General features: G+C 41.3%; 1 protein-coding gene across 2 annotated transcripts; it reads right to left on the bottom strand.

Moving 5' to 3' along the window:
- Window positions 1-11434: 11434 nt before the first annotated feature.
- Window positions 11435-68226, bottom strand: ADAMTS5 (ADAM metallopeptidase with thrombospondin type 1 motif 5). 2 transcript variants are annotated; one of them, XM_061423441.1, is made up of 8 exons: window positions 66393-68219; window positions 53737-53869; window positions 41174-41341; window positions 31087-31370; window positions 29082-29265; window positions 28332-28507; window positions 26006-26181; window positions 11435-18479 (listed from the first exon to the last, which is right to left on the bottom strand). In XM_061423441.1, exons 1-8 carry the CDS (start codon window positions 67506-67508, stop codon window positions 17912-17914), a joined length of 2805 nt encoding a protein of 934 aa, XP_061279425.1. In that variant the 5' UTR covers window positions 67509-68219; the 3' UTR covers window positions 11435-17911. The 2 variants fall into 2 exon arrangements, with proteins under 2 accessions (XP_061279425.1, XP_061279503.1); XM_061423519.1 differs by lacking the exon at window positions 11435-18479 and adding an exon at window positions 22692-24389 and having other exon boundaries at window positions 66393-68226.
- Window positions 68227-72089: the final 3863 nt, after the last annotated feature.

Here is a 72089-nt window from a genome sequence, read left to right as displayed (position 1 = left end):
AGGACATTACATTAAAAATTTAGATTGACTTAGTATTAGAAAATGTCTAGTGTTTGTCCAAGGTAATGTTCAAATATGTTCTCATGCCATCATTCATACAATAAATTGGCAGTGATTGAAAATATAAGGATATTGAAGACATGGGCTTTGCCTTCAAAAGATTTATATTTCAATAGGGGTTGGTGAAGTCAGTGAGGTAGGGAAGGAAGCAGAAATAGAAGATTATAATAATGTAGAGACCCATAATGTGGGCATTTAGATGATATGGTAATTGATTTTGACTGGGAGTGTGTGTGTGTGTGTGTGTGTAGTAGTAGATCTGTACAGTCTTCATAAAAAATGTGACTTTTTAACCTGTCAAGGATGTCATTGAGAGACATGATACAAAAGGCAAGTGGGCTGAAGGAACAACATGGAAAAAGTACAGATACTCAGGTACACAGAGAAAATAAGAAAAATAGTGGGCTTTGGGGCAGAACTATAAGTGTGTCTGATCAGATATGATAGTTTGACATGTGGCTGGAAACTTGGTTGGATTTGGAATGCTATGAGTAGCCATCTCCTGCTGGATCCCAGAGTCGGGCCCTCTACAGTGAAGAACTGAACTGTAAATACTCTTCAAAGAACGGCATCCCCACAAATGAGAACCCACTGCGTTTCTAAATGCAACAGTGCTTTGGAAGCATGTAGCTCTGACCTAGTAAACAAACCAAGAAGATTTAGTTGGGCATCCGGGAAAACATGTTGCCTCCAGAAGTTAGCTTTGGACTGACAAAAGGGATTATTCACTCTCTCATCTCCATCACCTGCCCAGGGAGTCAGAAGCAGGGTAACACGTTTTTAGAGATGGCTGTTGATTTTGATGAGTTGTGTGTGTTAACATACCAGTCATCGTGTATCAGGTTTTGCATTGAGCCAAGACTGACTCTTACAATTGAAAGTCATTTCTGTGTGAGAAAAACAAAGACATCAAAGTGCAACCATTTTTCAAATTGTACACTCGCTTCTAACGATGGAGCACTTTTGGCTTTGACTTGAAAGCTGTGGTGTTGAGTCTTTTAGGAGGTGGAAGGTAATGAGTTGGAACAGCAGAAATAAACAAGAACCTCAGGAATCCTTCTGGTTTGGCAGGAGGGAGCCCAGTGGCAACTACACTGTATATATCTAAAAATGAATAATAACCTCATGAAAATGTAAGCAGAATTTCACTGTGTCCTCCCCTGATCTTACCTGCTCTTAACTAAAATGCTTGTGAATCTCGCTCTCTCTAAAATCTTTTTAAAATGTTTATTTTATATTAGAGGCTTCCTTGGTGGCTCACTGGTAAAGAACCTGACTGCCAATGCAGGAGACATAGGTTTGATTCCTGGGTTGGGAAGGTCCCCTGGAGAAGAAAATGACAACCCACTCTAGTATTCTTGACTGGGAAATCCCATGAACAGAGGAGCCTGGGGGGTAACTGTTCACACAGTTGTGAAAGAGTTGGGCATGACTTAACAACTGCGCTACTAAACAACAATAGCAACATAGTTGATTTCCAATATTGTGTTAGTTCCAAGTGTACAGCAAGGAGATTCAGTTATACACACATCCATTCTTTTACCACTGGCTTCTCCAGTGGCTCAGCGGTACAGAATCTATCTGCAATGCAGGAGTAGCAGAAAGTGCTGGTTCAATCCCTGGGTGGGAAGATCTCCTGGAGGAGGGCATGGCAACCCACTCCAGAATTCTTGCCTGAGAATCCTATGGAAAGAGAACCCTGGCAGGCTACAGTCCACGGGGAAGCAAAGAGTTGGACATGACAGAAACGACAGCACACATTCTCTTTTAGATTCTTTTCCCATATAAGTTATTATATAGTATAATAGAATTCCTTCTGCTATACTGTAGGTCCTTGTTGATTACCTATGGACTGTAGCCCACCAGGCTCCTCTGTCTATGGAATTCTCCAGGCAAGAATACTGCAGTGGGTTGCCATTCCCTTCTCCAGAGGATCTTCCCGACTCAGGGATGGAACCCAGGTTTCCTGCATTGGAAACAAATTCTTTACCACTGAGCCACCAGGGAAGCCCTTATTTTATACATAGTAAAGTGTATATGTTAATCCCAAATTCTTAGTTTATCCCTCCTCCCACCTTGCCCTTTTTTTAACCATATATTTGTTTTTGAAGTCTGTAAGTCTGTTTTTTTTTGTAGATAGGTTCACCATATCATTTTTTTTAGATTCCACATAAAAGTGATGTCACATGATATTTGTCTCTTTCTCTGTCTGACTTACTTCACTTAGTATGATTAAGAAAAAAACAAAAAACAAAAAAACTTCTCTCCCTCAGTATTCAATTAGAATATCATTTAGGCTCTCCTGAAGAGCCAAGTTTGAGAATGTATAGTTTGGCATGAAACTTCATATATAAACCTTTATATAACTCTTATTCTTAAACAAAAAAACCCATATCTATTACTAGTGACTCGTGGAAAACTGAATTCAGATTTTCTGTTGTACGAGGGTTTCCCTGGTGGCTCAGACGGTAGAGAGTCTGCCTGCAATGCAGGAGACCCAGATTCCATCCCTGGATTGGGAAGAGCCCTTGGAGAAGAGAATGGCTACCCACCCCAGTATTCTTGCCTGGAGAATTCCATGGACAGAGGAGCCTGGCGGGCTACAGTCCACGGGGTTGAAGAGTTGAACACAAATGAGCTACTAACACTTTTACTTTCACCTGGTTTTTGTATTTCCTAGAGTTTTTGTGTTTCTAGAATTCCCTAGAAAGGAATACATACTCATTTATAGCAGTTATTATTTAAAATACATGCTATTGCATCTAAAATAAACTATTGTTTAAATGTACACTTGAAGGAACAAAACTTTCATTCTTCTCAATTCTTTTCACTTGCCTATTTGGGAAATATTCCACTTAGCTCATTCAGAAAATGTGCATACCTGGCTTTGGGCACAATGCTAATATTCTGAAATGTATGGACCAGGGCTAGTTTCCACACATTTTTTGCAATCGGTTGCATGTGGCTGGAAGTCAGACTAACGGGGATTTATAGTAATTGCCTATCATCAGTCTATGTCATGCTCACCTGCATAATCCATCAATTGTCCCCCATATGCCCAGGACTCATAACCTACCTGAGGTTATTTGATTCTTGTATGAAGAAACACAGCAAGTGCCAATGATGCAAAATGAAGCATGGCCCCCAGCTCCTACTGCTCCAACTATCACAGCACGGAGGAGAAGAGCGTCACAGGCCTGTTGACTCCCATCTCGTTAGAAGGTAAAAAGTAGTTTCCTGAGAATGTGTATTCCACAGGCAGAGCAGTGCAGGAGTCATCTACTAAGGTGGTATCTCTTAGCCTCAACACTGACGTTTTGGGTGAGATAATGCCTGGTCTGTGCATTGCAGAATCTCTCGATTCTTTCCATTACATACTAGTAGTGTCTTGACCCTTGCATTCTGGCAATCAACAACATTCCCAAACAGTGTCAAATATCCCCCTGGGGAAACGGGGGGATTTGCTCTGAATGAGAACTACTGTACCGGGGAAAAGTAAAACTAGGCTCTTATAATTGGCCAGCATTGTGCACTGAATTCCTGAAGTATACAGCAGACTATAAGATAAAAGGAAATAATTAGACAAATATTTATGAAACGTGTGCACAGATGATCAGTCGTGTCTGACTCTTTGAGACCCCCTGGACTATAGCCCACCAGGCCCCTCTGTCCACAGAATTCTCCTGGCAAGAGTACTGGAGTGAGTTGCCATTTCCTCCTCCAGGGGATCTTCCCTTATTAAACATGCTTACAGGTAATATATATATTATACCCATATCTATGTATGTACGTATTGTTGTTGCTGTTGTTCAGTTGCTAAGTCAAGTTTGACTCTTTGTGACCCTGTGGACTGCAGCAGGCCAGGCTCCGCTGTCTTCCACTATCTCCCGGAGTTAGCTCAAATTCATGTCCATTGAATTGGTGATGCTATCTAACCATCTCATTCTCTGCTGCCCCCTTCTACTTTTGTCTTCAATCTTCCCCAGCATCAGGGTCTTTTCCAATGAGTCAGCTCTTTGCATTAGGTGGCCAAAGTATTGGACTTCAGGTTTCAGGGTCAGCATCATGTGTGTGTGTGTGTGTTATATATATATATATATATATATATATCTCACATATCTCCAAAAGTACACTGATGGTTTTGGAAAACTTCATTGGGGGAGGGGAGTGGTAAAAATAAACCAGTTATAGTACTTCTAGAGCACTTGATTTTGGAACAAAAGTTGCAATGTGAGAATGGTAGACTCTTTCGCCTACATTGGTCTTTACTTTGACCAATTCATTGGTTTTAATTTTACCCTTTCTTGTTATGCAAAACAATTATAATTTTTCTTCCCCTTGATAACCCATCAACTATATGAATACATATACTATATATATTATTCTAAAGTCCCATTCCAACTCTTTTAAAAACCATACAAAATAGGACATTGTTGTAAGTTATTCAGTTTTCCAACTTCTTTCTTTCCCCAAAGGAACTTCAGTCTGTTTATATTATTTTTAAATTATGGTTCCCAGAATTGAAATGGGAACTTGAGTCAATGAGAAGTGCTTTTGTCTTAACAAAGAGAAAATTCAACAAGGATTTAAACCTTAAAAAATTTTTTTTTCGTAGAACAAGTATTCCAAAGATAGTTGACTCTTGGCACTGGTTCAGCTTTGCAATGACAGTCTCTTCTGCCCTACTATTATTAATATAGAGCAAGGAGGAAGGTGAAATATGTTAACATTAACAGTGTCTGCAGTATGGAGAATAGGAACACAATCACAGCATGCAACTGTATCAATACACTTCAAGAGTCTAAATGCTTCTTTGGCAGCTGTATCACATGACTGACTCTGTATTTAACTATCAGAGAAACTGTCACACTGCAATATAATTTTTTTGTCACCTATATGCATCTCCTTGAGGAATTATAACTATTTATTATTGCAATGATATTATTAACATCATTTCAGGCTATATTCTTTAAGTGAACAGTAAATTTTTTTAAACTTATCAATGTATACCAAATATATTCTAATCTAAAACTTTTCACTTGCAAAAGTTGTTTATTAGAATATTTCCATTTAAAATATATTTATTTTTCTTTCTGTTGCATTATAATTTCTTGTTTAGCTTCGAAGTTCTGTGAATTCTCTAGTAATTGTGTATAATATATGTGTGCGCCTCTACTTATGAAGCAAACCACAGTTTTAATCACGTTCTTGATCTTTGGCTTAAGAAGTTTAAACTTCTTATAGAATATAGATTTTTTTAAAAGATGAGAAATTAAAAGAAAATTTCTCTGAGAGAATTGTTTTCAGGAAAATGAAAACAACCAGTAAGGGCCTATTTTGGAGAGATCTCTGTCTTCCTATGACCCTGAAGTAGTACCAAAAGAAGAAAAAACAGAAAGAAAAAGAGAAAGAGAAGAAAGAAAATAGCATCTTCTATGACACTTCTGGATTTCATGTCAAACTCTGTCTCTGAGCTCATATACTGGTGTCTTGCCAATGTCAAAATCCAAAGAAGGTTCAGGACTCTACTGGATTATAAAAACAAAAATAGTGGGCTCCAGAAATACTCCACAAGTACTGAAACAGTTTTATTATTTCACTAAGAGAAAAATGCAACAGACAGGTTGTCCTTTCTACAAATCCCTGCCCATTTTCAGAAGTAGATGCCTTTAAAAGTCTGTGTTGATAGATTTATATTAATTCAACCATAGTCTCTGACTTCCCTGGTGGCTCAGAAGGTAAAGAATGCCCCTGCAATGCGGGAGACTCCAGTTCGATCCCCGGGTTGGGAAGATCCTTTGGAGAGTGGCGTGGCAACCCACTCCAGTATTCTTGCCTGGAAATGTCCATGGACAGAGGAACTTGGTGGGCTACCGTCCAGGGGATCGCAAAGAGTCAGACACAACTGAGTGATTAACACACACGAACTTCCTGTAGAACCAATGACATAGGAACTAATAAAATTAGGAGTGAGGACTATCACTGTAAAGGAACTTGAGGTTGTCTGTACTAAATAGAGACAAATTAAGGTACTATTCACATTCCCTAAACAGCCCATTTCCTAAGTCTTCATCCTCCTAATTAGAGTGGCTTCCCTAGTGGCTCAGATGGTAAAGAATTTGTCTGCCATACAGGAGACCTGGGATCACTCCCTGATATGGGAAGATTCCCTGGAAAAGCGAATAGCTTATTCACTCCAGTATTCCTGCCTGGAGAGTTTCATGGACTGAGGGGCCTGGGGGCTATGATCCATGGGGTTGCTTTACTAGCTTATGAAATGACCTGCAGATGATTGAACAATTTTATTGTGTACATGTGGCTTAATATATTTTAGAAAATAAATATTTATTTATTATTTGCTTAATTCCTCATGTACAGCTGATACCCTAAAATTCCTTTGCAATATTAAGTTTGAGACCTGCTTAAGTCAGACATTCCTGGTCCACAGACCTTCAACAACTTTTCAGACACATTGAAATGTTTTTCCAGGGAAAATCATGTATAGTGGGAAAACTACAATAACAAAACTGAAACAGAGCAAAACAATAAAAATCAATTCATATTTCCCACCCAACCAGAAAGATTCCCTAGAGTCTGGGCTGGTATACCAAGTTAATTACAAGACTGTGTGACTTCTTGTCTGTAGCCCACTGGTTTTGTACTCACACGAATATAAAGGGTAATGATTTCCACTTAATTGTTAACTATTATGTCTTTGTAATTCTAAACATTGCTTTTTTCTGAAATGAAAGCCTCCATTTATTTGTGTGGAAATGACATGGTTGCAAAGAAAAGTTAACTTTAAAAGGTTGATAACTACAAAGAATAGAGTATCGTATAATCTTTCAACTTTAGAAGAATCAAGGAAGGATCTATGAATGTTGTTGATTCCTGTATTGTGAAATTTTTAATTAGTTGTGCTAAAAAAGAGTGTTCTGGGACTTCAGAGTCTTGGCCTCCAGAAACCATGTAGGTTCCACTTGGTTCTCTAGAAACACCTACTCTTGGCCTTCTGAGCCACCTTGTAAGAAGACTGACCACAACCTGCTGAAAAGATCTTTCCTCAGGGCAAGCCCTGAGATATATAAAAAGGAAGGCTCCAGCTGAACCTGACCTTCTCGTTGTCCTTGCAAGATGCCAAACTTGTGAGTGAACCTGTCTTGGACTCTCCAGTCCCGTCCAGCTACAGATGAATCTCATCGAATAACTCCAGTTCATATGTGAGGCAGGCACATCACTTAACTGAGGCCTGACTCACAGTGTCATGAGGCTCAATACGCTGTAGTCTTAAACCACAAAATGTGGGGATGGTTCATTAATAACAATTTATACTCAGAACATCCTTATTAAAACTTTGACTTATTTGATTAAAACTTTTATTCACTGATTTATTGCCAACAAAAGATTTCTTAGCTGCATGTTGGAGAACAAAGTTCCAGGCAATAGATTTCTCTATTTCATGAACTCCTATCCCTTCTGCCCCTATTTTCAATCTGTTTTTGCTTGTTCTAATCTGTAGCTGCAGATTCTCACTTCCCCTCAAGTTTTTTGCTCATCCTGTATTTGAGTCAAGGTATATATATGGACCACTTTTCCAGCAGCCCAAGTGACTCCATGTCAAAGTGAGCTTAGATAAGGGTCTGATCTCAAGCCTTTGTGCCTGTTTAAGCAAGTCAGAGTCTGTGTTTTTCTGTGTTTCCCCTTCTTATACTATAACCCCAAGAACTAGTTCCTAACCTTGATCATTGTTCATTTGGCTTAATGGTCTAAACCAGTTCAGTTCAGTCGCTCAGTCGTGTCCGACTCTTTGCAAACCCATGAACCGCAGCATGCCAGGCCTCCCTGTCCATCACCAACTTCCAGATTCCACCCAAACCCATGTCCATTGGTTCAATGATGCCATCCAACCATCCCACCTAGAGCCAGACATCCTGGAATGTGAAGTCAAATGGGCCTTAGAAAGCATCACTATAAACAAAGCTAGTGCAGGTGATGGAATTCCAGATGAGCTATTTCAAATCCTAAAAGATGATGCTGTGAAAGTGCTGCACTCAATATGCCAGCAAATTTGGAAAACTCAGCAGTGGCCACAGGACTGGAAAAGGTCAGTTTTCATTCCAATCCCAAAGAAAGGCAATGCCAAAGAATGCTCAAACTACTGCACAATTGAACTCATCTCACACGCTAGTAAAGTAATGCTCATCAACTGTTGTCCCCTTCTCCTCCTGCCCTCAATCTTTCTCAGCATCAGGGTCTTTTCAAATGAGTCAGCTCTTTGAATCAGGTGGCCAAAGTATTGGAGTTTCAGCTTGATTCAACCCTGAATGTTCATTTGAAGGACTGACGTTGGAGCTGAAGCTTCAATCCTTTAGCCACCTGATGCCAAGAGCTGACTCATTGAAAAGACCCTGATGCTGAGAAGGATTGAGGGCAGGTTGAGAAGGGAATGACAGAGAATGAGAGGGTTGGATGGCATCACCAACTCAATGGACATGAGCTTGAGCAAACTCAGGGATATAGTGAAGGACAAGGAAGCCTGGTGTGCTGTAGTGCATGGGATCCCAAAGAGCCAGACATAACTTACCAACTGAAAAACATCAGGCTTAGCTTGGCTCAGTTGGGTCTTTGGTTTGGGTATAACCAGGTTGAAATCAAGGTGTCAACAGAGTTGCCTTCCTTTCTGGAGGCTCTGAGGATGACTCTGATTCTGAACTTCATGCTGTTGCCAGAATCCAGTGTCTTGTAGGTGTAGAGCTGAGGTCCCTGTTTTCTTCCTGGCTGTCAACTGGGGGGTTGTTCTCAGCTTCTAGACTCTTTCTATGTTCCTTGGCTTCTGACTCCCTCTCCATCTTCAGAGTCAGCAGTCATGCATGGAATCCTTCTCATTCTTGGAATTTCTCTGACTTGCCCTTCTGCCTTTCTTTCCTGCCTTTAAGAGTTCATATGATTACTTTGAACCCTCCACCCCACTCCCGGTTAGCCCAAGATAACCAACCTAGATAGCATCTTCAAAAGCAGAGACATTACTTTGCCAACAAAGGTTCGTCTAGTCAAGGCTATGGTTTTTCCTGTGGTCATGCATGTATGGATGTGATAGTTGGACTGTGAACTTCTTCACTTCTTCAGCTGAGAGCCGAAGAATTGATGCTTTTGAACTGTGGTGTTGGAGAAGACTCTTGAGAGTCCATTGGACTGCAAGGAGATCCAACCAGTCCATTCTGAAGGAGATCAGTCCTGGGTGTTCTTTGGAAGGAATGATGCTAAAGCTGAAACTCCAGTACTTTGGCCACCTCATGCGAAGAGTTGACTCATTGGAAAAGACTCTGATGCTGGGAGGGATTGGGGGCAGGAGGAGAAGGGGATGACAGAGGATGAGATGGCTGGATGGCATCACTGACTCGATGGACGTGAGTCTGAGTGAACTCTGGGAGTTGGTGGTGGAGAGGGAGGCCTGGCATGCTGCAGTTCATGGGGTCTCAAAGAGGTGGACACGACTGAGCGACTGAGCTGAACTGAACTGAACCTTCCTTTCTTGAGTTAGAGAGGGTAGTAGCATTAATTCCATCTGCAAAATGCCTTTACAGCAGTATCTGGATTAGCATTTGATTGAATGATCAAGGGATGGGAATTATGGAGGGACATCTTTAGAATTCTTTTACAACATGTCATTCTAGGAACTAAAGATCTGTCTTGGAACTAAGGAGCTACCATCCATCTGCTTTGGTTTCCCTACATCCTTGATCTTTTGTCTAAAATGTCAGAGCTCCCTGTTTAAAATATTTTCATTACCTGTTTTTCCTCACTTGCTAAGATATCTTTGACCATTTTCTGAATCCCTTTAGTGACGATTATCTACTTGGTTGCTATCCATTCCTTCCCTCTTTCCTTCATTTGGCAAGGACTTATTGAGTATTTATTTTTGCCAGGTACTTTCAGGGTAGCTGAGGAAATGGCAGTGAAGAAACAAACAAAAGACTGTGCTCTCAAGATATGTTGTCAGTTGGCCAAAAAGTTCATAACAACTTGCAAAAAAACCTGAAAGAACTTTTTGGTCAGCCCAATATATCAAGAAAGACCCCAGAGAATCTAGGAATTAAAGATGGTTTGGACTTTTCACATGCCTATAGTTCCGTTTTGAACCATCTTCTTTGTTCATTTTACTCCTGATCTAAAAACTAGCCTCCGGACCACTTTTATACTTTCTACTTTGCCTGAACTAGCTCAATATTAACGTGAAGGAGTTTGTACGATTAAATACCAAGGTGCTTTTTCCCCTTCCAGCCATTTACTGGTTTTCTAAATCAAATTCTCTCTCCTTAAACAACAGTTCTTTGTACACTCTAAGCTCTTGTCTTTTTTCTCACCGTTTGCCCAATTCTCCACAGTTTCCATGCCATTTTAATTGGAATTTTAGGATCGCTCTTGTTTTTACTCAAAGGCCCACACATTAGGTCATTTAAATTCTCCCCCTAATCCCCCCAATTGCACGCATTCTTCCATGCACCCTGCAACCTCTCCCTCAGACTCCTAGTACTTTAAGAAGCCAATAATTGATGACAATTATCTAAGGTTATTATACTAGTGCTTGGTCCTTGTCGGCAGCTAGATGACCACTGACAATTATTATGATTTGAGGGCCATCTGCAGTGTTGGGATCTTAAGACCAATGTGCTAAGGGTCATGGAGTGGAAAACCTGGGAGACAGTTTGTGAGGTATTTACTATTGAGCCTGACACTAAGAGGTGTTCAATAATCTTAAATTATAATATACCAGACTTTTAAATGTTTAAGTGTTTTTAATTATTTCTTTCAACATTATACATCCTACCAAGAAGAAAATTTAAAGTACAATTCTGAAGTACTGTTTGATAAGAAAGAGAAATTCAGGGTTTGCAATGTATACTAACTAGTAATGATTTCAGTTTTAGAAGGAATTTATGTCCTTCAGAATCTTAATGCTATAAATTTGATACCAAATAAATAGCCTTTTGCTAGTGAATGTTAATGCCTTTTAAATTTCCGTGCATGCATTATTTTTTTGGCTTTTTAGTTTTATAGCTAGAATACATTTATCTTTATAAAAGTAAGGATAAAGTAGGTAGGTTATGTTGCTTGTGGTTCCAATTTAACATCAGAAGTTTGATACTAGACAGATGTAGGGGCTGATGGTCTGGTAAGAAGAACTTGAAGCAAAAGTTCATTATAGTTTAAGATAGACAAAGTATTAAAGGCCTGTGCCAAAGTGGATGAGAGATGGTAGAGATTATAGAGAACCTGGGGCTTCATTAAGACCTAGCTTGGTCGTATTGCTGTTATGAGAACAGACAGTAGTTTCTACCTCTAAAACATATTATATGCCGTACATACTTTAACCTATTTTACAATTTACATTTATTATGCCCACTGAAACCACAAAACCAATGTTTAATTTTACAGTTTAAAGTCACACATAAGGAAATGCTTTACAAAATAGGATATTGTTCCTTAATGAAAAATATTACAGTAAAGGTCCCAAACATCTTATTTCAAGTGGTTTACCTGAATAATAGAGCTGTTGTGGAATGTAGGCTACAAAACACAGTAATGCTTTCAATAGTTGTTTCAGGTTTGAAATATGCCAAAGCTGAAGAGACATTTTAAACAAGACCCGTCTTCGTTTTCCAAGATCTTTTTTTTTAAATTTTCCAACAGCATTGTACTCACTGAAAAAATGCCATCACTTCTGGAGAACTGAGAGTAAAAAGCAGCTTACATTTTACTGCTTGTATACAGCATGTAAATCTTCAATATTTTACTCTGCCTTGAAAGCATCTTTCAAGACTTAAAAATATCAGTTCTATACCTATTTTGGTTTATTACCTGACTTGACTCACAGACACTAATATAGAAGTCAAATATCTGTGGCCACTGCCCAAATCAAATCCAACATATTCCTGCAATCTGTTTAGTTATCCACAGTCTATTTACAAAGCACATGCATGATTTCCTCTGATGAATGATCTTATTAAAATGTAAGCAGTATTTGTCAACTCCTACATTTATGTTATGCTGGAGTGTGCAATGCAAAAATACCATCCAGAGACAATATACATTTCTTAATCCAAAGTCTAGTTTCACAAAGTCACACAGTATGATACTCTATCTTAGATATACTCAGCATGGGGTGAAATGTTTCTAATATGTTGTGAATTGTTACAGAAAAGATGGAGATAGAGTAGCCAAGTGTACAGACATAAAATACTGCAAAACTTGAAATCCAGCCAAATATACACAAAAGGTCCTTTGTGTATAAGAAACTTGAAACAAGTTTGTTTGAAAGGAATGCAGATGCCTTAGTACATGATGGAATGTGACTCATCTAAAACTGGGCTACAGCGACCTGATGCTTTTCAAGTTTGGATGTCACCTTAAATATCCTCAATATACATGGAGCTTCTGTCACTAAACCCTGCCAATCTGAATGACCATTAGGTACAATTTCCCAAACTTTGATTATCAAGTTGTGCCCAGCCTTGACAAAAAGACTTAAAGAGCTCTTTCTTGCAAACCAAGAAATCATGTAGAATAAAATAGTAACTCAGTAATACTGCATTTGGCAGTTGGGTCACTGAAAATGCTAGCACCTTGATAAAGATTACAATTGTTCACTGGATGTGCCAAAGGAAAAGTAAAAAAAAAAAAAAAAATCCCTGTTTTATTTGTAAATCACAGTTGTCCTCACAGTGTTAGACTTGGATCATTCTGCTGTGGCAGTGCCTTATAGGAAGATGTGTGCATGTGTGCTCAGTCATGCCCGACTCTCTGGCAACCCCTGGACCGTAGCCCACCAGGCTGCTTTGCCCATGGGATTTTCCAGGCAAGAATACTGGAGTGGGTTGCCATTTACCTACTCCAGGGGATCTTCCCAACCCAAGGATTGAACCCGCAATAGGATGATGGGCCATTATTTATTTTTTTCACTTGACCTCTGGCAGTGCACATGGGCCAGTTGGTGGAGATGTGAGATATGGACCACAGACAGCAAACTTACTTTTAGTGTGAGAACATTAAGAGAGTGTAAGTTAATGAATATATATATATATATATATTTCAGTCCTATTCCATTTTAAAACCAACATTTTCTAACAGCACATTCCTTTATCTTTTCTACAAAATCTGCATTGACAACTATGATATCATGGCAACAGGATAGCCAGATGGAATACTTTCCTGATCTGAACACTATGTATATTTTCATTTTCTGAATCACTGATGCATGGGTTGGTGTTTCAATATGTTCTCATATATTAATTGAATAGAACATTCAGTATGTAGTATAGACTGATGTGTTTTAAGAGCTGTAACTTGAAAAGTCATTTCTGTAGTTCATGCTAGTGAAAGTGAAAGTGAAACTCACTGTCATGTCTGACTCTTTGCAACTCCATGGACTATTCAGTCTATGGAATTCTCCAGTCCAGAATACTGGACTGGGTATTTCCCTTCTCCAGGGGATCTTCCTATCCTTGGGATCAAACCCCAGATCTCTGGCATTGCAGGCAGATTCTTTACCAGCTGAGCTACAAAGGAAGCCCTGTAGTTCATGCTAACAGGGAGCTATTAGAAAGACTGTATTTTTCAGTGGGCTAGTCGATCTACCCACTTAGTTGGTCTACCTGTTTGACAACCTAAAACTACAGGTTGTTGTCAAATTAGAAAAATAATAGAGAAAACATACAAGTTCCTTTTCTGTGTGTCTATATGATAGATCACCTTGACCCTGCACTTGAATGGCCATTTGTGTTCTCAAGGTCATTCATGTAGAATAAAATAGTAACTCAGAGGTTTCTTTGTAACTTTGAAATGTTAAAAAATATATATAAGGTGTTTCTATGACTTCAAGTTTGACTATTAATAGATTAATAATAGTCACTGATCATGCAGATAAGATTTCATACTCAGCCACAAACTATTAGCAAAATCCAGCGGTTGTTAAGTTCAGTCTTATTTCACAGTAAACTCTAAGTTATAGCACAAGTCCTGAACTTCTTTGGATCTGGCTGCTGTCTCTCCTAAACCATTAAAATGACTTTGTTAAAAAAGGAGCCAAGGGGAGAAACATCAGAACCAAAGACTGATCTGGTCAACTGTGTGTTCAAAAGCGCTTTGCCTTACTATGACCAGATTGTGAAATTATAGTCTGGGGCAAGCTGGTGTGATCAAAGGTGTCCCTGCTTGTCCCAAATCCTATTATCCCTCCAAAAGATTAACTTGTAATAGTAAAACATCATATCATATCAATGGAGATCCAGAAACAGTTGTGACTACAGAAAGTTATGCAGAAACAGCTATGACTACAAACATCTAAATCATTTAAATTCGATTTGTTTACTCTCATTTATAAATTCCTAAAGATGCTGAGAGGAAATGATACTAATGTTAAGAGGGGTTTCTAAAGCAGCAGAAGACATTATTTTGCTTTATTATCATTGATATCATTTGGAGGTTGTGATATATCAATAACTCCTTGCCAAGTTTGTCAGTGAAAGTGTATGGACCTGATTCTGAATTGTCTTAGCTTCTACTGGAAGCTTCCAGGCTACCTATATACTCTAGTTTTAAACTTAGACCTTAGTTCCTTGAATAAATGTGTTTCTTAGCTGAGGTTTGGGAAGATTAGGAACCCAAAGACCTGTTAACATAACTACAAGTGATGAACACTACTAGCCACGGAAGATTAAATTTAAAATGTCCTTAGAAAGGAAAGGGACAGTATCAGAATAAGAATACATGAGGAATATACACATATACACCTGTTTCACACAGAAAGCTTTCAGTAAAAAAAAAAAATACAAAAGCAACCAGTGCCATATATTATGTAAACTCACAAAGTGTACTTTATACACAAACATGAAGCATAAATTAAAAAGTAGGTCAACAGCAAAACATCTTAAATATAGAAGAATTTGCACATATTTTTGTTAAATAAGAATAAATAATTTTATCACACAAATTCACATACCAGTTGCAAAAACAATAAATTACTTTTTTTATCAGTGCTGCATTTTTTTTTTGTCTGTGATTAATCCCTTCATTCTTAATGTGCTAAAACTGTTTCCACAGGAAGGCAGAGGAAATTGAATTGGTTGAATAAATTAAAACAATGTCCTTAAGCCTCTAAACAACAAGGTAGGGCTTCATTTGACATTTTCTGTTCCAGAAGAAATAAATGTTGTATTGTTCAGGGATCCCTTTTATCTACTGAAACAATCTGGAGTGTTTAGTTTTGTGAGTGTGATTAGATTCTTACTAACCTGAGCATTTTCATACAAACTCTTTTAAACTCTTTTCTTTTTAGGAAGTGGCTTCCAGCATCCTGAATTTTACACTCTTAATTCAAGATGCAACTATGGAAAGAGAAAAGGCATAACACAACTTGAAACTGAACTAAATTACTTTGCATATAGTGAGGATTTTCCCTTTGCTCATCATTCTCTGTGTCTACCGAACACTCCATTTCTTTAAATTTCAGTTTCCAGTCTATATATTTTCTCAGGAGTTTAGACATACATTCCTTAGTCAATCTACTGATACCCATACAAAAAAAAGAAAAAAAAAAAAGCCCCTTAGATAGAAGCATGGAATAGTGGTTTATTTATTTTAAACTCTCTAGGATTGCTCCTATGAGAAGTGTAAAACTTCGGTATTTGGGGAAAATTGGAATCATTGATAAATCATATTTTACAAATCTATGAATACAGTATGGAGAAGCAGAATAGGAGACAATCACGTTTGCTCTTCAATTATTTTTTAATGTTACTGCCAATACAACCACAAAAGATTAAAAAATTGCCATAGCTGAATTACTTGATTCAAGTTATTTTGAATATTGGAAAAAGTAAAGCTGGTCTGTTAATTCTCTCAGCATAGTCAAATGATCAGTGTTATTTTTCTTTTTTCTACTGATGGGAACAGCTTTGCTCTCAGTGCCTCGTATCTGGTACCTTCATCAAATGGAGGTTAGCAGTCTTGTACAGGCCTCCATTCTCTAACTGATACTTGACTAAGAAAAAGGACCATGTCTAAAGCAAAGTCAGCCTACAAAAACCCAAAGGATGATTAACACTTTTGATTTCTTGAGAAAATACTTGAAACACAGAGACATCCATTCCCTTGGTTTACTGAAATGAATGTGCTATATCAAGATCAATTACATAATTCTTTTATATTAAAAATATGTTATGACAAAAATAAATTCTCATGAGCTTAAGGAAACTCAAATAGTAGTTCCCTAATATCCTTATAAGCAAATCTCTAATAATAGGGCACATTTGGTAGGATTATTAGAAAATTTCATAAAAGCAAATTGTTTGTGCTATTTCACAAAGAAAAATCAAATAAAATGAAATATTTTAGTTTTTCTGAACCATGTCATAGAGGGATGTAGTTTATTGCCTATAAAGTTTCTATGCAGGTGACTGGAAAAATTTTCCATGTCTAACTATTCCAACTCACAATCTACCTAAAAAGGCTATGGAAATAAGAGCAAACTTTGCAAAGGTCATCACATTTCATTACTCACTGGTACTACCAAATGCTTTCTAACTGGGAACACTCTTAACAGTATCAGTATACTTGGATTAAAAAAAAATGCAAAGAATTATTGCCCATGGTGTGGAAACAGTCTTGTTAATATTCACTTTTTTTTTTTTTTTGCACTAGCCACATTAACGATAACCACTTCTACATGCGTCTGACTACCAAGTCAACAAGTCCAAAACATCATAGGTTCAGAACCCTTGAACAAAGCAAACAAATGAGCAAAAACAAAACGCACTATAAAGGCTTGCTGGTAAGAGGTATACCAGTGTTGAATGTGTTGAAGACTTTGCTGTGTGTTCTGTATGGCTACGACACATTGTGAGATATCAGACAGAAGCCACAGAGAGAGAAAGCAGTTGTGAAAATATAACTTGAAAATATGGTGAAGCAGGTATTTTTTTGTTTGTTTTTACTTTTAAATTCTAACAGGAGGAAATTAATTTTCAGACCTTTGAATACTGATACACACACAAACACTTCTACCTCCTCATGATACATTAATTTGTCTGGCTGCCTGAAAAAATACAGGCAGTTAGTGATTTAAATAAATGGACCCCTGCATATATTTAAATGACTAGATACATTGAGACCCTTTTTTCTTTTCAGAATTTCTCAGAAGATGCTTGCTGTCAAAATGGTTTTTGACAAAAATTATATCTCCCGTAGTCTGAACATATAACTAACTCTTTTTAAAGCAGCAGCAAGTTCTTAATTTCCAGTAAAACATCCACAGCTCTTTCTGGAAACTGGAAAGAGTGGAAATAGCTGCAGACCTACTTTGGTCAAATACTTTTTTTTAATAGAAATATATATATATATATTTTGATAGAACCAAGTGATATAAAGTGACATACCAAGGAAGAATGTATTTACAAACAATAAAAATAAGCTGCTGTGTAAATAATATGCATGAAAATGATTATGATGCCTTTGAAGACATTCTATAAGAGGTAGGTGAGGAGGGAGAGCCTGCTCGGCCATCTTCGAATGTCCCCTGATTCTACATTCATCCGTGTTTCTGCAATCTCCTCGGCCCAAGGGATGTTCAATAACTCGCAAGTGTTTCCACGTTTCAAGGTCACCACTGTCCCACGAAGCAGTGCACACCTTCATTTTGGTCGCTGAGGGCAGATTCTGCCCATAATTGGACTCCTCGTTGAAGATGACACGGCAGGGTGTGACTTTCTGCGTTTTAGGTGGACCCTGTGTTCACCACGCCTGCATCCGCGAGCCATCCTTTCAGCCGTCCCGGGAGACGGTCGTAACCACAGGGCTAACACTTCTTCTGAAAACACTGCTTAAACGCGGAAGGCCTCTGGGAGAGGAGACATCCCTTTGCCAGCTTCCGATTCCCGTCCTGGCACTGCACCGTCCTGGTGTGCCAGCCCGTGTCACAGGTTCTCGAACAGGCAAGCCAGGGGCCCGTCACCCACTGCAGCTGCGGGGTGGGCGAACCCACTTTATTGCTGCCCTGGCTGGTGACAGAGTTTGCTTTTGGAGCCGACTTCTTGGGAACGAAGAAGCTGTAGCGGACATCAAGGGCTTTCGTGGGGTCTGTGGCAAGAATCTGCACGATGAGAATTTCCTTGGTGGCTGAGTAGCCCATCCCGTGCAAGAAGTCGTCCCTGTGGCTCCAACCGCTGTAGTTCATGACGGTCCCGTTGATGTCGATGATGGTTTCTGAAGTGGAGATCATGTACTTGCCATTGATCAAGTACTCACCGTTTTTCTTCTTCAGGGCTAAGTAGGCAGTGAATCTGGTCTGGTCCTTGGCCTTGAACTGGCGGACTTTTATGTGAGTCGCCCCTTCGGGGATCCTCACGACGTCAGTGTAACCCTTACTGGAAAGCAAGGATGTCCGGCAGGGGAGAGAGAAGGAATGGGGGGCGGGGTGGGGGAGGGAGGAGGAAGGAAAAAAAAAATAAGTAAGACGCTTAACAAATAGATGCACAAATAGAATTTCTCTAAAAGTGTGGAAGACCCGGGTTTCATCCCTGGGTGGGTATCAAAGGGAATGGAGAGAAGGGAATGGATACACACTCCAATATTCTTGCCTGGAGAATTCCATGGACAGAGGAGCCTGGTGGGTTACAGTCCATAGGGTCACAAAGAGTCGGACACTAACTGAATGATTAACACTCATACATTACCTTATCTTAGTGCAGTTTTAATGTATTAAAATTTAAAATTTTCAATTTATTAAAGCTTAAAATTGTTTTCAAATGTTGGTTTTCTTATAACAAGATAAAATTATAGTTAGACTATCATATGGTATACATTTCTTTAAACAACAGGATTTTTTAATTTTCTCTTATTATTTTTGGCCACACCATGAGTCATGAGGGATTGTAGTTCCCTGATCAGGGATTGAACCTATGCCCCCTGCAGTGACAGCACAGTCTTAACCACTGAACCACGAAGGGATGTCCTGTATACATTTTTATTATGTTCAAAATTTACAAAGCTACTCTATGTTCTTTTTGGCACAAAATGGGATACACATAAACTGAAACCAACAAAAATCTACCCTCAATTAATCTCACAGAAATCTTTCAATTAACATTCCTCAAGCTTGTATGCACATTAAGATCACATGGGGATCTTTGAAAAAGTTCAAAGCCTGCAAATCTGAATCCAGGGCAGTTAAATCCTCATCTTTCAGGATGGGTCAGAGGCAGCAGTACTTTTGGAGTTTCTCCCACCATTCCAATGCGCATACTAGTTGAGAAACCATGGGCTTAATTATTTGTTAGACCAGAGACAGCATAGAGGCTCTGATTCTGTTTCTACCTTACACTCTGGATTTGCTGGGGCAGGACAGAAAATACAACATAAAATTCTGTAACTGGGTAACCACAGCTTAGTGGTATCAAAAGGGGGGGAAAAAAAAAGAAACATTAATGCCTTAGCAAGTTTCCCAGAATTATTAGGGTCTGCAAAACTTTATGGTGGACTGACTGAGGCTTTTATAATGAGCAACAAATGAGATAGATTTCTAATGATCCATCTTCTGCTCAGGAAAGTGGGCAAAGGTATAAGTAGCTCTGATATTCATAAGTTTGCAGAAAAGGTTAGGATGAAAGTTAACTGAGCACCAAGGCATTACACCCGTGCAGAGGAGGCATCTTTTGCCAAAATCTTTGTCTAAGTAATTAATGTCTCCATATGTTTTAGCTTCCTAGCTATTTAAATATAAACAAATACTTTGCTTGTGCAGTTTGACTAATGTGTGTGAAATTTACTTATTTACTTTCAAATTCTTACTCAAGTTTAGAGGATATGGGGCAACTGATCCATATATGGAAAATCCAAGTGTGTTTCTCACTCAAGCATTTCCTCTGAGTTGGAGAGAAGGCTTATTCCCAGGGAAGGCCCCTTTGTACTGGGCATCTGATCTACAGTGATGGCCAGGCAGGTGGCAGAACGTCTTACTGTCTTGAAGAGAGAAGATGCAATGTTGACTATATGGCTTACCTATTCAATTTGATTTATTAACTTTATTTATGTAGTACATTTTGGATTAAATTCTGTCACAGGATCTTTTTTTTTAAGTGTCTCATAGTAAGAAATGAGATGTTTCTACAATGGCTTCAAACAAAGCCAGGAGAAAAATATTCCATCTTACCTAAAAAGCCTTTCACCTTGATGAGGGTGAAAGAGGAGAGTGAAAAAGCTGGCTTAAAACTCAACATTAAAAAAATGAAGATCATGGCATCTGGTCTCATAATTTCATGGAAAATAGAAGGGGAAAAAGTGGAAGCAGTGACAGAATTTACTTTGGGGGGCACCAAATCACTGTCGACAGTGACTGCAGCCATGAAATGAAAAGATGCCTGCTCCTTGGAAGAAAAGCTATGACAAACCTAGACAACATATTAAAAAGCAGAGACATCACTTTGCCGTCAAAGGTCCATCTAGTCAAAGCTATGGCTTTTCCAGTAGTCATGTATGGATGAGAGCTGGACCGTAAAGAAGGCTGAGCGCCAAAGAACTGATGCTTTCGAACTGCAGTGCTGAAGAAGACTCTTGAATCCCTTGGACTGAAAGGAGATCTAACCAGTCAATCTGAAAGGAAATCAACCCTGAATACTCACTGGAAGAACTGATGGTGAAGCTGAAGCTTTAATACTTTGGTTGCCAGATGAGAAGAGCCGACTCATTGGAAAAGACTCTGATGCTGAGAAAGATTGAAGGCGAAAGGAGAAGGGGGTGGCAGAGGATGAGATGGTTAGAATCACCAACTCAGTGGGCATGAATCTGAGCAAACTCCGGGAGATAATGAAGGAAAGGGGAGCTTGGTGTGCTACAGTCCATGGGGCCGCAAAGAGTTGGACATGACTTAGTGACCGAACAACAACAACAAAATCATACATTACCATGTGTAAAATAGATAGTCAATGGGAATTTGCTACATGACTCAGGGAACTCCAACTTGGGCTCTGTAACAACCTAGACGGGTGGGATGGTGAGGGAGGTTCAAGAGAGGGGACATATTTCTACTCATGGCTGATTTATGTTGATATTTGGCAGAAACCAACATAATACTACAAAGCAAGTATCCTTCAATTAAAAACAAATAAATTTAAAAAAAGAGAAAGCAGAAAAATTCAATGTGTAAATGAATTACACTGCAAATCTAAACAAAACTCAAATACATGTTTGGAAAAAAAAAAGCCTATCGGGGAAGATATATTAAAGTAATTTGCCCAAGTTCACTAGAGTTAACCAGTGGCAGTGCTAGGAGATTTGACTCCCAATTTCTGCTCCTTTTACCAGGTGTCTGTGCATGGAACCCTTAGCTCAATCAGCTGAACTTACTAACAGTTAAATGAAAATATGTTCTGGTAATGTTCAGAGTTTAAGTGATACCAAACAGAGTGTCAAGAAAGTAAAGAATGTCGGTTGAGAGAATCAGGCAGCACAGATTTTTTTTTTAATCCTTGTTCTTGGTGTCTGACTCATACTCATGAGAATCACTGGGAACTCAGCCCATGCAGGTCTCCAGACTGAGCAGCTCAAGGCACTGGGCAGTATGAAGATTTGTGCGCTGATTTCTTGATGCTTCAGTAAAATAGGATTTCCTTTTATTCCTTATTTGTTTTCTTTCACCCTGCTTGGTATCATTTGAACTCTGGGCATTAACCAGTTTCCTTGGTCACCATGAATGAACGCAGATGTTTTCATGTAAGTATGAAGTATGAAGTGTGGATGGCAGGGCAAGGAATCTTCTTTTTTCTTTATGCAAATATCCCCTTTTTTTGGATTTCTTTCCCATTTTGGACATGGAAGCAATGTAAATGTCCAGAGGAATGGATCAAGAAGATGTGGTACATACATGTAAACAAATATTACTCAGCCATATAAAGGGACAAAATTGTGCCATTTGCAGAGACGTGGATGGACCTAGTGAGTCTAATACAGAATGGAGTCAGAAAGAGAAAAACAAATACTATATTAACACATATATGTGGAATCTAGAAAAATGGTACAGATGAACCTATTTACAAAAGGAATCTTGTGTCCAGGGCTTTCTCCATAGTACTAAGAACAGCACCTGCCATGAAGGAATACATGCATTCTTACATATTACACATGCTGTCATGGAAGTGACATTCTAGCAGGAGTGGGGGAGTTAGACCCCCAAATAAAATTATGTGACTATATCTGTTGATAAGAGCTGTGGAGAAGAGAGGAGAGTAAGAAGACAGCGGAACAAGGAGGAAGGGGGAGAGACCCTCCAATTAATTTAAGGAAGTCACTGCCTGGGAGCAATGGGGGTTATATTTAGCAGACATTTAAAGGAATTTTAGAGGAAACACTGATTATATTCATTGTCAAAAACTGTTCCAGGCAGAGGAAATAGCACCCGTGCTCCTGCTTGCCTTGTTTGAAGAGCGTTGGGAAGTTGGGAAGTCCAGGATGTTAGAGCAGAACAAGAGAAGAGGCCAAGGAAGAAGAGACTCAGAGCAGGGCAGGGACCAAAGCTTTTGGCATCACCCAGGTTACAAAACAGCCTTGTACACTGACTCTAAATGAGCTGGCAGCCACTGAAGAGTTGAGCCCAAGAATGCCACCATCTGACTCAGGTAAGAAGAGACCATGAAGACCCATGGGCTGGGAAGCCACCCTTAGGAAGACTGCGGGATTGATACAGCCAAAGAGGATGACCACCGGATGGTGGTGCTTGCCCTCCTGGTGGTGAGGGGCAACCAGGTTCTGGGACACACCTGGGAAGTAGGACTGAGCGGATTTGCAGATGAATGGATGTGGGGTGTGACAGAACATGAGGTGTGAAAGACGGCTCAAAGTTTTAGACCTAGGCAGTAGAAGGACTGACTTGCCCTTTAGTGACATGAAGAAACTTGAGAGAGGAGTGAATTAAAATTAGGATCATGTTCCTGAAGAGTTTTGAACTTGGTGAAATATTTTAATATGCATAATCTCATTTGATCCTCATGAAAACATTTGCAAGATAATTACTATTATTTGCATTCTACTTTCAAGGATGTTACTAGGAAAAAAGTTGAGTGATTCCTCAAGACCACGTGGCTAGGGAATTATTAAGTCAGAGCTGGATTGCAAATATTCCAGGAACATTGGAATTGGAACTGGAACTGGAATATATGCAATCCAGCTCCAATATCAATGTTCCTTTTTCTCAGTCAACTATGTCAAGGTAATTTATTCAGGATACTCAAACAGATCATTTGCATCACAAACTCTAATCTTGGTCAAATCAGTTTGCAAGGATTTATGGTGCATCCTGCTTGTTGCTATCATGAATACCTTCATCTTTTTGTGTGACAGCAAATACGTGTTTATTTGCTGTAAATACATAAAAAACCTAAAAGCTAAATCTAGCATTGTAAGAGTCTTATAAGTTGATGTGGGAAGAATACATAGCATATAGTACGTAAGCTATTTTTTAAAAAATAATTTTCTTTCTTTTTTTGGTTCTGAATTTTTTCCCTTCCTTCTTTCTCTCTCTCTCTCTCTCTTTTTTTTTTTTTTTAACAAATAGCCTGTGCATCCTATTTTTATGACCTAAACTATAGCCTTTACTTTGGCATTCCCCAGTCATGGAAAACTGCGTAAATCTAAAGTTTCAGAGTCCCAGATCCCTCATTTATAAAGCAAAACATTAGATGGGATCTTTTCTAAGGTGCTGGCAGCTTTGAAATATACTGAAATGCAGAATATAATTGGACTTGCAGGCTTTTTGACCTAGATGGTCCAACACCATTAGATGAATAATTATAATATCACTAGCAACAAGATTATGAATGGATATTTTAATACAGAATAAATTCTCCAGCCATATATTTTTTATCATATCAAAAATCACGTTTAGTTTTTTTTACATTACCATGGCATGCGATTTGTTTTAAGAAATGCTTCTTGTTGACTTGGCTTGTATATTCCTCTCCAGTTACAGACAACACAGCACATACATCAGGAATACAGATGCACCTGATTGATGTATGTGTGTGAGTGTGTGTGCACACTCAGTCGTGTCTGATTCTTTGTGACTTCATGGATTGTAGCTCACCATGGAACTGTAACCCTCCTCTGTCCATGGCATTTTTCAGGCAAGAATATTGGAGTGTGTTGCCATTTCCTGCTCCAGGGGATATTCCTGACCCGGGGATCAAACCCGTGTCTCTGGCATCTCCTGCATTGGTAGGCAGGTTCTTTACGACTGTGGCACCTGGAAGCCCCATCAAACCAATACCACATAGCATAAGGGTAGTCTGGGGAAGAGGAAAAACAATTCTGCATTCATGCAGACTCTTTAGCTGACTCAGTCATCCTAGCCGAGCGTATAATATTTCATGCCAGAAACTGGTTACTTTCTAAACTTACATTTTTAAAGCAAGAGTGTAATCAAGGACCATGAGAGGGAGCAGGAAACAGATATTATGCTTCATAGAGTAGATAGAAACCAGGGTAGTGCACTCAAAAACAGGCTTGCCCTCTACACCACTGCAGATCACTTACATTTTGGTTTGAGAAATGTTTTCTCAGGAAAAATATAGCCCAAAGAGAATTTATTTGTTTAAAAAAAAAGTAGTTAAGATGGAAACCAGTCATCTCTTCCTAAATTGCGTTTCAGGAATAACAGATCTGCAAGGTATGGCTCAAGTGGAATGTCACAGATTTTTGTCTTTGCCTTTTTCACACTCTAAAAAACCTGGGGCCATGGCCATTGTGATTCCATCTGCTTTGAGAGGTGCCACAAGTTTCCAGTTGGCAGCCAGGGCTCATTTCACATCCTTGCCTTCCTTTCTCATATTCATAAAGCATTAATAAGGGGAGGCTGGCTAAACCTCCTCTGAGACAGGCCTGGGATCTGGGACGCTTTGCTGCAGTGCTGCAATGCTTGCACCTGGACACACCTCTCCTCCAGCAACAAAACTCAAGGAAACTGTATGGGACTAAAAATTACTGCATGTGTGATCGACTGTGTGTAGCTGGGGCAAATTCTGGGCCCCCAAAATACGAAGAGATTAAAAAACCCAACCGCCACTTTTGAAGAGCATGGAGCAAAAAACAGGGTACTGTGCCTGCCCCCCTTCACTCTACACCACCAGAAAGTGAAAGTGTTAGTTGCTCAGTTGCGTCCGACTCTTTGCAACTCTATGGACTGTAGCCCACCAGCCTCCTCTGTCCATGGAATTCTCCAGGCAAGAATACTGGAGTGGGTAACCATTCTCCCTTCTCCAGGGCATCTTCCCGACCCAGGGATAGAACCTGTGGTCTCCCGAATTGCAAACGGATTCTTTACCCTCTGAGTCATTCCACCAGAAGGGTGGGCAAAATACCTAGGTCCCCCTCTGGCCAACCCATGGACACATTCCTACTCATCCCATATAAAGAATGAGCTCTCTCTCCTCAGGGGAGTGAGCAAGCAAGGGGACCTGTTGCTTGTTGTTTTGCTTCCCTTTGTATGGGCCCCAGTAAAGCTTTTCTTGAATTTCTTGTATGCCTTCTAGTCAATTTCTATTGCTTAGAGGAGGCCAAGAACCCTGGTGGGTAACATGCCCACAGATAGCTTAGGATGTAATGAGTCCTCCTTTATCAATTTTGTAAGAGTCTAAAGTCACATGATGCGAAGAACTGACTCATTTGAAAAGATCCTGATGCTGAGAAAGATTGAAGGCAGGAGGAGAAGGGGACGACAGAGGATGAGATGGTTGGATGGCATCACCGACTCAATGGACATGAGTTTGAGTAAACTCCGGGAGTTGGTGATGGACAGAGAGGCCTAGTGTGTTGCAGTCCATGGGATCGCAAAGAGTTGGACACAACTGAGTGACTGAACTGAAAGTCTTGTTCAGGTCAGTTAAAGGTGGTTCTCTCACATTACCTTTTTTTATTGAAGGTTCCGACCACCTTTGTGCAACTGGAGTTGTCTCCTCCACAGACGCCACACTTGTCATACTGCAGCTTCGAGCCAATGATGCCGTCACAGCCTGTCCGCACACACTTCCCCCGGACACACACGGAATTGCTGTATGGCCTGCACTCTGTTCCATCGGTCACCTGAATAATGAGAAACACCTTAGCGATGGGAAATACTGGGTCTGCATATGTGGTTTCTTTGATTAAATCAAGTTTTAATTTGGGACTTTTAAGTTTGATTGGAATAGATTTTATATCAGAAACTAAACAACCCAAAGAAGAAAAACAAACACCACCCCCACCCCCCCAAAAAAAGCCATGGTTTCCAGGAGTATTGAGTAGAAAATCTTTGACATATTGGCAGGAAGATGAACTGGGATAAATCAGGGTTATGCCCTTTCTTTCTTCTTTCTCTCTTGAGCTTAATCTGAATGTGTTAGGAGATCCAAAGTCCTCATCTCCATTTCTGTGTCTGTGATAAGTCCCCATGGTATAGTCTTGTCTTTCTATTGCAGAATATTTCACCCAGTATGTGGGACTGTTTGTCACTTGTGTGGAGAGAGGGAGAGCAGGATTTGAGCAGGCTCAAGAATGTGGGCATCCTTTCTGGTTGCATACTTGTTATTACTGTCATAAAATTGAAAATCTACGCCAGACACGCACAGCCTTGTCATGTTGGAAAGCATTCCCTATTGTGTGAAATGGTGAGATGCTGAAATAGAGATGTGTACATGTATGCTCAGTTGCTTCAGTCATGTCCAGCTCTTTGCAAACCCACAGTCCATGGCCCAGCAGGCTCCTCTGTCCATGGTATGGTCCTGGCAAGAATACTGGAGTTGGTTGCCATGCCCTCCTCCAGGGATCGAACCCGAGTCTCCTGTGTCTCCTGCACTGCAGGTAGATTCTTCACACTGAGCCACCAGGGAAGCCCCAAATAGAAACAAACGTGTAAAAAAAGGAGTCTGGGGAAGTCTGAGAAAAGTACTTACTGGAAGAGACTGCATATTTTTGAAAAAAAGAATTAGTGTATATTGAAAAAGGTAGTTATAAAATAGTATATATATGACCTCTTAGTGGTTTGTGTGTGTAACACACATAGTCATACAAATAAATGTACATATTTTGTATTTGTGTATAAACAAAACTCTTGTCATATATGTCTGTGAGTATATGAACACATGGATGTGTGTTAATTGGGGTGGGATATTCTTCAACAGGTTAACAACTCTCTGAATGATTATATTTCCAGATAATGGTTTTTGCTTTTATTTTTTATATAATATTTTTAAAAGAAAATGTTTTATTTTGCAATAAAAGATGAAATGTTTTAAAATGTACATAACTGGGACATTAACTTATTTTTCAATAATATGTCATAAATATCTGAAGATCTGTTACAGAGGTGGTTTTAAATATCACATCTATTTACAAATTAGATAAACCGTATTTTAAGCCATAGCATAATGTTGATTGTGAGAAGTGAAACTTCAGTAATTTAGAAAATGCTCTTCTGTGGAAAATAAAGGATGTATATATTATGATGTGTATATCTAGAGGGACATTGATTCATATTAAAAATGCAGGACATTTTAAAGTCTCAGTCAGGGATAATGATGTTGACATCCTGCTTCATGAATCACCAATGGAATTCTTCAATAAAACATAGAAAAAATAGACAACTTTCTTGTTTTATAGTCCCCTTTACAAATATAATTTGTGCTAAAAATATGAAAAAGTATTCTTTTGAGAAGTAGTCGTTCCATCTAGGAGGGAATACAAACTTTAAGTATCCTTTATATTTATCTTTGCTTCCCAGGTGCCTCAGTGGTAGAGAACCTGCCTGCCAGTGCAGGAGATGCAGGTTTGAACCCTGGGTCGGGAAGATCCTCTGGAGGAGGACATGGCAACCCACTCTAGTATACTTGGGAATCCCATGGACAGAGGAGCCTGATGGGCTACAGTCCATGGGGTTTCAAAGAGTCAGACATGACAAATTACAAATGTACCTAGGGAATACTATTTTGAAGTTAAGGTCACAACTCATCTTCTTGACAGAGTTACGCTTTTTCAAAAAATAGCTTTTAAAACATTTACTTGTTCTGTTTACAAAATCCTTTTGATTCATTGTAGCAAGTTTGAAAATACAGAAATTACAGAGGTGAAAATAAAACCTTCCAAAATCTAGCCACCCCTCAAATAATGACTGTTTACATTTGGTATGTGCAGCCTCCATCCTACCAAGTACTTCCCACCAAGGACGCCCACTGTTTCTGGACAGTCTGAGCAGTTACCTTTGGAGAGAACACCACGTAGTAGCCAGTGCCCTTAGCTCTGCAGGTCAGTTTGCACACGTCTCCGGGCAGGACACCAGCATATTTGGGAACCCATTCCACAAACGTTTTGACTCCTTTTGCATCAGACTGATATCCATTTTTGGCCTCACACTGCTCATGACGAAAAGATTTACCTAAAAATAAAAAAAGCACATTATTACTCTGTTCTGAAACTCAGATACATTCTTATTCATGTAAATACTTTTAAGGAGAAGATGCTGTTTTTTTTTCTACAGTCTCTTGACACACCAGTGTTGAAGGATTTTTATCCACAGAGTTGAAAATAGCAATTATTTTTTCCTACTCCCAGAATACTCAACTGTTTATGATAATAATTTAAAAACCACTCATGTATTTGTTACTGATTTGCACACTGGTGGAACAGTGTGGTACAAGATTAACAGAATATTTCTTCAGCCTCTCCTATTGATGACGGCTAGAATAAAATTGTTGTTGTCTAGTTGCTAAGTCCTGCCTGACTCTTTTGCAACCCCATGAACTGTAGCTCACCAGGCTCCTCTGTCAGAGGATTTCCCAGGCAAGAATACTGGAGCCATTCCCTTCTCCAGGGGATCTTTCTGACCCAGGAATTGAACCCATGTTTCCTGGATAGGCAGGCAGACTCTTTACCACTGAGCCACCAAAGAAGCCCCAGAATACACATTACGCTTGACATATGGTGGCTGCTGACACTTGGGAGCCGCGTACCGTTAGCTGGGCAGGGCGTGACGCTGCAGGAGCGGTAGATAGCCCTCTTCCCTGTGCAGTAGCGGCCGTTGTTCCTGGGCGCTGGGTTATTGCAGTGGCGGTAGGCAAACTGCACTCCGCCCCCACACGAGCGAGAACACTGGCCCCAGGACCCCCAGGACCCCCAGTTGCCGTGGCTTGATGTCTAAAATAGAAAACAGGAGATATTTTACTCAGAAGAGTGGACAATTTTCAAAATGTACATTCAGAAATCACTTGCATGCAATGACTCGATGGAAATGTCATTGCAGATAAAACATGATCATCTCTGAGTTTAACACGGTCACAGATGTTGAACACTCTGAAGTTGCAATGCGATTCCAATTCTAAACAATCCACCTTTTCTGCCCCCTGCGCCCCCAGCACTAGAGGATCTGAACGGGTGTGTACTTGGTCACTCATTCTTGTTCAACTCTTTGTGACCCCATGGACTGTAGCCCACCATGGGCTCCTCTGTCCATGGGATTATTCAGGCAAGAATACTGGGGTGGGTCGCCGTTTCCTCCTGCAGGGCATCTTCCTGACTCAGGGATCAAACCTGTGTCATCTGCATCTCCTGCACTGGCAGGTGCATTCTTCACCCCTGAGCCACCTGAGAAGCCCAGAGGGTTTGAATATTCACCTGAAGTACTGGGCACGCTGCAAGGACCTTCTGATAACTGTGTGTATCTGTCAATTACCACTGAATCATGGTTCACCTTGTGTCCACTCTGACTTTGCATCTTTAAAGAACTGTGTGATGCTAAAGAAGCTGCATGATCCCAGGCTGATTATGCTTCCATCTTTTCTCCCTCTTGAGCACTCAAGTTCTGCAGTCCCTTTGCAGATATCACACAGCCCATCTGTCACATGTAAACGTATCTGACCTGAGCTTGGCTTCATAACACCCAGTAGAAAGGAAACAAGACAGATACTAACAGCACCCAATCACATGGACCAACACCACAGGGAATGAAGAGCCCTGTTATGACATCCCAGGTTGATTCCTCTGGAAACGCTGCAGCAGGAAGCCGAGAGACGCCAAAAGGAAGATATTAGAAACTCCTTTGTCAAGGACATTCCTGAACAACCTCCTCTGGCTGCATGGTTCAGGGTGTCTGTGTCAGGGTATCTGAGACTAGTAGCTTGGGTGGTAAGCCTTGAAAGGAACAAGCAATGAGCCGATGGCAAAGGTCTTCCAGGGACTCTGAAAATGTTGCAAGTGAGAAGGAACCAATGCTTTGCTTGACAATGAAGGTGGTGGGAGCTGACGTGAAGCTGGACTGGGTATACAGGGAGGGAGGTCGGGTGCCTTCCTACAGCAGATGTGGCTACTTTAGTTCCTGAAGTTGGATGACTTGCCGTTGCCTCAGATGGTTAAAGGATCCGTCTGCAAGGTGGGAGGCCCAGGTTTGATCCCTGGGTTGGGAAGATAGCCTGAGGAACGAGATGGCAACCCACTCCAGTATTCTTGCCTGGAGAATCCCACAGACAGAGGAGCCTAGCGGGTTGTAGTCCATGGGTTTGCAAAGAGTCGGACAGGACTGAGCAACTAAGCATGTAGCAGGCACACCATGAGGGGGACCAGGAACATTTTGGAGCTGACCAAGTATTCCTGAGGATCATCTGTCAGCTCTACTGTGATTCCCTTCCTGAATTTAAACAAATGTATTCCGATAACTTGAAGAGCAGTTTGAAAGCAAACTCCCAAGTGGTGACTTGGGGGCCCTACTTGTGGTCTCAATGAGACAGAATCTGGGCTCTCTACTTATTTATTACTGGTATAACCCGAGACTGGCATTTTCTCCAGTAATTAACAGCTGAGGATGACTCCTGCAGGTAAAAGAGGAAGCAGTAAATAGATCCCTCAAGGAAAAATATTTTAACTAGGAAACAGAGCCTTCTGGGGACAGTCCCCTCCACATGTCACAGGAATGTACTTCAGCCCTTGAGGCTCCAGGCCTTGCGTGACAAGAAAAGCACTTACCGAATAATATTTTTTCTTGGTTTTGTCCACACACTTGCCCTGCAGGCAGATCCTCCCTTTCCCACATGGTGTTCCTTCCACGGCCGGCAGCTTCTTGGTCAGACACACCATCTGGCCCTGGCGCACCACGGCACACCAGAGGCGGGCACACACATCCATGCCGGGACACACCGAGTACTCTGGCCCGAAGGTCAGGTTGCACTGCTGGCTGGCATCGTAGGTCTGGCCTGGGAGCTCCTCGGGCCCGGGAATCTGTTTTCGTGGTAGGTCCAGCAAACAGTTACCTACAAGAACAACCCAGATTGGCCACTGTTCTGCATTTCTGTTTCCAACTTTGAAAATGATGGATCTAAAGAGGCAAGACTCCAGCTGGTGTGGAGACACATTGCATCCACAGATCCCCGGTGAGGGGACTCTCTGGACAAGGCTGGGCACCTCCATGAACTTGCCAACACCCACCAGGATTTCTGATGGATGATGTGCCCTGGGGTATCCATAATGATGGTATCATAATGACGGCAGTGAATTTTGTTTGATTAAATAAAATTTTGCAATAATTAGCTGTGAAAATAACCATCGTGCTGAGGGACTAAAAGAAACTGGGATGGACCTAGCAGAAATCAGAAAGTGGGTATAATAACAATGTGTGTGCTGTGTGCTAAGTCACTTCAATCATGTCTCACTCTTTGCGACCCCATGGACGGTAGCCCGCCAAGCTCCTCTGTCCATGGGATTCTCCAGGCAAGAATACTGGAGTGGGTTGCCATGTCCTCCTCCAGGGGAGCTTCCTGACCCAGGGATCCAACCGTGTCTCTTATGTCTCCTGCACTGGCAGGTGGCTTCTTTTCCACTGGTGCCGCCTGGGTGTTACAACAACGAGAACAACAACAATAAAGTTGCGTTTACAACTTTGAGAAACAGAGTTTGTCCTTGCGCCCTTTCTATGCCCCTTTGTCCACTACCAACCCCAATTCTTGCCTCTTTTTCACGCACTCATCCCCCATCCATGTCACCTTTCCATTAATTCCATAAATAAAGAACAATGGTCATTGCTGCACTTGGTCATTGCTGCACTCAATAAGCATCTGCTTAGCAGGTACCGTGTTCTACCAAACACACCAGATATTTGGGAATACAGAAAAATGACCCAGATTCACCCCTCAAGGGCTCCTGATAAACTGAAGGAAGCAAAGTAAGTCAAGTCTTTCTCTTAGACTGAAAAATTTTAATGAGCTTTCAGGCACCATGCATTACAGCAGTGGGAAAAGAAAGGAAAATATCTCTGATAACTTGGGACTGAGCCCATTTTGTCTCTCTTCACCTCCTTTTCTCCCCTTTGTGTCGGTTGTTGAGTACAATTGGTATTTGTTGGGTCTTTGGAGGGTGTCTGAGTACACAGTGGTGGGGGGGATCAGAAAGGGAGTGGGGACTCAGTAGAAGCTGACACAAAGACAGTGCAAACTCAGAAGCTAAAATACACCTCTCATTTCCCAGAAAGCTTCCCTAAGAAATTCCTTCTGAGTGAGTTAACTCCATTAATTTCCTCAGTTTGTATAGGAGCTTACATATTGTCTATCAGTTTCAGTATTTTTCTGTTTACTTGATTTTAGGATTTACACACTGATTGCTACTGCTATGTCACTTCAGGCATGTCCAACTCTGTGTGACCCCATAGACAGCAGCCCACCAGGCTCCCCCGTCCCTGGGATTCTCCAGGCAACAACACTGGAGTGGGTTGCCATTTCCTTCTCCAATGTGTGAAAGTGAAGTCACTTAGTCGTGTCCAACCCTCAGCGACCCCATGGCCTGCAGCCTACCAGGCTCCTCCATCCATGGGATATTCCAGGCAAGAGTACTGGAGTGGGGTGCCATTGCTTTCTCCGACACACTGATTATTTACACACTAACAATGATGAATATTTGTTACACGCTGACACTGGTTTTGGGCTTCCCTGGTGGCTCAAAAGTTTAAAGAATTCACCTGCAATGCAGCAGACCCAGTTTTGGTCCCTGGGTTGGGAAGATCCCCTACAGATGGGAACGGCAACCCACTCCAGTATTCTTGCCTGTAGAATTCCATGGACAGAGGAGCCTGGTGAGCTACAGTCCACAGGGTCACAAAGAGTCAGACAGGAATGAAGCGACTTAGCACAACACTCTTTTCAGTTCTTTAAATGTATCAGTTTATTCAATCTTTACGAGAATTCTACGTAGCAGATTCTGTTGTGTTGGCCAAGAAGTTCATTTGTTTTTTTTCCCATAGATGTTATGGAAAGACTGGAACAGAATTTTTGGTCAACTCGAGCATTATTTTCTTTATTTTGCAGATAAGGAAACCAAGGAACCTGAAGACCTAAGGATCAGTTACCTAAGGTCTCATAGCTATCAGGGCTTTATGCTCAGACCCTGCTCTTCTCATCATATACAAACCTGACTCTGCTTACCCATGTGGACAGGCTGCTTATTTTATTGCTAAAGGGCAGGCATGTGTACGAATCCTTTAAACGGTAACACCAGGCCTAATGGTAGAAACACCCGGTCTAAAGTTTAATTCTGGCAAAACACTAAATGGCTGAGTGTTCTTGGCCAAATTAGTTCACCGTCCCTAATTTATTTTCAAGATCTATGAAATGTTGCTTTTCTCACTGTGACACTGGAGGGGCAAAATTAGCTCACAGAGCTATTAAGGAGTGACCAGAAAAACATAAAACAATCATACTGGTACTATGCCCAACATATTTAACAACATTTCAGATTTATTTCGAGTTATTCTTTTTATCCAACAAAAGAAAACCATGTTTAAATCCTATTTTCCACTGAGAAATGGAATATTCAGCACATTTTAAGTACACTGCAAATGTTTTTACAACTACGCTCAAGTTTCTTCAAAGCGAATACCTTGAAATTTGTCAATCTGTGATGGAGGCATTATATGAAAATGAATAAAGAGCAAAGTTCCTATTTAACTTCTAAGCCAGACCTTTTGAGGAGGTAAAGCTTCTTAAGGCAGGCCAGAAAAAGCATTAAAATGTACTATCCAGCCAAATAGAACTTTGGGAGGAAAACATCAAGTTAAAAGAAAAACATCAACAGCAAGTCAATAGGAAGGAATGGTAGTAAAACCTCACTAAGCTTTGTTTAGAAGATAAAGTGAGATGAGGCCCTTTGGACTCCAGGAAGAGCATTATCTTCCTTGCTGCATAGAAAAGAGCCTTGTGTAAAGCAAAGAGTGCTTAGTGGGTTGATGATGGTAGAAGACTGTCAACAGATTTCTGAAGCATCAAGAATGCTTTCCAGATCTTCAAAAGTACTGTTCGACGAATCTTTTTTTTTTCACTGAAAATCACAGACTGTAACACTGTAACTAAACATCAGCTGGAAAGTATTTAATATGCGTGGGTGCCTGTGGCATGGGTCGACATTGCTTTTCCTCAAGTCAAAACAACTCATCACCTCCCCACGGATATGTCACTGACACCCTTTCAACCTCCCCGGCAGATGACTTGTGAAAAGAAATGGACAAGGTAATTGGAAATTGACTTACAACAAAGGAGGCTTCAGGAGGTGGGCCCTCTTTATTTAAGCTCACGTATGTCTCGTGCTCAGTCATGTCTGACTGCTTGCCACCCTTTGAGCTATAGCTTGCCAGGCTCCTCTGTCTGCGGGATTTTTCAGGCAAGAATACTGGAGTGGGTTGCCAATTCCTTCTCCAGGGGATCTTGCTGACCCAGGGATCGAACCTGTGTCTCCTGTGTCTCCTGCACTGCAGGTGGATTCTTTACCCACTGAACCATAACATATTTGCTTGACTATTAAAAAGAAAAAACATATTTAGTTCTGTGGTTTTCCGTTAGAGGTCAGTTGGAGACGAGCTGTTCTTGCTTAAAAAAAAAAAAAAAAGCTTTATTCAGATTTGCCTTTACTTATGACTTTAATGTTCTCAACATCAGGATTTGTTGCTGCATTAGTTGCTGATAACACTGAAATCTACAGTCAATCGATTTCATCTATATGTTGACGTGTCGTTTGGCGATAAAATAGATATAGACAGCACTACCAAATGGCAGACTGGTGCCAGGGAACAAGAATAAAAAAATCAAAATACAGTTTGATCCTGAGTCTTACGATATGAAATATTTAAGATCTGAGTAACAGTGGATTGGATATACATCTTTCATCTAAAAAATGTGTACAAGGTTAGCAAGGAAATTGATCAGTCTTTTAATACCATTTATATTGACCTCTAAAAGTGTTCAGTCTATTGCTGACTTTTCTTAATCTCTATTACTTTTATTCTCAACCATCTCTTTACATATTTTAAAATTTATCTTAGCCTGAAATCCTATCTGGACTTCACTGCCAACATTTTGTCTATTTATTTTGCTCCATAAAATTGCCAAGTTCTTTTTCCCTTTTCTTTCCCCATCTCTTTTCCTTCCTTCTTTCCTTTTGTCTTAACATTCTGTGTAAAGACAATGAAAATGTGTGCATATTGCAAATTTGTTTTCACTATCCATGTTAAATTAAATGCTTTCAGTAAGGTGAAAAGTTTAAAAAGTAAGACTCAGTGATTTGTGATGAACAAATAAAAGGAATAATGTGGTCATATCCCATGGCCATAAAGTACACTTTTGGGTGATGGAAGGTATGCCAAGTCTCTGAGAAATGGAGCAGAAAAATTTTTCTTTTTTATATCTGACTGGTGCCACTGTCTATCTTTCATATTAATGATTAATGAAAATTATCAGATGAAGGTAGGTTGTTCTTTTTCTCCCCGCTCCCCCCCTATTTCTAACACTGTAGTTATTTCTGTTTTCTCTTCCTTTTTAATACACATGATGAAATTAAGAATTGACCCAAATAGAGAATTCCCTGGCAGCCCAGTGGTTAGGATTTCATGCTTCCACTGCCAGGGGCCTGGATTGCATCCCTGGTCAGTGAACCAAGATCCTGCAAACCGAGTAGAGCGTACACACACACACACACACACACACACACAATGGCCCAAATATTCTTGGCCTAGGAGAAATAAATTAATATTCTTAATGAAACTCATTCAAAGAACTCTCATAACACTACAAACTCATTTCTTTATCATCATCCCTCTGTGGTCTTGCAACTCTTCTTTGAGGTCTTTATTTGAATGTCTAACATTAAAAGAGACACTGATGCATCATGGGTTCAATGATGGATAAACTAACTTGTTGCTTGTTGTTTAGTCCCTAAGTCATTTCTGACCCATTTGTGACCCTGTGAACTGTAGCCTGCCAGGCTCCTCTGTCTAGAGGATTTCTCAGGCAAGAGTACTGGAGTGGGGTGTCATTTCCTTCTCCAGGGAATCTTCCTGACCCAGGGATCAAACCTACATCTCTTGCATTGGCAGGAGGATTCTTTACCACTGAGTCAGTGACTCAGTAGTTAGTTGCTCAGCCTATAGCTCTCTAGACTCCTCTGTCCATGGGATTCTCCAGGCAAGAATATTGGAGTGGATTGCCATTCCCTTCTCCAGCAGACCTTCCTGGCCCAGGGATCGAATCCCGGTCTCCTGCATCGCAGGCAGATTCTTTACCGTCTGAGCTAAAGGGAAATCACTAGGGAGGCCCTTAAACTAACGGGCGATGACAAAGGCACAGTCATTACTGTGCCAAAGTAATTCAAAGTAATTCACGAGATCTGCTTGTGAAAGTGTGAGAAGCATTAGTACACTGTTTAGCAGATGTTATGCCAGGGAAATTTCGATTAAAAATTCTCTGTATTTGAGGATGAAGATTAGCTTTTTAAACAGGTCACTGTGGACTTAAAATTCATGTCTTACTTGCAAACTCTGTTAAAGAACATATTTACTGTGAAAAATCAAGAGGCTACCATAGTGGGCTTTGAATTTCGTAAGACCTTAAAAACCAAATGTTAACATCGTATTACGACCTCTATTGTCTATACTTCCAAAGGATTAAGAGAATGGCTTTTAATACCAGTTTTCCTCCAAAGTTGTGTGTTCAGTAAGTGGCTGCAAATTAGTTCTTTAAATATGAATTTTTTAAAGATGTCTATAGCTTTTCCTTAGCAGCCTGTGTCTTGGGTGTGCTTGAGTTGTATCTGCTTTGGCAGTGGCCCTTTCTCATCACCTGGCACTGGGGACTCAGGGATCCAGAGGACACGGCTATTATTTTTGGCTTCAAGATTATTAAGCATTTGAGAAAGGAAATTTAATAACTTGCTTTTGCTAAGCAATTTCTCTGCCAGTGCTTACCTTTATTTTTGAGGATCATACTCCTAAGCCAATTTGCCTAGAGCTAGGCTGTATAAACACTACAGAAAGTTACAAGTATCTTGGCCAGGCTGGGGTTGTGGGTCTCCCATAAGACATGACTTCTTCCTTTCTGAATCACAAATTTGCAGGCCCAGTTACTTTACAGTGTGCAAACTGAATTGTCAGTCATAACCTAATTGCTGTGCATTTCTTGTTGGAACTAAATCAGAAAGCACTCAATATTAATAAATTTAAATTTGGCAGTGGTAGAGTGCTACACATGTCTAGTTACTTATGGCTAATAATTTTAAAAACAAATGATACAAATTAAATTGTACTCTAAGAACTCATTTCTCCAGCATTGCTGGAGGTGGGAAGGAGACAGGTAAGCAATTATATAAATGAATTTTCTAGGTACTGTGCATGCGTGCATGCTCAGTCGCTTAGTTGTGTTCGACTCTTTGTGACCCCATGGACTGTAGCCCACCAGGCTCCTCTGTCCATGGGATTTTCCAGGCAAGAATACTGAACTGGGTTGCCATTTCTTCCTCCAGGAGATCTTCCCAACCCAAGAATCGAACCCGGGCCTCCTGCATTGCAGGCAGATTCTTTACCGACTGAGCTATGAGGGAAGCCCTAAATTGTTAGCGGCCTAGAAAATCAAAACAGAAAAACAGAACCCTTTCATTCCTACTGCATGTGAACGAATGGGCTCTGCATGCAAGTAGTAGATGGAAAAGGAAGGTTTGATGATATGGTTTCGTGACATCAGCTTAATCTTCTAACAAAGATGTGCGTTTGTTTGCTTTTGTTTGTCTTTCCATTGCCTTAGGCTTGAATGGTCCCCTTGATTCTCTCCTAAGCTCTGAAGTTGAAATGTCAGAACCACCACTATCTCAAAATCCCGCTGACTAATTCCTATCACCACATTCTCAGTTGAATTGACCTAAGTCAGTTTTTGGTTGCACTCTAAAAGTTATTAAGGTATTTAAAGTGACGCTTAAATGACAGTGCTACATAGAGTACTGCAGCTTCGATTCTGTATCTGTTTTTCAATGAATGCTTCCCTGGTGGTTCAGTGGTAAAGAATCCGCATGTGACACAGGAGACTCGGGTTTGACCCCTGGATTGGGAAGATCCCCTGGAGAAGGGAATTGCTATCCATTTCAGTATTGTTGCTGGGATAATCCAATGGACAGAGGAACCTGGTGGGCTACAGTCCACGAGGTTGCAGAGTCGGACATGACTGAGCATGCTTAGGTTAGGTTTGAAATGAATATAACTAATCTTGCCACTGTGTCACAGCTACGGTGCCTTTCTTTGACCCTCATCATAAAATCAGTTTTCTTTTGGAGGGCGGAGCTGGGTTGAAGGGTTAGCTAAAACACAAAACTGCTTACTCAACATTCAAAGGTGAAAGAGTCTAGGTTTTGATGAAATGAATGAATTAATGACTATATTATGAGAATTTCCTGTCCAACAAATATTGGTAATGAAATTTATTTATTTACTTAACATATAGATAGGAAAGTTAGATAAGATTTTCTCAGTGCAAATGAATGAGATCTATTTCTAGTAAAAGTATGGTTTGGTGGTTATCTACCAGGAGATCCTTTGGAGCAGATGCAGAAAGATGTATAAAATTTGTTGTAAAAATTTTTTAAATCTGAGTGTAGACTCTTTTAAATACAGAAATGAGATTTAGAAAGTGAAAACAATACTGGAAGCATCTTTACTGCATGGAAAGTAAAATCATGAATTCCACAAACATGAAATAAATGAATCATTCCAGAAATATGGCAATAAGGAACAAGATTTTGCACAGCATTGTAATTAGCTGACCTAATACTTATACAGGAAAAAAAAATGTTGGTCCCATTTTAGCCATAAGTATTTGCTGCCTTAGCAACTAAATCTGTTCATTTAGTGATTCAAAGTTTAGCTCAACCTTTTGGAATGTGTAATGTGGGATGCTAAAATAAAATATTAATGTTATTCCATATTCACAAAAGCTGAAAAAACAAAACAAAACAGTAAAAGTAGCATTAAGAGTTGAAACTAAGATTTCACCTAAGAAGAAATGTTATTAGATATGGACTTGATCAATGTAGGTAGGCAGATAATTAGGTAAGCATCCATCTCAGGACTCTGCATTTACTCAGCATTTTAAACTGAGCTAACTAAAAAGAAAATTACCACTTTATTATTAGTCTAGGATAAACCTAATACATCGATTCTTGAAATTGTTTCTAAATCTTTGAGATATTAGGCCATCTTTTCAACTAACAAAGAACAGTTATTTTGTGTTAAGGGAAATTTTAAAGCAAGCTAGGTAGGTATTGTTTTCAGGAACAGGAAATTTAAATAGTCGAAAGTAGCTAAAGCATTATCAATCCACCATTGACAGAGCAAAAATGAGTTTGTGAACATTTTGGCTATAAGACAACAAAAGTCTATATAGTAGAATTTCCTTTTGTCTGAAAATAACTGAATTTACTAATTGTCTTGTAATTATGTAGCCAAAGCTTAAGATGGCAAATTCACTAAGAAATTACAAAAATATCAGACTATAACTGCTGTGGAACTAGGGAAAAACAGTTACCCCAGATTCTCTTTATCCAGCTTTGAACCATATCCTGAGATAAATTTGTGAACAATTATCATGATCAAGAATATCTGTCCCATTTACTTCAATCATCAGTTTTAGAAAGAAACAAATTTTAAGAGGAAAGAAAAGGGAAGGGGAATGTGTCCATTCAGGTGGCACAGAGGGTAAAGAATCTGCCTGCAACTGAGGAGATGCAGGAGAGGTGGGTTCAGTCCCTGGGTTGTGAAGATCCCCTGGAGAAGGAAATAGCAACCTACTCCAATATTCTTGCCTGGAGAATCCCATGGACAGAGAACCCTGGTGGGTGACAGTCCAAAGGGTCGCAAAAAAGTCCATGGTGTCAAAGAGTAGGAACGGACTGAAGTGACCGAGCACGCACACATGTGATACAAGAAACTTGAACTCTGTGGTCTCTGAAAATCTCTTCCAAATTTATCTCATCTATTTGCCTGTGTTTCCAGTATTTTAAAGTAACAGGGATGCTAGGAAATTAGCAATAGCTTGTTTCAAAGATTACTTTAGGGTCAGAATTTATTATTTCTAAAAACTGTGGCTTCCTTGGTATTTTGATATAATTTACAGCACTAATCCTAGATTTAATAGACCTTAATAAAGTATGCTGTGCTCTTGAACTCCATTTAGAGGATAAAGCCAAAGATTTTCTTTTGAAGTTCTTAAACTGTTTTCTCATGGTTCAGATTGATTTTCTATTTCTGTTTCTGCAGCTTTTACCCCACTTTCATGAAAACAGGCTGCCAGGGTGAAGCCAAGTCTTGTAGTGAATGTAGATCTATGGAGCTTCCTTTCTTGGTTTTATGCTACCATAAAGAGAATCTGACAGAATTGTTACTTATATTCTAACCATATCTTTATAATAAGCATGTAACAAATAATTCTGAGAGTCCTATTAATAACAGGGAAATGAGATATATGCCAACATTCTCACAGGAGGCTGGTGTGGTGAAAGAGGGAATAAAAGCCAGGCTTTCAGGGCACTAGCGAGGCCTTCTGTGTGGTCTCCCACACTGCTTCTCTTTGAACTTGGCAATTCAAAAGCAAAAAATACCATAGCTATAATGCCACCAAGGATGTTGGCATTCCATACCAGTAGACAGACCCCCTTGTTCCTTTTTCTGACACTGTCTCAGCAACCATTGTCTTAGAGGACAAGGTGAACACCAGGAGGATACAATGAGGTGTTGTTTCTGAGCCTGTGGAGCTGTACCTACCGTGACCATCATCCAGAAATTCTGTGATGGTGGCTGAGGTGCATTTGGACCAGGGTTTGGATGCGTCAATGCTGGTTAGGATGGAAGACATTAAGCGCTTATCTTCCGTGGAGCCGAAATTTTCTTCACAGAACTTGGAATCGTCATGGGAGAGGCCAAGCAGATGTCCTGAAAGACAGGATAGATGAAGTGCAAATAATGAGCGATTTTTGCACATCTACTTTTCTGTGGCAATTAAACTAGCACTTGACTCTTCTCTTCCCAGTTGTACATGAGTTCATTTTAACTGCTTTTTCACACAGAGACTGGATGCCCCCTAGGGAAATTAAAGCTGGATGTCATCAGAGCGGTCACTTTTGGTGAACATTCTGGGGAAAACTGAAAAATTACACGAGACGAGATGTTCCCATAATCCATCTGGATCACACATGCTCAAGAATATGTAGAAACAGACCTTATTTAGAATCTAGAATTTGCAAGGCAACTGTGGGATTATGTCATAGTCCTCACAACATATTATTTTGAATGCTTGTTAATTTTCCATCTTCTGTGCTCAACTATAAGCCCCATGAGATCAGAGAGCATTCCCCACCCCCCTACTCCCCACCAGCCACTGCTGGAAAATCTATATTTAACTCTATGTTCTGCAAGTTACAAACACTTAATACTGGTATTTGAAGGTCAGGGACTTCCATTTTCTTGGCCACGTAAATAGGTAGCCATATAAGAGATGACTAGAAGAGAAAAGAAAGAAGTGAACTTAGCAACTTCCTGGTTTCATGCAAATGTTAGCTTGCGTCACTCTTTCATTTCTTTCCGTTATTCAGTAAGTTGTGAATGTTCACTAGTTCTGCAAGTAAATGGTATATATTGAGGATATACCCATTTGCATTTAAGAAATACCTAAAGCACCAATATGACTCTCACCAAGTGTTAGCCGTTGGAGGGAAAACAAATACTAAGAAGGGAAGTGATTGTCCAGAACCACTCAGGTGGTGTTTGTGCTTAAGTCTACCAAACATACTGTCTGTGACCCCACACTGGTGCTCCCGTTCTACCGTGCTATTATTCCACAGAGTACATAAGCCCATTTTTACAATCTGACTAAAATTTTTTTATTACATAGGATTAATTTTTCACATAGTCTAAAGGTATAATACATTCTACAATACATTTAAAGTACTGGGGTTGTTTTTTTTTTTTTAGTTTTTAGCTTTTTAATTGGGGGATAATTGCTTTACAATAGTTGGTTGCTTTACAATCTGTTGGTTTCCGCCATACAGCAATGTGAATCAGCTATAAGTACACATATATCCACTCCCTCTTGAGCCTCCCTCTCACTCTCCTATTTATACACTCCTCTAGGTCATCACAGAGCACCAGCCTGAGCTCCCTGTAGTTATACAACAACTTCCCACTAGCTATCTAGTTTGCACATGGTGGTGCATATACTTCAGTGGTAAAATTCAGATTGGAGAGATTCTAAACAGTAAACAAGACATCCTAGTAGTGTAGTGTTTTTTGCAAAGCTTTTAAAACCCTACACAAACCACCAAAAAGAAAAAAAGTGGAAAATACCATAGAAAAGCGATTACTGCATTCTCCTTGAGTTCCTGAATACCAAAGGCAGGAACTTTGACCATTCTGCCAAGAAAAAGTCCAGTGTGCAGCAGTAAAACCCAACAGAGATGAAATTTTTCACGCCAAATTCCAACTACTTGGGGCCAACTTGTTAAATCACTAACACCTCATAACAAAATTGTCCACTGAGCAGCTGGTTGCTGTTGTGGTTGAAATTAAGTGGCCAGGGCTCAGTGACCTTCTAAGCTTCGCATTTTGATGCTATTTATACAGTTATTTACTTCAATAGCATTTACTCAGCTAGTCAGTTCTCTGTGGGAAACCCTCTTACCACCACTCACGTTCTATTTGGTCAGCAGCATAAACTCACAGTGTAGTTCATAAAATACCTTCCAAATAATATGCAAAAGAAGATTGGCAGGAGCTCGTCCAAGTTTTGGGTGGTATGTTGAGTTTCACCGCACCCACAGAAAAATAGTACCTTTCATTCACATCCTATTCAAAACTGCTAAAAGTTACTTAGTACATCAAATACTTGTTGAGAATGTAGAAAGTTTATCAGTGGGATAGTGGGATTAATGTGGAGGTTTCACACTTGAGTTTTTCCCACCCTGGCATAGTAGAGAAAGTGGCCCAAGGGAACCTCTGTATTATGAATCTAGGTTTTATACTTCAAAAAATGTGATTTTTGCACTCTGTTTCCTAAGACATTTATATTTATTTAATGGAGAAATGGTGGCTTAGACAGTAAAGAATTTGCCTGCAGTGCAGGAGACCCGGATTGGATCCCTGGGTTGGGAAGATCCCCTGGAGAAGGGAATGGCTACCCACTCCTGTATTTTTGCCTGGAAGTTCCATGAACAGACGAGCCTGGTGGGCTACAGTCCATTAGGTCACAGAGAGTCAGACACGACTAAGTGACTAGCACTTTCAATGGAATAATAGTCTTTTCCTCCCAATGTATCTAGATAAAAGCACTATTCATAGGCATGTGTATTATTGCCTCAAGAGATACTCACTTCATCTGGATGCTAAATTTTAGATATTTCATTTAAATACAAGCCACATGGTAAACACCAAATTCACTTTGAGGGGGTCAAGGAAACTACCTCTATTTTTTTCTTTTATACATAATGGCGATGCCTATGTGTTAAATATCAATTATGAAAGCAAAGCAATTTATTTTAAGATAAAGATGCTCTGGTCTTTTTAAATGAATCTTTTGGCAGACTCTTTGGCCTCTGAATTTCTAATTTATCCATGTGATAACTTGTTGCTGAAAATATAGGTATATGGTTATTAGAAAAGACAGCCACTCTGGGCATGAACAAATTGGAGGTCCACTTTGGCAAGAGCTGAAAGGAAAAATGAATTTTATAAGATCTCCCAGAGTCAGTCAGAAAGGACTGCTTGCGGGTCAACTGAGAGAGACAGACTCCTTGGAGTGAGGATGAATGCTCTGTTCTCCATGAAGAAAGCCTGTCAGCTGGCTGGGAGAGGAATGCTCTCCCCAGGACAAGGAGAATCATGGGCAATGTGAAGACCGTTTCAGCACCAGAGGAACAGGCAGCCAGTGCCACAGGAGCTGGATCCAGGGCACAGTGAGAGACCCATGTGACTTCCCTTCAGAAGCTGGAGAGGGATTGAAATGGAAGAACAATGTGCGGGATGTCCGGACACTCTTCAGGAGAGACGTGACGGGCATACTAAAGGCTGCGGACAGCTCAAGAAACGGCATTCTCAAATGTGATTCCTCTCATCATTAAGCTAGGACACCTTACGTCAGCCTGAAATCATCCCGTATCTTTGAGCCTTAGAATGGCAAGATACAGATAAAAGCATAAGTTATTTTCAAGGGACACTCACATTAGAGACCACATGCTTATTAACAGAGAAAAGCCTGGAACCTAGGAAATTTCGAATGTTCTGTAGCAACTGACAACAACACATTTTAAATGGATGTTGTGAAGGGCTTGACCAGAATTTATCATGATGTCACTGATGGCCTTTTCCAGTGAGAATCTGTTCCTAAATCATCCAGTGAGATGTGCAAAATGACAGGCATGGATTAGAGATTAATCGCTTCTCCCACAAGCAGCCTTGAGCAGGATTAATGAAGCTGAGATTTAAACACATGTGTTCCAGAGGATAAAACAGTGTCAGAGAAAATGTTGACATCTCCTAAAATAATGTACTGTTTTCATCAAAAGGCTTTTTTATGATGGGTTTTTGAGCAATGCAAACCAGAGTTAGCTGAAGGGTGGGCTTCCCAGGCGGTGCTGGTGGTAAAGAACCTGCCTGCCAATGCAGGAGATGGGAGACACACGTTCAATGCCTGCATCAGGAAGATCCCCTGGAATAGGAAACGGCAACCCACTCCAGTAATCTTGCTTGGGAAAATCCATGGATGGAGGAGCCTGGCAGGCTACAGTCCATAGAGTCTCACAGAGTTGGCCACGACTGAAGTGACTTAGCGCAAGATCGAGAAAGAGTCAGGGAGATAGGATCCAGAAAGTCATAGAGAAAGGCAATTATTTCCCTTGGAAAGACAGAGACATTTCTTTCTCTAGGCCAAGTATGGGAAAAAAGTGAATTTAAGATTCAAGGCAGTTTTGAAAGGTAAGGGAAGAGATTTGAGGAAGTTCTACCAAGCTCCCTTACTAAAACAGGATGTGAAAAATCCTAGTGAGGGGGCAAGGCTGATATGGATTAACGACCACAATTCAAGATCTGGGTTTAAAGGAGAGGTTCCAAAGTCTTGCTTCAAGGAAGCATTAGCAGTTATATATGGAACCATTTGTAATCAGTAGACGTGCAAAAGGTTGAAGAGCGGTTTGTTTGCCTTAACTAAGTTAAGCAACCTTATTTACAATGCTATCTTTCTTGGTGAACCTTTAATTCTTGAGTGATGTAATTGGGAGCCACTTCTCACGTAAAATCCCAACACAGTTACAGACCAAACACTGTTAGGCAGTGGGTGAGTTTGTTAACGGCATTCATACACTAAATTTCTTTAAAAAGTATTACAGAAGTCAGAGTGAAATTTACAGTGATGTGGGGGTCCAATTCATTATGTCCCAAGTGATGTAGCCCTTACAACTGTATCTTGATGTTTGAAATTAGTAAAAATCCAGGTGTAGATTATAAGGGCTTCTGTAGAAAATACCCATCTATTCTTAATAGATATTAAACCGTGTCGTAAACATGACAGTCCTGCTAATGAGTGCCCATCACACAAAATAACCTCAGGAAAGAGTTTATTTGAATTATGCGGAGGAAATGAGTTTCGGGTAAATTATGTCAAAGCAAAGTCTGTAGGCTAAGAGTCTAAGTGTTAGTTCAGAAACAGCAAACTATTAGTCACCTGGTAATTTTTTTGGACAAGAATCATTTTTTAAAATTGGTAAATAGGCAGAATTTCATTAAATCAATTTCATCTTGGATATTCACAATGTAGATTTTAAAAAGCATCTTGCCTCCTTAAATTCACACATGAATTTGGTGTCAGAAAATCTGAAATAATGGACACCCTGGTGAAGACACATTACAGGAAAATGTTGGTTTAGTTTCTTATTCAACTCAGGTATTACTGTACAACTAGGGCTGATTTATAATATTAACCTCAGGAAGGAAATTGGGTTATTTTTCTAAACTTTGGTCTGTAAATTAAACAGAACTTCAAGCTCTTGTGTCCTGACCCCAAACTGGCCAATAGGCAAGGGGCCGCAGCATCACATCCTAAAAAAATGTCACAAAGAGCTCTGTCATGTGTTTTCTTAAGAAAGCCCAGCTCATGAAGCATCTGTTTCTTAATGAGGTCATGTTTTTATTTTTACCTAATTTTCCAGCTGGGATTATTAAGGTTCAGGAAGGTCTTGCCAGGGGTTGAAAAGGGAGTCAAAAACGCACAGGGGATCAGGACGTAGAATCCTTGGTGAAGGAAACCAGGATCCCCAAGAATTGGATCCTACATATCTATTCAAATGCAAATCCTTAAGAGAAGTGATACAACTCTTAAACTCCCATTTAAAACATTTGTGTTAGTTACCCAGTCCTGTCTGACTCTTTGTGACCCCATGGATTGTAGCCTGCCAAGGTCCTCTGTCCATGGAATTCTCCAGGCAAGAATACTGGAGTGGGTAGCCATTCCCTTCTCCAGGGGGTCTTCCTGACCCAGGGATTGAACCTGGGTCTCCTGCATTGGCAGGCAGATTTTTTACCATCTAAGCCACTAGGGAAGCCCTAAACACAAATGCTAAATGTTATATCAGTGATGTAATTTAGAAGGAAGAAAATAAATTTTTTTCACCTTATAAGTAGCTGTGTCAATATCCTTTTGATTCAAATTCAAGACTATCTTTGAAAAGGGACCCTAACAAGCCATTCTAGCATAGTGTCCAAATTTTGGGCTCTGGAGCCAGATAAATTGGATTTAACTTTTCCCCAAGCAGTATACCTAGTTGTTGACCTTAGATCAGTTTAGAGACTTCTCTGTGTGTCAGCATCCTCCTTTCTTGGGTGACTCATTAATAGTACTCACTTCATGGGATTTGGTGAGGCTTAAAGGATATAAAAGTTGCAAAGTGCTTGGAAAATGTACCTGAGAAATATAAAGGCCCAGTGATTGTTACTGAACTTTATTGTTCTCACTGATATCTTGGGTTTGTTATAATTTTAACTTACGAGTAGTTTAATTTTACATAGTTTTTGATAAATTCCGATTACCAGATGCTAGATTACTTGTGTCTGATTAGTAGACACTTGATTACTAGTGTCTGATAATCAGACACTCAATTTGGGAGACAAGGGGACATTTTCTAATCCTAAGAAGGAAAAAAAAATTACATGTTGTGTGTGATATATTTATTTTCTGTCACCTTCAACTTGTTGGCTTTCCATACCCATGGCAGACAACCCATAGGCTTTCCCTAGAGAAATACGAATTGGGGTTTGATTTAAAAACAAACCAACTGATACTAAAACTACATCTTTCAATGCTGCCTCTGGACACGGAGCAAAGACCTATTCCCACCTTTCATCTGGGGGCCAAGAAAGACACTGTATGGCACTGCTCCAAACCGGACAGAAAAAAAAAAAGCTCAGTTCATGTTGATTACAGCTATGGGTTTTGAGGGTAAATACCAAATTTAATCCTGGCTTCCTTTCACCTCACATCTCACAGCCAGTCCTGACATCTGATTCTGTGTACTTGGCTTTGGTCTATGGTGTTTCCAAGGCCTCTGCAGCCTTTCAAAACATGGCCTCGTTTAATCTAATCGATGGCGGGGGCAGAGTCCCACGCAGATCAGCAGAACCAGAGCACTCCCTCCAACCGCAGCAAAACACAGGCAGCCATACGGTTGTGTCTCCACCACTTCCTAAGTTTCCAGCTGACTATCTGGCCCTGACTCTTTGAGCGGCCCGATTTTAGCTTAGGAAGCATTTTTGGAGTCTTTCATGATGGAGAGATTCACTTAGCACATTTTATAATTAACCACTCTAAGGCAGAGCTTCAGCCTGTTTGCAAACTACAGATATCATGAGTCTAAATAAAATCAGATGGCTCCCCTAGCACATTAGAGGCTAGCCCAACATCAATAAAATTATTATGTTGGAGAACTATGTGTGCAGCAGGTGAAATCATTATTACAAGCCCATAATAAAAGTTTGACAAGTTAAAAACATAAACTCTAAATGTAAACTTACATTCGCTTGAAACTTGCTACAGCTCACATTTGGATTGTAAACAGCTATAGTCACATTCTTACCTGCATCCATAGTCCAGGGATAGGAACCACGCTCTTGGTAGTTTAAAAAACTTTCTCAAAGATCCTAACACTTTACCCAATGTTGACCTGTCCATAAGATAGCAAGAAGGCAGGCAGTAAGGCAATTCTTTACTGCCTGGGCAGTGTCTAGACACATCAAAATCTATTTTCCAGAAAGCTGTATTGACACCCGTGGACTGCGTCTCCAAAATCTAGCTTTCTGTTAAGAAGGAACAGGAAAGCAGGAAAAGAGAAGTATTCCCATTCACACATGGCACAAGAAGCATCACTTCTCAGAACTGTTCATTTAAGTCACTTCATTATGACTTTAACATCATGGACAGAAAAGGTACAAGATAAAGGCTTAAGGCTTGCCTCTGTCTTACATGATAATTCTCAATGTAGGGACATGTTTCAATGGACCGAGTGAAAGAGCAAGTAAAAGTGAGTAAAAGAATAAAAAAAAACTTTGGGGGACTTTCCTGATGACCCAGTGGTTAAAGAATCCACCTTACAATGCAAGGGATGCAGGTTGGATTCCTGGTCTGGGAACTATGATCCCACATGTCTGTAGAGCTACTGAGCCTGCACACTTCACAGCCTGTGGACCCCGATGAAAGATCCTGCACAAATAAACCAAGACCCAAGTGAATAAATTATTAAAAAAGAACAAAAAATTTTATATTCAACTCTCAAGACTGTGTGTTTTAAATGCTTATTGTATAGAAAGAGGAAGTAGTGACTAGAGCATGCCATGAGAAGCTAAACCAGTTAATAAAGGTGAACTTACATGCAGAGTACATCATGCGAAATGCCAGGCTGGATGAAGCACAAGCTGGAATCAAGGTTGCTGGGAGAAACATCAATAACCTCAGATATGCAGATGACACCACCCTTATGGCAGAAAGTAAAGAGGAACTAAAAAAACCTCTTGATGAAAGTGAAAGAGGAAAGTGAAAAAGCTGGCTTAAAACTCAACATTCAAAAAACGAAGATAGTGGCATCCAGTCCCATCACTTCATGGCAAATAGATGGGAAAACAGTGGAAACTGTGACAGACTTTATTTTCTTGGGCTCCAAAATCACTGCAGATGGTGACTGAAGTCATGAAATTAAATGACACTTGCTCCTTGGAAGAAAAACTATGACCAACCTAGAGAGCATATTAAAAAGCAGAGACATTACTTTGCCAACAAAGGTCTGTCTAGTCAAAGCTATGGTTTTTCCAGTGGTCATGTATGGATGTAAGAGTTGGACCATAAAGAAAGCTGAGTGCCGACGAATTTATGCTTTTAAACTTTGGTGCTGGAGAAGATTCTTGAGAGTCCCTTGGACTGCAAGGAGATCAAGCCAGTCAATTCTAAAGGAAATCGGTCCTGATTATTCACTGGAAGGACTGATGCTGAAGCTAAAGCTCCAATACTTTGGCCACCTGATGTGAAGAACTAACTGATTCATTGGAAAAGACCCTGACTCTGGGCAAGATTGAAAGCAGGAGGAGAAGGGGATGACAGAAGATGAGATGGTTGGATGGCATCACCGACTTGATGGACATTCATTTGAGCAAGCTCCGGGAGTTGATGATGGACAGGGAGGCCTGGCGTGCTGCAGTCTATGGGGTCACAAAGAGTTGGACACGACTGAGCGACTGAACTGAACTGATTCTTAATTATACCTTTCATTGCTGACAGATGAAATAAAGTAGAAAAATCATGGGAATATCCTGGAAATTTTCTCCACATCTTATGTTTTGAGCACAGAAACGTATTTACCATACACATGAAGCAAATTGCTCATTTTGGAATAGACTCAAGTGAATTCAAAACACTCTGGCAAAACTGAGGTTTCACAGCAGCACTTTATCACCGTATAACCTGTCACCATATCACCATATAGCCTGGATATAACCTCCAGATCTGGAAAGTAGTAAATGTCTAATAAAAAGGGAGGAAATTACATAGAAGAACAGAGTAGAATTAGAATCCAGAGCATAATAAACTCAGGCTGATGGCTACAAGCAACAATCTAAAAATAAAGCCCTGGAAACAGAACAGGGAACTCCATGACCCAAGAGCACACTGGCTGCAGAGGCAAAGCTCTGTAATCGTATACAGATGATTAGGAAATATTTTGTAAGGTTATCTTTGCTACAATTTTTAAGGCTCATACTTTATAACACGTGTTTGCAATATTTAGGTGAAAAGTGAAATTAAAGAATAATAAAGCAATTAGAAAACAAAATGAATGAAAGCCAGATTCCTTTATGAAAGGGAAATTAAACCCATATTCCCCTATATCCAGAACTTACATTTCTCAGATTAGGCCATATGTGACACATAAAGAGAAATGAAATAGGCACTGTTTTATTGGAGAATAAATTACACAGAATTCTAAAGTACATACAAATGATCCAATCAAGAAATTAAAAGGAACATGGAGTGTAGTCAGACAGCAAAGATTTAGGTTTGATTTTTTTGCAGAGAAACCCACATTTCTCCCACATTATTCTCTTGTAGAACCATGTCTACTTAAGAAAAGAAAACTTCTTATTGTACATAAATAGTTTTAATAAAACACCTGTTCTCATTAGCATCTGGCTTCCTACCTCTTTACTGTATCTGCCTGTGTAATCCCTTGTAATTCCCTAGGAATTCAGGAGGGCTGAGAAAGGTGGTGCTAGAAGGTTCTTCATTCCAATTCGGTTGATTTGAGGGTCCATGAAACCTCAAAGAAGCTGCATTTACTGCCACTGTGGTTCCCTTACAAAGAAACCTCCCAGATGCTGTCAGTGTGTGAAAATAGATAACTAGTTGGACCACAAAGAAGGCTGAGCGCCAAAGAATTGATGCTTTCAAACTGTGGTGTTGGAGAAGACTCTTGAGAGGCCCTAGGACAGCAAGGAGATCTAACCAGTCAATCTGAAAGGAAATCTACCCTGAATATTCATTGGAAGGACTGATGCTGAAGCTGAAATTCCAATACTTGGCCACCTGATGCAAAGACCTGACTCACTGGAAAAGATCCCGATGCTGGGAAAGATTGAAGGCAAGAGGAGAAGGGGGCGACAGAGGATGAGATGCCTGGATGGCAACACTGACTCAATGGCCATGAGTTTGTGCAAACTCTGGGAGATACTGAAGGACAGGGAAGCCTGGTGTGCTGCAGTTCATGGGGTCCAAAGAGTTGGACACAACTTAGCCACTGAACAACAACAACAAGAGGATTGAAGGAAGAAAGCCCGTCCTTCATGGAATCTGAACTCTCTTTTTTAGAAGGTCAATATTAGGGCTCATGAGCTTATGGTGGTTGATGCCACAGTTCCACTTTGTTGCTTATCCCTCATCATTCCTTAACCAGCCTCTGCCTACCAGGGCTTAGAACTTTCCTTATGGAACTTCTCCCATTCTGAATAATGGTGATTAAATACTGGTGTACTTTGAAAATCATCTCTGGGTAGTTACAATGCTTTTGAGTATTTGAATTTATTCTTCTTAGCTTTGCTGAAAAATCAGAATATTGCCTTGCGTGGCTCTTGCGTTTCTCCCACTTACTCACTTGTGCATATATAGATATATGTAACAAATATTGATGAAAGACCAGTGCTAGGCTGTATTTTTATCAATCAGTTTAATAGGCAAGAGTAAGAGATAGGTGAAGGCATAATCCCAGCCCTGAAGTTTAAATGGCAGCTGTGTTTTAAAAATATTTGCAGCCATATGAGGTCTTCTGGTGCAGTCACCAGAGGGCCGTCTCATTCATTATTGGTCTACCTTCTAGGGAAAAAAATGGGGACTCATTGTCTGAATCTCTTGCCTGAGATAAAACAGAGAACATGGATACGGAGCTGGCAGTCCATCTCAAAGCTAAAGAGGCTCAAAAGTGTTAAATTGGATTGTGATCAGTGGTGCTCTTGGACAGTTATTTACATTAAGATGTTATGTTTGTGCCTTTTTTTTTTTTTTTGCTTAGGTGGTAAGAAGAGTGTCAGTTAAGAAAATTAAGATCATGATTAATACATATTAATTGGAATTTAACTACTGATTTCTATTTTACTGCTCTAATATACGGACTTCTGCAATTGCACTTTTGATGTGAAGTTAAGTCCCCAAAGAAAATATAGCGGCCAAAAATCAACACATTGTGAAATGTTCTTTGCCTACTAACGTGGAAGAAAAGTTTTAATTTCTATTTTAAAATTACTGTGTTAGCTTAAGAAAACTACATCTGTTTAATAAAATACAGCAAAAGGCGCAATAATTTGCACCATACTTTGCCCCCAAAAAGACTGCTAAAAGGTGATATTTAATAAGTAAATTAACTAGTTAATTAAAAAGCAAAACAGAAGTGATATGAATATAAATAACAGCTGGTATCTATAATTTACTCAACTTGGCCCCTGAAATAATTCAATGAAATAGGCACTATTATTTCTATATTTCAGATATGAAAACTGAAGCTCAGAGAGTTTAAATCATCAGACCAACAAGACACAGGCAGAAAGTACTCTAGCAAGAACTGAGCCCAGATGTATCTAATTCTAAAACCTAATCCTAAATAGTAAATTAACTTCTCATATGTCTAGTAGCCTCGGTCAGTGATTACAAAACACATATTCCTAATTGCTGGGATATTTGTCATATTTAGTCTAAAATTTCCAGTTTCAGGGTTGAAATGAGTTTCTTAATGTCACCAGGTAAGGAACACTTTACAATCAACCCTGGTGACAGATTTTGTTTCATTTGCTTCGCTTCTTAAAAACAAGACTGGAATGGTGACCTTAAGCTATTGATTACCTTTGCCAGGAGTCGATGTATCACTGACAGTAGAATAAAACCTGATGAATTTCTGTGTAAATTGATTTGCCCTGGATGAGTCCACAGAGTGATTTCTAAGACAAACATCTCTGCATTCCATTGTCAACTGTGACAGATTTTATCTCATCAGGTCCTGGGTGGATACTTTACAATGGCAGTAGTAACTTTCTCTGAAACTTTTAAATGGTACCAACAGAAAGGAAGTCTCTACCACGTGTGCCTAACTTTGGTTTCCATCCCTCTTAGGAGTTAACCCTAAAAGTGCAAATATAAACAAATATAATCCCCAAGGGTTATCTGAACCAGGAGAAATCTGGAATTAATTGACAAGTATGCTGGTTCCTGTTGCAGCTGTTACAAGTGTTTGATTTGGCCAGGAAAGAGAAAAGACGCTGCATACCAATTTCGTGAGCCACGGTGAAGGCTGCATGGAGGCCATCGTCTTCAATCACCGCACAGCTGCGCTCAGGAGAGCATATGGTCCCAACGTCTGCCATTCCCAGGGTGTCGCAGGAATGATGCCCACATAAATCCTGCCCAGGAGAAAGAAAGAAATCATTAGAGTCAATTTACATCCAGAAGGAGCCACCTTGTAGAACCACTTGCTCACTCCGAATGTCAACACTGGGATTTGTTGATGGTATCACCTGCTCAGCTCTGGAAATGCTCCAAAGACAGACTGACGGCATTGTCTCGGCTGAGCTTCTCCAGGCCCCAGAAGCCCAGAAGGATGATGGGACTCAATTACATTTTAAAAGATGTCCAGGATTGTGGCTTGTCCTGTACAAAAGTAGCCACAGTCTTAACAAAGCTGTATCATGTAAATGTAGGCACGTATCTCATTTTCACATAGGGTCATGCTTAAGAAAGTCTTAATATTCTGACCTAAATTCATGTTAAATGTATCAGAAGTCAAACGTAATAATTTATTTTCCATCACAGGGGCAAAACTGCAATTCTGCCACATATTCATGGCAGAATATAAATTTCTCAGTCATTTGGATAGGAAACTAAGTTTTAATGTATGAGGGTAATTCCTCAAAAGATCATCTCAATTTCCAAATCCAGTGGTAATGTCATAGATTGTTTCTTCAGAAATGTAAACAATCTTTCCCAAAGTGTTTAATGTAGTGTTTCTTAATTTGATCAATCCTCAGAAAATATAGGTAACATATTGTGGGTGCTCAGTCACTCAGTCATGCCTGACTCTTTGTGGCCCCATGGACTGTAGCCCACCAGGCTCCTCTGTCCATGGAATTTTCCAGACAAGAAACTGGAGTGGGTTACCATTTCCTCCTCCAGGGGATCTTGCCAACCCAGGGATTGAACCCAAGTCTTCTGAGTCTCCTGAATTGGCAGGCAGAATTTTACCACTAGTGCCACCTGGGAAACCCCTGTAATATATTGTATTTATATAAATGAGTGTATGCATTTGTCTGGTGAGAAGTTGTATAGCTTATAAGAGTTTCTCAAAGGACAACATGATCACACCTCACTAATGGTTGTGAAAAGTGGCTCAGTCGTGTCCGACTCCTTGCGACCCCATGAACTGTCTCTAGGCCAGAATACTGGAGTGGGTAGCCCTTCCCTTCTCCAGAGGGTCTTTCCAAGCCAGATCTCCCACATTGCAGGATTCTTTACCAGCTGAGCCAAAAGGGAAGCTTGTTACTCATGGTTAAGATGATCAAATTAGATGAAAGAGACATCAACAAGACAAATTTAAATTATGAAGCATAAAGAGAAAATAGACGCCAAAATTTATGATATAGATTTGTAACTATAAACTTTCCACTAAATGTTATTTGAATATTAATGGACATTAGCTTTTCTTGTATTTGACTCCTGTTTTCAATGAAAATGAATTGAGAGTGTGTATATTTCTATCAAAGAAACCGTAAGTGAATAACGGCAGAAGAGTTTTATAAAATATTGATTACTATGAAAGATGACTGTTTACTAATTAAAATTGTTATTTCTATTGCAGTTATTATCTTTGTGTCTCCAACTACCACAATGTCTGACTTTCAACAGGAACTCAACAAACATTTGCTTAATTGAAGGTGAGTTCTCAGATGCAATGTAGACCTCACACGCCTTTATTTTTTGTTCATTTATATTTTGATGACATAAGCTAATATTTTTATCCTACCAGGATGAAGAGAAAAGATGTTTATCTTATGTGGACTTTTGCCTTACTGAACATTGTCACACATGTTTAATATGCTGTATGCTAACAAGACTGCAATAGACTCCAGGAAGCCAACACGAGATGTTACTACTATATAACCAATGCCGCCTAGTCAATGTCTACATACTCTTCTAACTCTGCTCTATTTTGCTGCATGGAAGTCCAGCCAAGGTGAATAATATTTAAAAGATATATGCTACAATTTCCCTACTTTTTCAGATCCTTACTGTGTTCCATATGAGATCCCAGCTGTGATGAACTGTACTGTGGCCGCCATGTCATTACAACTTCAGACAGTGGAAATCTCAGCCAAGTACCTTTGGTGAATCGAGTCACCAAACCAACAATAGCCTCCCAAAGTCTCCTGGGTATCCTCATATGCCATCTTGTGGGATGTCAAATTACTACTGTTGAGAACAAATTAGTAGTTTTTAAAATTGAAATTAGAACACACGTTTGCATAACAATCGGTCTTTGAGATAATTGTATAGTTGAATGCATGTTTTAATCCATTTTTTTCCTCCAGTCATTTTAGTAGCTTTAAGACCAAAGACCGGGGTCATGGTTTAAGTGAATTGCTGGACACTGTAGGTTATTTCTGCACATGCAAATTTTTTTTTTTAAAACCAAGATTTATGTTTACCTTCACAGTTTGGGGTTATTATCTTCAAATGACAAAATCTAAGAAATGTTTCCCCTTCTTACGCTTTACTTCATTAATAAGCTTGGATGAAGAGTCACAGCTAATGGAAATGACCTCTTGTTCTACACAGAGTTTAATGTGGATTCTTCATCTCTCTCTGTTTACTGATAATCAATTGCTCATTAGAGCCCATCAACCCTCCTTGTCATCCTTGAATTGCATTAAATGCATTTGGCCCTTTGCCATGGAAATTTGTACATGTGACAAAATTATGAACAAAAGCAGTTTTTTTTTTTTTTTAAATCACATTGATTAAACCCCTTGACTGCATAGCCACAGTCTTTATTTCTGTAACTGTAATTATGTGAACTGGCAACCTTTCCATTTTACTTATGCAGTTTCAAATCATGGCAGCCCAGTAATGGTGTCTTCCTCAAGACTGACAATGAATGCCTGTGCTTCTCTGTGATCCAACGTTCACTCTAATCCACTAAAACTGAACTTGTGCATCAAATTGTTAACACATCAAACTCATCTCTATTTTCTGATGATGATTTATAACAACATTTACAGGTGCAAAGCTTATTTGAAGTTTATAGGTGTTTTTGTTTTTTTAATTCAGAGCAGGATTAAGCATCCTAGTGAGACAATAGCATATCTACGTATCTACCTGTCTGTCCATCCATTCATCTATCTTCCAAAACTGGAGGTAGGAGATACTGCTGCTGCTGCTGCGTCGCTTCAGTCGTGTCCGACTCTGTGCGACCCCATAGACGGCAGCCAACCAGGCTTCCCTTCCCTGGGATCCTCCAGGCAAGAACACTGGAGTGGGTTGCCATTTCCTTCTCCAATGCGTGAAAGTGAAAAGTGAAAGTGAAGTCGCTCAGTCGTGTCCAACTCTAGCGACCCCATGAACTGCAGCCTACCAGGCTCCTCCATCCATGGGATTTTCTAGGCAAAAGTACTGGAGTACTAAAGGAATGAAAACCACAAAAGGTATCCACATAAGAGTCAAACGAATTAAGAGTGCTGACAAGGATTCTTCTGCTTAGTCAGTGTAAATCTGAAGGTTAATTTATATCTGTTATGTTAAAGATGGTTCTTTTTAAGCAGGATTGATTTCATGATATTGATATGTATAGACAATGATGCAATGGAAAATTGAATACAATGTAAGGGTTTCGAGAGCAGCAGAGATTTAACCAGTGGGCTTTGGGGTGTTCCTGGCTGGAGGACAGGACTGGGACACTGTATCTAAAATAGAGCTGAAAGGGTCAGCAAGACCAGGGAAAGCTTGACAAAGAGGTCATTGACATGGTGACTAGGGGTGGCCATTTACAATGTCATGAATATGGCAGTATCTGTGATTCATCATGGAGTTTAGAAGGACTCACAGTGTACCAGACCTATTCTTGTAGATGGAGCGGGGAGTAGGGAGCCAGCAAAGCATGCTACCTTGAAATGCAGGTGCCTAGAAGCTAATACAACTTGGAAAATCAAAGTGATTGGTACTGGGTGGAGAAAAGGAACTAAGTAGACACGAATGTACAAACTGGAAGTAACAGAAAGAGATGTAAGGGAGATTGGTCTCTCAGGCAGCACAAACGCGCTGGGGGAAGGAAGGAAACACGGAGGCTGATAAGAGCAGATTTGATCACATCTGCAGAACAGTAGCCAGAATGAAGGCAGAGTGCTTTGTAAGGGGGAATCTGAGTTAACTAACACTTCAGTTCAGTTCAGTTCAGTCGCTCTGTCCTGTCCGACTCTTTGCGACCCCATGGACTGCAGCACACCAGACCTCCCTGTCCATCACCAACTCCCAGAGTTTATGAAAACTCATGTCTATCGAGTCGGTGATGCCATCCAACCATCTCATCCTCTGTCACCCTCTTCTCCTCCTGCCCTCAATCTTTCCCAGCATCAAGGTCTTTCCAAATGAGTCAGTTCTTCACATAAAGTGGCCAAAGTATTGAAGTTTCAGCGTCAGTATCAGTCCTTCCGATGAATATTCAGGACTGATCTCCTTTAGGATGGACTGGTTGGATCTCCTTGCTGTCCAAGGGACTTTCAAGAGCCTTCTCCAACATCACAGTTTAAAAGCATCAATTCTTCAGCACTCAGCTTTCTTTATAGTCCAACTCTCACATCCATACATGGCTACTGGAAAGACCGGCAGAGTTATGTCTCTGCTTTGTAATGTGCTATCTGGGTTTCTCATGGCTTTTCAGCTAGACCCCTACCTATTGTTGATCAGCTGGTCGCTGCTGTTGAGGTGCTCGACAGTTGTGGCAAAGTGATGCTCAGCCTTGCTTCTCCCAGTGTTTGTAACAGTACTTTCTATTAAATATTTATACAGATATTACCACTCATAAGGACAAGCTTGGGCTTCCCTGGGGGCTCAGTGGTAAAGAATCCGCCTGCCAGTGCAGGAGATGAGGGTTTGATACCTGGGTCAGGAAGATCCTCTGGAGGAGGGAATGGCAACCCACTCTAGTATTCTTGCCTGTAGAATGCCATAGACAGAGGAGCCTGACCAGCTGTAGTCCATGGGGTTGCAAAGAGTTGGACACGACTGAGCCACTGAGCACATACATGAGGACAAGCCTGGCGCTCAAGGGAAGGGCAGAGAAGAGGGTTTACGTAGCCTTGCGTGTCTGCCTATCTGTCTGCCCAGTTCTTAATGAAGAAGAATTATTGATAGGAGAAAGGGATGTGGTACATATTATGGCCATCAGTATAACTCAGATATACACTTATTCATCATAATTCATATTTTTCCTGTGGGATCCTATTAAGATTTTTTTGATGTGGAGCATTTTTAAAGTCTTTATTGAATTTGTTATAATACTGCTTCTGTTTCATGTTTTGGTATTTTGGCCTCTATGAATGTGGGATCTTAGTTCCCTGGCCAGGGATCAAACGGACACCCCCTGCCTTGGAAGGTGAGGTCTTAACCACTAGACCGCCAGGGAAGTTCCCCTGGATCTGATTCTTGAGGTGTCATTTCCCTCTCTGGCTATCTAAATGGCATCCCCCCAATAACAGAGGGTCTTATGTGGGCCTCAGCAGAGACTACAATATTTGGGTCTGTTTAGCTGAAAAAGACGATGTCCCATGTTATGCAATCTCCATCTGTGCTTCTGGATATAGCTAGGTAACACAAAACACAGAGAGCCCTGCTGGATTAGGGACCACGGGACCTGGGTACACTTACTCCTAAAACAATTACTGTGTGGTCACAACCTGCCAGACACTGTACTAAGTGCTGCCAGTGTAGTGAATAAATAAAACAAGATCTGATCTCAACGTGACATGACATGATTTAGACACGTCCAGAGGGAGGCAGACTGAACAGGCTATTGAGGGATTTCAGAAGAGGATGACACACGCTCCTTGGGGAAATCAACAAAGGTGTCTCAAAGGAGGTCACTGGATCTTAAGGGATGAAAAGATGTTTGACAATGTTAAAAAAAAAAAGTGGAAGTGTTAGTCTCTTGGTCATGTCTGACTCTTTGTGACCTCATGGACTATAGCCCACCAGGCTACTGTGTTCTGGAATTTTCCTGGCAAGAATACTGGAGTGGGTTACTATTTCCTCTTCCAGGGGATCTTTCCAACTCAGGGATCAACTCATGTCTCCTGCAGTCCCTGTATTGGCAGGTGGATCCTTTACCACTGAGCCACCTGGGAAGCATAATCTTTATCTCTATGGTACGTCTGGTGAAATTCAATAATCTACAGGCTCAGTACAATACATACGAAATGCACTGAGAAAGATATTCCAGAAAAGAAGCTGAAAGTGATGGATAAGACACCTGGTGACCTCATTAACTTGCCTGCCTCTCCTGGCCACATCAGATCGGTCACTGTGAGTCACAGATGTCTCAGGTAGCTGTCCTCTATTTCTCGTTCATTTCATTGTTCCTTCCTGTCTATCACTTAAGGCTTTTAAAGGGTCCTTTGTCTCCTGTGAGATCTCTACTGCTACTGCTGCTAAGTCACTTCAGTCGTGTCCAACTCTGTGTGACTCCATAGATGGCAGCCCACCAGGCTCCCCCGTCCCTGGGATTCTCCAGGCAAGAACACTGGAGTGGGTTGCCATTTCCTTCTCCAATGCATGAAAGTGAAAAGTGAAAGTGAAGTCGCTCAGTCGTGTCCGATTCTTTACGACCCCATGGACTGCAGCCTTCCAGGCTCCTCCGTCCATAGGATTTTCCAGGCAAGAGTATTGGAGTGGGGTTCCATTGTGAGATCTCTACCTATATGCTACAGTAAGTTACCTTTCAGCATCCTGATGTTGTGCTGGGTGCTAAGTAGCTTCAGTCGTGTCCAACTCTCTGTGATCCTATGGACTGTAGCCAGCCAAGCTCCTCTGTCCATGGGATTTTTCAGGCAAGAATGCTGGAGTGGGTTGCCACTCCCTCCTCCAAGGCATCTTCCTGACTCAGGGATCAAACCTGAGTCTCTTGTGTCTCCTGTGTCTCTTGAATTGGCAGTGTCTTTACCACTAGCGCCACCTGGGAAGCCCCTGTCCTTTCATACCTAAAGCTTATTATATTTCCCAGGATTGCCATGCTGCCTCTGGGCAACTCCAAGAATTAATTTGGTGTTTCTACAATGCCTATATCCTCCTTATGGATCTGGTTAATTCTCCTCTTTCTTCCAAACTGAACTCAGATGGGTTAGGCTACCTTCTAATGTACTCCCATGACATTTAATGACCACATTTCTTAAAACATCATCACACTGTAGAACAATCATCTACTTCTTTTCTGTTTCCTACATTAGGATTCTTAGGAAAAGGGCCACTTTTCAAACCTCTGAATCCCTCTTTGCCTATTAGAAATATATTGAATGTTTTCATAAATTCATTGTAATATTTTTATCTTAGAGACCACTTAATAGGACAGCTTCCCTCTCAGCCATTTGTCAGCTGTTACTGGGAGAAGTTTATCTCTGTTTCTCTTTGTATGCATGTCCTTATCTGTCAAATGATAATAGGATCAGATGCATGCACATTGTTGAAAGAATTAACTCTTAAATGATTTATGACTATGAATGGCATCTTATGAAATGCTCAACAAAAGCTGGTTGAATCCAAATAAAATCTATCCATCCTTTGAGGACCAATTCAATTCTCCATTTACAATAAAGCCTGTATAAAGATCCAGAGGCAGAATTAATTGTTCCCTTCTTTTTCCTTTCTCAGCTTTTGTTTATAGCTCATTTGCAGCAATTATCAGAGCTTTCCTAATATTAGAGTAATATATGCATATATGTGAGCCTCCCAGGGAGTAACTAGTGGTACTTGTACTAGTACAACCAGCTTGCCAGTGTAGGAGAGGTGGATTTGATCCCTGGATTGAAAAGATCCCCTGGAGGAGGGTGAGGTAACTCACTCCAACACTCTTGCTTGGAGAATCCCATGGACAGGCTATTATCCACTGCATCAACTCAAACAACTTAGCTTGCAGGCACAACACATATACATACGTAAGCGGACAAAGGTCCGTATAGTCATAGCAGTGGTTTTTCCAGTAGTCATGTACAGAAGTGGGATGTGGACCATGAAGAAGGCTGAGCACTGGAAGAATTGATGCTTTTGAATTATGGTACTGGAGAAGACTCTTAAGAGTTCCCTGGACTGCAAGGAGATCCAACCAGTCCATCCTAAAGGAAATCAGTCCTGAATATTCATTGGAAGCACTGATGCTGAAGCTGAAGCTCCAGTACTTTGGCCACCTAATGCGAAGAGCCGACTCATTGGAAAAGACCCTGATGTTGGGAACGATAGAAGGCAGGAGGAAAAGAGGGAAGCAGAGAATGAGAGGGTTAGACACCATCACTGATTCAGTGGATATGAATTTGAGCAAACTCAAATGGTGGATGATGGGAGATGGTGGAGGACAGGGGAGCCTGGCATGCTGCAGTCCATGGGGTCACAAAGAGTTGGACATGACTTAGTGACTAAACGACAACAACATGCATATATCTGCTTCCTCTCCCCTGGTGACAAGCCGGAGTGGGCAGGGATGAGATACTTTCTTACTCCCTTCAACTCCCTAAATGAGTGTCTCACAAAAAGGAGGTGCTCAGATGCATGAGCTGAATATAAGAGAGACGACAGTGAAATATATCCTCTGTGTCATGGTTTATTGTCTCTGATCTAATGGCTTTTGATTTTGTGGAATATTCTTCATGACTACTTAATTTAGACATAATTTATTTACAACATTATGTTAGTTTCAGATGTGCAAACTAATGATTCAATAGACACATATATTGCAAACTGATCGCCATAGTAAGTCTACTTAACATCCATCACAAAGTTTTACCCTCGTGATGTAGAACTTTTAAGACCTACTCTCAGCAATTTTCAATTCATAACTTATTATTTAAATGTCAACTTGAACGGCTGAAAATTCCCCCTGTCTTCCCAATTCTGAGTTATTTAGCTTTTTACCAGTTAGAATTGACCTATTGGCTATGATTCTTTGAGAAGGCTTTCCTTGTGAGTTTAAATGGGATTTGAACTCAAATGCGTGATAAAATCAGTTAATCTAGCCTACAAGCAAATAATAAAGAGCTCATCCTTTTCCCTCTTCCAAGCTCCCAATCTTCTTCTAGGGCGCCCTATTATGATAGCTAGCTAGTAATTCTGAGTGGAGTCCCTGTTACAATGTAAGAGTTCCCCTTATAATGCCTTACAGCATTATAAAGCAGAACGTAGATTGGCAATTTGGGATTGACATGTACATACTGCTATGTTTGAAACAGATAACCAACAAGGACCCACTGTGTAGCACAGGGAACTCTGTTCAACACTCTGTAATAGACTGAATGGGAAAAGAATTTGAAAAAGAATAGATACATGGATTTGCATAATTGAATCACTTTGCTGTATACCTGAAACTAACACCAATATAAAAAATACTTTAAAAATAAGACCAATTATAGGAGCAAGGTGTTAACTGACAATTACCTGTTAACTGGCACACTGATGATTCATGAAAATGAATGAACTGTTTCTATTGTATAGTTTGATAGCTGGTTCAGTTTCGATCCAACCCTTCCAATCCGTGAAAAAGTCAAGCTTTCACTGATGTGGTGCAGAGGGCAGAAAATATTAAACAAACAATTTCCCACTGTGTTCTCAAGCAGGCAGGTGTTTTACCTCTAAAAAAAATTGCATGGCCCCCAAAGTGGGTTTAGGAGTTTGTCTTTAAAGAAACTATCTTAAAAAAAAAAAAAAAAAAGAGGAAGCCAAGAACCAGAAAAGGATTCTGGAAGGCAAAAATAAATCCTAGGGTGATCGGATTTCTACTGTTTGATGGAAGAAGTGGTGTGAATTCCAGTGTAAGTGCCACTCCGGGATGAAAACTGCTCCTCTTGCAAAAAAAAAGTGACTGCTGCTAAGTTTCTCTAATTAGGACAGCACCAAGTGCTGGGGTACAGTGCTAACAGTGAAGTCTGTTAGTTTGATAAATGAATTACCAGCAATATTCTGCTGACTCCTACACACAGCAATCAAGGTGGCCTCGGCTAGTCAACAGGGGTGGAAAACATATCCTCACACATTTGCTTCATGCCTGAAAAACAAGCAATTTAGGAGAAGACATCTGGACACAGAATTTGAACAGTGCTCAGAGCCCATCAAAACATGGATTTCATGGCTTGGCGTCTGGCTGCTAAGCAACGTACTTCTTACATTCAAAACAGAGTTGTAAAAGTGGGATTCTGATGCCAACTCCGGGTATTTCTCATTGAAAAAAAAACAGCCATGAAAGTTTTTCTTTAGATCCCAGATATCTGATTTCCATGAAACTGAAGATCTCAGATCATTTCTCCTTTAGTTCCCCTTGGTTTCCATACTCTGAAGTATTAACGAGAGACTGACATTGTATTTTAAAGTACTCCCCAGTGAATGCTATGTGAGAATCTTGCTATATTCTTCTCAGCCCCTAATTAATTGTGCTTTTTAAATTAGATGCATATAATCATGATAATATGCTTTTCAAATATTTGGTTCTCATCAAGTTAGATGTATATACCAGAGAGCCAGCCACCAGCTAAATGAGATTTACTTTACTGCTTCTGCTTGGCAAGGAGGCCAGGGAGGGCCCATGTAAAATATTTTCATGTGTAGACTAGCTTGAAAAATGAATGTCCTTATAGTACTTATTAAAATGAAGATAGATGTTAATTTATTCCTTCCTTATCTAATAAAAGGTACTGATATATTCCAAAGCTTGGAAAATAGGGATTGTTAACTACTCAAATGAAATCCAGAAAAGGCAACAGGCAAATCATTTAGAATCACTGACTAGTTTTACTTTTTTCCTTTTTATTCTAAGACGCAATTAGGAAAATTATAGGGCGGGAACTAGAGAGTCATGGGGTCTTCTATTTATGTTTATTTTAAAAATTATGGAATCTGCATTTGTATTAAAAATGAGAGTGCACCATGACAATGTTCAAAGGGAACACTTTGGAGTAGTATGCCTACAAAAGTATTTTTTCTTCTGTCTTTGGAGAACTTCCTTCCATAAACTCTCTGAAGCCTCCTTCTTGGCAGCCTCTAGTGATGTAGCAAAGCAAGAAATCCAGACACGGAAAGTTGCTTACCAAAAAAAAAAAAAAAGACCTGGAAACCAAATAAGAAAGGGATAGTTTTACAGGAGAACTTCACTTCATATGGAAGGCCACAAAAGTGAATGCTCTTCCGTTTTAAAGATTAATGTTGTGCAGAAAAATTAAAGGATGGTGTCCAGGAGATCATTTAATGAAGAGAAAGATTTTCCATCTTGCAAAGCACCCTGTACTGTCGGCATCTCCCTAACTGCTGCCCTCCAGCATCTTTATTTACATGTGGTTTGCATTTATGTCCACCCCATGAACCACAAGTGTTTCTTCACTCCAAATTTATCAACACTTTTCCTTCATACCAGGAGTGCCTTAGTAAAAATAGGAGAATTAGGTGGTGGAGCTGTGTGATTCTGAAACCTCCTGCAAGCCGTCATTGAATTTCCTGTCCTATTTCTGTTCGTTCCCTTTTGTACCATGAATTTGCATAATATTCCAAAGTTTCTAATCCCTCCTCTATCCTGGATGGATCTCAAGCACTTAAAGAATGTGCTATCAAGGTCCATTCTTACCAGACATCTGAGAGCATGACTCAAAACTGCCAATCAGAGGACAGCTGTGAAAACCGAGGCTCAGAGCTCCCAGCAAAACCAGCACAAAACCATCTCAGACTCTGTATCCGAATGTCATACTTTGGTGGTGGTCTACATAGGTACTGGGTTACTCCCAGAACCTCTGAGTCTATAAAGATCATTTTTTCCCCCTCCCATTACCTCCGTCCTTAAAAGAGGGAAATCCTGGAAAAACATTCCTTCATGTCTTGACTCTCTGCCCAGATCTTTCCGCTCTGGGACTTCAGAAACATTCATCCAAAACCCAAACATGCGAGTTGGATGTGACCCTTGACAGGCAGCTGTGGACAACCTAGCAGTGCTTGCTGTGCACTGAAGAACCAGGCAAAGGCGTTGCTAAGGAACCTCACAAGACTGGTTTCTATATCCTGCTGGCCCTCCCGCATCTCTTCCATCCAAGGAACCAAGTTTCCACCAAGGTGGATATGTAAGAACGCCATTAGAAAGCCAGATGAGAAAATGAATCCTTCCTTTAGAAAGTCTTCTTTTGACTTATGTCCCGAAAGAGGTTCAAGGAAGAAGGTTGGGCATTTACAGAGGAAGATGGTAGATAAGGGTGACTACCGTGAATCACCCATCACAGCCCTCTACATCAGGTTAGCCAAGGTTCTACCTTTGGGTTCATTGGAAAGTAGATGACCCCTGATTCCAAAAACAGACTCAGCTTTCCCCTTCTCCCCACGGAACCGTGCACATTTCCCCAAGAATGCTAGCCCAGCCCATTTTATCCTATTTGCACCTCTATGGTATCAGATCTCAGACTGGAGACATCCAACCTGATGGATTGATGTCTAAGCCCGACTTGGTCATTTAAGGTTTGATTTGCTGCTGACTCTATACTCTGAAAACATGAGCACAGTGGGAGGCTGTCATGGGTTTCCTGCAAGGAGCAGATCAGTAAACCCATGGGGCCAGGCGGTTCGTGGGAGAAAGAAGGCTGTCAACAAGGCCATCCCTTTGACCTACCTCCTTACTGCAGGGCTTGAACCACTCACCCAGGCGGGACCTACCTCCCGAGTAAACAGGATGGCCGCGTCATAGTGCTCCTCGTGATCATCCCCTAGCTGGTTGTGCTGGTGCTGCCACTTGCAGAAGTTCTTGAGCGTGGTGGCCGCGTTCTTGCTCACCTCCAGGCTCTTGTCCTTATCGCCCAGCACCACCACCTTCACCACGACCAGGCGGATGTGGTTCTCGATGCTGGCGTGGCTGTACAGCTTGTTGGCGATGGAGGCCAGGGTCAGTAGGTAATGCTGGAGGCCCCGGCCGTACATCCGCGCCATGGATGCGTCGGCCACCAGGAGCAGCTCCACCTGGCGGGCCCGGGAGATTGAGCGGCGCCGCCGCCGCCACCACGTCCGTGGTCCCTGACTCCCGTCGGACGAGGGAGCCGACTGGCCCGGGAGCTGCTGCGGGGCTGGAGCCCAGCGTCCGTCCGGGCGGCTGGGCGCCGGGGGGCGCTCGCGGGCGCCTGGCGGGGACGCGTGGGTCTCGCAGCTGGTGCGAGGAGGCAGAGCCTCAAAGCTGAAACCCTCGCGGGTATAGACGTGCAGGATTCGCGCGGACTCGTCCCCGTAGACGCGCGCATTGCCCTCCGCCTCTGCCCAGGGACCGCGCAGCAGCGGCTGCAGGGTGTAGCGCGCGCGCTTGACCGCGAAAAAGCCGTCGAGGCCGCCGCAGAGGTCAAAGACGGCCAGCGAGCGCGGGCTGCCGTCCACCGTGCCCCGATAGAAGCAGTGGCCCCGGTGGCGCCGGGTCGCGTTCGGCCCGCCTCCTGCGGGCACCAAGCCAGCGGCGCCCACCGAATCGTCCCTTTCCAAGTCCAAGAGGAACCGCCGACCTCCCGCGTAGACGAGGTAGCCCACCTTGCCGCCGCCGGAGTAGAGCTGGTCGATGTTCTGCACGAGCCCGCGGCTCCCGCGCTGCGGCGCCAGGGGGTGCGGGTGGCCCGGAGGCTCGGCCGGCTCCTGCGCCTCCTCCCCCCGCCGCCCGCGGGGCTGGGCGGCCGCAGCCACAGCAGCAGCCCGAGGCTGCCCGGCTTTATCCTGGGCAGGTGCCGCGGTGGGGCCGGCGGCCACCGGGGGCAGGCGGAGCGCGCACAGCATCAGGGCCGCCCACCCGAGCAGCATAGTGCGCTGCCCGCGGGGAGGGGCTGCGCGCCGGGGGGCACTTGGTGGGTTATTTGTTATTAGCTCTGGAAGTTACCGGGGCGGGAGGTGGGGATACACATACACTTGCTTGCAAGGTTGAGTCTAGTGTCGGAGGGAGGGGGAACCCGGTAGCAGCGCCAGCCTGTCCCGGCCGCGATGCCAGCGTGCGAACTTTTCTTTGTTGCTTTGGAAAATGTTTGGATTCGGGCTCCGGAAAGAAGAGGAAAGAAAGAAAAGGAAAAAAAAAAAAAAAAACCGGGTTGCGGATATTCAGCAAGTACTAGAAAAGGGGGGAAAACCCAAACACGGCCAGGATCGGGGCACCAAGAAAAGTCAGGAAGGTGCCGCGCACCAGGCGGGAGACTGGTGCATGCTTTCCTCCAGGCTCCTTGCTGCTCCCGACCCGCCGGCCGCGGGGTTCCCAGCTCCGGAGCCGGCTTCTTTTCTTATTTGGGGGGTCTCCTTGACTCTACTGGAACAGGCCAGAAGGGAAGAAGAAGAGGGAAAAAAGGCAGAAAAATTAAAACAAAAATGCCAGGGGCGGCCTGGGGCAAGCCAGCGAAGCGGCGCGTCTGGGTCCCTTCGGATGCGGTGTCTTCCTGCCCGCCGTCATCCCCAGTCTGCCGCTGCGAGCGCCGAGAGCAGCGCGAGCGCTGTGAAGATGCGAGGAGGTGGAACAATGAATTTATAGCGGCATGCCATCCTGCAATGGCAATTTCAACAATTCGTCACTGCAAGCTGCCTCTTAAAGGGAGAGCTTCCCCCAACACTCCCACCCTTCCTGGTCCGCGCCTAATCAGATGGGGGAGGGCGGGCCTGGGATGGGGTGGGGGGGTTGATCGAGGAAAGGGCGACCGCGGAGGAGGAAGGGACCCGGCGAGGTGGAAGGAGGGAGGAGGGAGAGAGCAAGGGCGAAGGGGGAGAAAAAAGTATTTGAGGAAGCAAAACAGATTTCCTTGGCCTCATTTAAAGCCACAGCGGCTCGGGGTTTGTCTGATATTTCACAACCAATGGGGTTGGCTAACCTCGGCTTACCTCATCTCCAGAAGGGGTGTTTTTGGTGTGCTTTTCAAGTTACTGAGACGTTTCAAGTCTCTCCCTGCCTCCTTCTCGCCTGCTTTTCTTTCCCTCGGTAGGAAGTTCCTGCCGCAAGTTTTTCCCCCTCTCTCTTTGCAGGCCGGTGCGCGCCGGCCTCGCAGACCTTGCAGCAGCGCATCCACCAGCCAAGGGCTTTCGGCTTCCCGTGCACCCCCTCGCCCTGCGCTCCCGGTACCAATCTCCTCCCTCCACATTCCCCAGACTCTTCGCTGTCGCTTTCGGATGCCCGCTAGGCTAGGGTTTCGGGTGACTAACTTCTCCCAGCCTCCAGCAGAGGGGCCGGGCAGCTGGCGCGCCGCTGCGGTGTCCCCGGGCAGGGCCGCGGGAGGCCTGGGAACTCCTCGCCTTTGTGTGCGAGCCGCGCGCTCCCCCCTTTCTCCAGCGCGCGTTTCATCCGCGCCCGCAATCTGTCACTCAATCCCAGATGACTGGAACTTCCTTTGCTTTGCTTGCTGACGGCCAGGTTGAAAGCGTTAACTCATTCCACCCCCCCCCCCATAAGATTAAAAAAATAATGTACCCACACTTCACTTCTTCCTTCAGCTAAAATAATACTTACACGATAAATACCCATGAGTGAAGTGAAGTGAAAGTTGCTCAATTGTGTCCGACTCTTTGCGACCCCAGGGACTTCTTCCATGCAGTTCTCCAGGCCAGAATACTGGAATGGGTAGCCTTCCCCTTCTCCAGGGGATCTTTCCAACCCAGGGATCGAACCCAGGTCTCCCACCTTGCAGGTGGATTCTTTACCAGCTGAACCACCAGGGAAGCCCATAAATACCCATATTTATATTTATTTCTCTTAAAACAACCACTCACCATCCTTGGTCCTAACATACTATCATTCTCAGAAATTCCTTGTAGGTGAAAAAGAAGACTGTTTTTTGGAAGGAAGGGTGCCAATTGGTGTTAGTATGTGAGCAGCATTGTGACTACAACTGTATTTGTCCCTCCTCTTTCTTTCCTCAAATTATAAAAGCTAGCAGAAAAAAAGAAAAAAGAAAGAAAAGAAAAAAAGGAAAATCCAACGACTTTCTAACCACTCAGTTCAGTTCAGTTCAGTCACTCAGTCGTATCTGACTCTTTGCCACCCCATGGACTGCAGCACGCCAGGCCTCCCTGGTCATCACCAGCTCCTGGAGTTTACTCAAACTCACGTCCATTGAGTTGGTGATGCCATCTAACCATCTCATCCTCTGTCATTCCCTTCTCCTCCTGCCTTCAATCTTTCCCAGCATCAGAATCTTTCCAAATGAGTTAGTTCTTCACATCAGGTGGCCAAAGTACTGGAGTTTCAGCTTCAACATCAGTCGTTGCAATGAACATTCAGTACTGATCTCCTTTAGGTTGGACTGGTTGGGTCTCCTTGCAGTTCAAGGGACTCTTAAGAGTCTTCTCCAACACCATAGTTCAAAAGTTATCTATTCTTCGGCATTCAGCTTTCTTTACAGTCCAACTCTCACATCCATACATGAGTACTGGAAAAATATTTTAACCACTACTGATAATGATTAAAAGGTCTACTGTAGGGACAAGAGCATCTTCCTTCCCCATTATTCCTAGGCGAATTAATGAATACATCAGTGAAAAATGAATCTACTTTCTACCTTAAATTCACAGGCGATGCATGCCAAGGATAGCAGGGGCACCTCTGTGTACGCCAAGCTGCTGATGGTTTCTTGTATCCTTGCCAAGAGATTTAATCACTTTTTCAGGGAATCAGGAGGGTCCTGAATTGGATTCAGGTCCTCGGAGGAGCAATGAAGCTGAGAATGCCAGAATCGCCCAGCAGTGATGCCCACTGCCTTGCGCCTGGAGCACCCTCTGGAGTCATAGGAGAGGAGGGGTGAAACACCTCTGAGTTAGCTCTCACTTACCATTGTAATGATTATAATGATCCTTGGGATTTCTGGACCACTCTATAACCCCTAGTGGATTCTGAAATACCACAACATCTGGGAAGAAGTTACTATTGCTGAAGGTCATTGCCTTTAAATTTTTATTTTTAAAATTTTATATTGGAGTATAGTTGAATCCCAGCTGGCGAGCACTAAAGAATCTGCCTGTTAATACAGGAGATGAAAGAGATGTAGGTTGGGAAGATCCCTTGGAGAAGGAAATGACAACCCACCTCAGAATTCTTGCCTAGAAAATTTCATGGAGAGAGAAGCCTGGCAAGCTACAATCTATGGGTCAAAAAGAGTAGGATGTGACTGAGCACACACATACGCACATAGACACATACATAGTTGATTAAAAATGTGTTAGTTTCAGGTGTACAGCAAAGTGATTCAGTTATACTTACACATGTATTTATTCTTGTTCAAATTATTTTCCTATTTAGGTTATTACAGAGTATCGAGCAGAGATCCTACAGAGTAGATCTTTGTTGGTTATCTATTTTAAATGTAGCAATGTATACATGTCAATCTCCCAGGCTAACCCTCCTCCAGCTGTTATCCCCTACTAACCATAAATTCATTCTCTAAGTCTGAATCTAGTAAATAAGTTCTTGTGACTTTTTTTTAAAGGTTCTTCATAAAAGTGATTGGAGAAGGCAATGGCACCCCACTCCAGTACTCTTGCCTGGAAAATCCCATGGACAGAGGAGCCTGGTGGGCTGCAGTCCATGGCGTTGCTAAGAGCCAGACATGACTGAGCGACTTCACTTTCACTTTCCACTTTCATGCATTGGAAAAGGAAATGGCAACCCACTCCAGTGTTCTTGCCTGGAGAATCCCAGGGACAGGGGAGCCTGGTGGGCTGCCGTCTATGGAGTCACACAGTCAGACACGACTGAAGCGACTTAGCAGCAGCAGCATGAAAGCGATATCTATGATATTTGTCTTTATCTCTCTGACTTACTTCGTTAAGTATGATAACCTCCGGGTTCATCCATGTGGCCTCAAATGGCATTATTTCATTCTTTTTATCCATTCATCTGTTGATGGACCATTAGGTTTCTTCCATGTCTTCACTGTTTTAAATAGTGCTGTGAGGAACATTGGGGTGCATATGTCCTTTAGAATCTTGCTTTTCTGTGGATATATGCCCAGCAATGGGATTAGTTGATCATATAGTAGCTCTATTTTTAGATTCTTAGGGACTCTCCATACTGTTCTCCACAATAGCTGTGAAATTCAAATCAAAACAACAATGAGATATCACCTCACACCAGTCAGAATAAGTAAATAAGTATTAGTCACTCAGTCATGTCCAACTCTTTGCCATCCCATACACTGTAGCCCACCAGGCTCCTCTGTCCATGGAATTCTCCAGGCAAGAATACTGGACTGGCTTGCCATTTCCTTCTCCAGAGGATCTTCCCAACCTCGGGACTGAACTCTGGTCTCCTGCATTACAAGCAGATTCTTTCCCATCTGAACCAAAAGAGAAGCTCCTTCACCACTCCCCCACCCTCTGTCACTCCACTCAGAATGGCCACCATCAGAAGTGTACAAA

This window comes from Bos javanicus, chromosome 1 (genome assembly GCF_032452875.1).
Source record: "Bos javanicus breed banteng chromosome 1, ARS-OSU_banteng_1.0, whole genome shotgun sequence".
In the NCBI taxonomy this organism is placed as follows: domain Eukaryota; kingdom Metazoa; phylum Chordata; class Mammalia; order Artiodactyla; family Bovidae; genus Bos; species Bos javanicus.
Note: the sequence above shows the minus strand (reverse complement) of the source record. Positions and strands in the feature narration are given on the sequence as shown.

Coding starts and splice junctions, on each gene's coding strand:
- ADAMTS5 (XM_061423441.1), bottom strand. CDS start 67,508: ATGCTGCTCGGGTGGGCGGCCCTGATGCTGTGCGCGCTCCGCCTGCCC. Junction 31,371..41,173: donor ATTTCTGGATGATGGTCACG/GTAGGTACAGCT, acceptor TTGTTCTTGTAG/GTAACTGTTTGCTGGACCTA. Junction 18,480..26,005: donor GGAACCTTCAATAAAAAAAG/GTAATGTGAGAG, acceptor CTTGCTTTCCAG/TAAGGGTTACACTGACGTCG.